Source organism: Myotis nattereri (assembly GCF_964212035.1).
Source record: "Myotis nattereri genome assembly, chromosome: 5".
In the NCBI taxonomy this organism is placed as follows: domain Eukaryota; kingdom Metazoa; phylum Chordata; class Mammalia; order Chiroptera; family Vespertilionidae; genus Myotis; species Myotis nattereri.
Window position 1 is genome coordinate 63,483,811 of NC_138080.1, and position 72,089 is coordinate 63,555,899.

Sequence of the window (72,089 nt, forward strand, 5' to 3'; positions counted from 1 at the left end):
ACCCCCCAGTGTTTCCTATAGCACTTCGTTTAGGGTTATATCACATGCCTGCACTTAGGCAGAGAAAGGGAAATTAAATGATCATGCTTGGCTTAGTCTAATCAACTCTAGTCCCCTAAGGCTGGGAAGGGATCATGATTAACATGACCACCAGGAATGTGGACAAAATATGGGTCCTATTAGCAGAGAGGAAGCAGAAAGAAGGTTATTGCATAGCCCAACCAGACAGGACTTCTCAAGTTTTAATGTCATACAGTTACCTGGAGATCTTACTCCAGTGCAGATTCTGATTTTAATATGCCCCAAGGTGATGGGATGCTGTTAATTTGTGGACTATACTTTAACTAAAAAGTACACAAACTGTGGACTCTATCTCTTCAGATATTAATATTATGATAATATTCCCCTTTTTCAAATGATGCAGAATGTTGATGTTGACATGGGAAAATAAAAACAATATACTCTGTAAAGTCCTTTTTGAAAATAAACCCAAGCAAATGGATACTTTTCAATATATAATATTTTATAATTAAATATTACTGTGTTTATTATCCATGAAGGCACATAAACTTACAGTTTACCAGTGAGCAATGAAATAGAATGAACAAATAATAGCATCAGAATGAAAAATATTTATGAACTTTTGACCCAAAGATTTCTCAAATATATATAAAGTATAAGCCAAGACATAGTTAGAACCATTTGTTATATTTACCATGAATTTTGTAGGAATTAGAATATCTTTCAATCAACCAGTCTTCCAGTGGCTAAAAATAGGTTGAGCCTTTATGTACTAACTTAAAAAGCTGATTCATCCTCCCCAAAGTGCTTTTGGGTTATTTACTTTTATGTTGCCTAGTAATTGTGAATAATGATCAAAATATGAGTAACTCATGACTCAAATAAACCAAGGTTACTTGACTAAATTCTTCAACCAGAAACCTGACACCAACTTCATTACCTTCTAAATATGTTATCCACAATACCACAGACTGTAATTTCTTCGAAGAAAAATAATTTTCAAATTATGTGTTTGACAACTGGTAAATAAATTCTCATAACCAAAAAGCTTATGATGCTATGGTCTTTTGAAAGTCCACAGTAAGTATTTCTCAAAGTCTTCATCTTTCTCAGAAGCACAGTATGTTTAAGGATGTTTGCTGAGAGCCTGTCTCACAAACTTTCTTCATCTCCCTCTACTGGTGCTGCCTCTGTATGGCAGGGTTGGTGCTCCCCATTTAGTGGGATCCCTCTGCTGGAATCGCTGGCTATTCGAGTTAATGCTGCCCATCTGTATTTTTACTCCACACCTAGTGAAAGTTCAAAGTAGGCAACCCAAGCACACTTAATTCTCAAAAATATCTTCCTGATTGTGTGTAGTTTTTTAGTTTCTTGCTTAAAGAAAGTGTTCCAAGTTTATAAAATAAAGGGAAAATGGATAAGAGGGGTACTCATGTATTTTGTTCCCTGATGATTCTCTAGTGTTCAGAACAGTGCCTGACACATAGTAGGTGTTCATTTGGTGGTTAGATAAATAATTATGTCTGTTTATATAATACAATATCCTTTCTTCATTTATTCAATGAAGAGTTGAAAACAATTTCATCTTCTTGTTCAGGAACCCAATAGATATAGTGATATGATACAAGAATTGACACATCTGTGTAAGAGGTTTTTTTTATACCATAGTGTCCTCTTTAAATAACTTTATAGTGTTTTCTTTGAATAACTTAGCAATATCTTATATGCATAGAGCATAATTTTCCTGCTGCCTCAATTGAGTGTAGATGCAAAGACCTTCAAATGTATACTTAGAGAAGTATTTATGCTGATTAGTGGGGAACTTTGGAATCAGTTTTGCAAATACAGCTTTGAAAATTTTTAGCATCCTCTATTTAGAATGCATTCTGCACAGTCACACTGTGGTTCGTGCAGCACAGGCAGGTCCCATTTTCCTACTGTTGATTTTGCAGGCAGCATAAAGCAGAATACTGCTTTTTCGTTATTATGTTGTATGCAGCCAAGAGGCTAAATTCTTTCTTAAAGGAAGACTCGGCACCAAAATCATAGATCTTCTTAACGATGTTATACTTTATGATAATTATTTAATACTAAGTAATTATTTTAAAAGGAAAAAAATGAAACTATATCATATAAATAAATGTAAATATAGTGACCAATATTATTATGATTTGCCAAGCATGTAGTCTAACATTTCCTCCTTTCTTGCAGTTCACTGTTTAATGAAATTCTACCCATTGTATTACTAAATGGCATTAGATGAAGGAAACACCATAGGACAATGATAAATATCTTTGCTGAACCAACAATTTTGGGTCTTCAGTTGCTTACTTTGTGGATGACAATATTGTGTTAATGTGACTAACGTAGCAGGGTATTGACCAAAAAATAAAGTCCCTTCCAGGTTGCATATTTTTCACTGAACCCAACTTGCTTTTGACATACACATGTGAAATGTGAACAGAAATAATGAGTATCTTTCTAATGAGGGCATCTAAGGAATAGATGGAGTTTCTCCACTGCCCAGAAGCAAGGGACTCTGAGCCCTAGAGGACTGGGGTGTCAGAAGATGTTAAGGACTTCAGTCTCTGAGTCACTATGTGGGCAAAAGCCTGGAACATTGGGCTGCATTGGGCCATTTCATAAGTGAAAAATAAAATATTGTGTGAAGCCACTAATATGTTCAAGTTTGCTTGTTTTCATAGCTTTCATTACCCTAACTGAACCACTAATCTCTGTATTCTGCTTTATAGAACTCAAAATATTAAATAAAAAATTGAATATATAAAACAATTATAAAAGCTAAACACAGGTATAATACACATAGTTAAGAGTCATTAATGACATAGGCCTTTGTTTCAAAATGATGGATAATTAGCAGATAATGATAAAAACCTCTCACATGCATGGTATGGGCCAGGAACTAAACAAATATTCATTTAAACATTCCAAAGATCTGTGAATTTGTTGTGACTCTCCATTGTCCAGATGTGATAGCTGAAGCTCAAGCAAGGTAATTCACCTCAATGTTGTAGACTTAAATGTTGGAATGTGAAATTACATATAAGCCTTTCTACCACCAAAGCCGATTTAGTTCCATTATTATTTGCTATTTTCTAAAATAGGTCTTTGAGCATTTGTCTCATTTTGCCTCTTTCTTTCATGACAATTACTTACAGCAGTCTATAGGAGAGGCCTCTGCTTTTTGGTCAAAAATTTGCTCTAAAATCCTTGGGATCAGACGGTGACTCTTACTACTTTGCTGAAACTAGATAACTCAAATTTCATTTACATAGATTTAAGAAGAATGTAAATCAGCCTGGCTGGTGTGGCTCAGTGGTTGAGCATCAACCTCTGAATGAGGAAGTCACAGTTTGATTCCCTGTCAGGGCACATGCTCAGGTTGTGGGCTTGATCTCCAGTGTGGAGCGTGCCGGAGGCAGCCAATCAATGATTCTCTCTCATCATTGATGTTTCTATCTCTCTCTCTCCCTCTCCCTTTCTCTCTGAAATCAATAAAAATATATATTTTTAAAAAGAATGCAACTCATAAGGAACAATCCCAGAGATATATTATGTTTAAAATCACATAGGAGGATAATATGTCTTATGCTACTATTTGGGTAAATGTTAAGCAGAAATTAATAATGTATATGCTGTGTATACACAGAATATATTTCAAAAGCTATATAAGAACCTTGTGACTTTGGATTATGAGGGAGACTTACATTTCCCAGTAGGCCTTTTGTAACTTTTAAATCTTTTATTTAACTCAGAAAATAAGATAAAAGTGCATATTTTTTTCAGAAATATATCCACATTTATTATTCAGGTTGCTGCTATAATAGGACACATGTAACTAAATTTCTTTGTAGACAATATCTTTTGTTAATGATCATGCTGATTCCTCTACCTGGAATGTCTTTTCTCTGCCCAAATTTAATTCACCTTTCAAGGTCATTTGAAGTTTGTCTAAAATTTTCCCTGATTATCTCAACATCAACAGAACAATAAAGCCATACTTTAATGTGGAGTTCTCTATTTGTGTATTTCTTATTATATTGAGCTATTCTGTTGTGTGATCTGGGTACATGAATTATCAGATCATAAATTCCTTAAAATCGGGAATTATCTTGTTTTCATCTTTGTTCTACAAAGTCTAGTGCTATCTGAGATAGAGAAACACAATAAATTATTGAATTCTGGTTGAGTCAGTCCTCAGTGACATGTAAAGTAATTTCTTCCAATTTACCCAACCATAATTCAGATCTCAAAGACTTCCATATAATTTATCTTTTCTTCTCAAATCATGCATCATAATCTCTTTCCCAAGACATAGGCTCTATTATTTTTCTTACAAGACTCAGACGATCTCTTCATGATTGTAGGAGAGAGTAAGGAGTTTTTATCTGTCTAGTCATCACACAGAAACAAATAATGAGATACAAGATTATACGATTTGGTGTCTGTAGATACATTCATTTGTCACTGTAAAAATGGTTTTATGTTTTAATACAAGTTTCTAAAAATCTTCAAACTCTTTTAAAGTTATTTCAGTATTTTTTCCTGTGGTTATTAGCAGAGATACTTGAGCATCTTTAGTAAAAATTGTAAAAAGTCCAAAAAAATTGGTGTGCTTATTAACCAGAGAAAATTCCTAATATATTTATTTTTCAATAGAATTAGCACTCATCTCTGCCTACCACAGACCAGTTCCTAGATTTACTTTAAATCAGTACTTTTTAGCATTTAGTTCTGTTACTAGTGATGCAATTAAAGGAATCAGTGAGTAAAAGTTACACATTAAATACTTCCATTTTTTCTGGATTTTTGTAATCTTTGGAAAATGAGGTAAATACATACAGTGTAAAACATATTACCTGGGTTGTTTTTAATAGTTGTTAATAACAACATTGTTATTGAACCATTTGTAGAAAGTGAAATATTAAGGCAAGGTAAACTTTCATTTTATCAAGAACATTCATTAAGTGTGTTATTTTCATAAACTTATCTATTCTGAAACCAGCAAAACATTAAGAATAATAATAGGTAAACAGGTAAAGTGGACAGATTTTGAAAAAATATATAAGAAAGACATTTAGGGCTTAAAGCCATTAAATAAATTGTTATTATGATAGATTTAAAAACAAATAAAAAATAATTGTCCCAATTGTGAACGAATGATGTAATAAATGGCTAATTCAGATGACTTAGGTCATAGCTTAGAAATTCGTTAATGATAATGGATGAGAAATGATGGTTAAAACAACTTTCCAAACAAAACTACTGAGATGTGAAAAACACAGAGTGAACTACATACAACAACAGCACATGAGCAATAAATCTCCCTCACCCTCCCAGATGGCTGTGTTGTCCAGTATAAAATACGGATGATAGATTTATCTGCATGCCTTCTATGCAGTGTGTATGTAACTTTAGCTGGGAACCTAAGTCACATTGTTAATCTTCAGGGAATCTTTTAATTATTCTTCACAGAACATCAGAAGTCTGTATTGTTATTTAACTCATACTGAAGATAAACAAAACAGCATATGTATGTGTATAGAGATGAGATAAGAATACTGAAGTTTCACCCTTTCTCTCACCTTTTCCTCATTCAATTAAAATAATTGTGATTGTTTTATTTTTCACCCTAAAAGTCTATGAAAAGATAATATAAATCTACTAATACTCTCTGAACTATTTTTATGTGAGTAGTCTTCAGTGTTTTTTTTTTCTCCGCTATACATTATTGAGATAAAAGAAGGAAAAATTAAAATGTAACCAACATGGTAGCATTCTGATGCATAACCTTGCATTTCGGATGGACTAGAGAACCATTTTTAAAGGTTTGCCTGGTTTTGAAATACATTTTATGAAAATGTTAGTAAATCTCTCAATTTTTGGAGGCTTCCTTTTGGTTCATGCCTCTGAATAAAAAATATGAACAACTTGTAATTGCACTTGCTAGATGTCTTTGGGAATTTTTTTAGGGTAATTTTTCTTTGTTTTGTGTTTTTCCTCCTTTGTAGCCTCGGACTGACCTGTTGGCAAAGCCACAAACAAGTCCCAGCTTAGAGGGCACAGTCCTCTTAGCATAATTAGGCTTGACCTTATGATGCTCCCTAGATCTTATCTGGGTAGCTAATGGGCTGTGGGAGGTACAGCAAGTGCTGCCAAAACAAGTGAAACTCACAAGAACATTGTAACTATAGTGACCACTACCTTGTTTACCTCTGGCTGTAAAATAAAGGCTCAGATTGCCTCTGGATCTCTCTCTGTGGCCTCAGCTAGGCACAGGACATCCACCTAGAACCAGCTTATTCTCTTCGTCTGTCATTTCTTCATCCTTCACCGCCCTCTCTCAGGCTTTCGAACCCTTTACTGAGCTGGCTCGGCACACTCCTTAATGTTGAGATGTTTGAAGGCGGCAGAAATGTGTCACATTAAATTGTCTGTTATCTATTAAACTCCTTTAAGAGTATATATAGCTAGCTGATTTTTAAAACTGCCTTTACCATTTCCCTATCATGGTATTTTCATGATGCAAAAAATAACTTGAGAGTAGTATAGGTCTGAGTGGGATCTGGGGCAAGATCTACGGCATGATTCTGAACCCAGTGACTGCTGCTGTTGTTGATGTCGCCGGCTTGCACCTCAGCAGATGCCTTTCCCACTGTAGGAACAGGGCACAGCAGGTCAAGACACTATCCAAAGGAAAGGTGTGACCTTTCTCCTTTCTGTCTGTGCAGCAAGTCGTTGACTCATGGCCTGGGCTCCTGAGAGGGGCCATTGATCTGTACCTATGACATTCCTGAAGGGACCTGGGCAGGGCCCAGGGAATGTTGACATAATCAGTGTGGAAAATATCATGAGTTCACATCATTCAAGATGTCATTTAAAATGGTACCCAATGGAGCAATAGAGAGTATGGCGTTCTTGCCAGGAATAAGAACAGGACAGCCAAAATCTGTATAAATGGTTTCTTTAACTACTTTCTGATATCAAGAGCAAAGGTGTATAATTTCACTGGTGGTTATTTTTGCTATTATCCAAAAAGGCCATTTTGTTTATGGTGCTGGATTGAGTGCCAGCCACTGGATTATTGGTATTTATGGAGTAAATAATGGGGTGAAATCCTGGATGAAGACTGAAAGTAGCCCATGTAAATATAGAAAGGGTTTCATGAAGGCCTTGCCTTTGGAAGTGTTCTGTACATTTGGGGACTCCAGAGTTTATATTTCTCTAGAATATGAATTTGTTAAAAATGAAATCATGAGTAGTAACCAAACTATAGCATCATTGGTAACAGGTTGGTTCTATTATAGTTGGAAAGGATCTGGGTGATATTCAAAATAACAACAGGTAGAGCACTGTGTACCTAGGATAAATGCCTGCATTTGTGAATTAGTAATGGGCTGTGGGAGGTTTAATATGTGGGATAAGTTTAATAAGTTTAATATTAAACTTGTGTGGGAGGTGTAAAACATGTTTTACACAGTATTCATATGTGATATGAGATATAACAAATATAAATTTAAATAAATAGTAAGGCTGAATAGCAGTCCTGTAAAGAAGGAACAACTTTCCCCCAAACAAGTGTTTTCTAAGATGGAATGCCATTTTGAAACCAATTTAGGTAGTTTCACTCATACAAATGAATATGTTATAAATACCTGGCAAAGACCTGTGGTGTTCAGGGGACATATTGTTGCTTGATCTTGTTTTCTTTTATGAGACTGCTTTATCTTTTGCACTAAGAAAATCCGATTCATAAAATGACAGTTAAGAGGTAAAATAGTGCAAATTTACTAACACCTCCTATTTAAATGTCATTTTTGTTCCTTTAGATAAATGTCTTTTTTATTTTTGTATAATTTATATAAAACTTTAATTTTTCTTAGGTGTACAACATGATCATCACAATGAATCTAGTTAACATCCATCCCCATACATAGTTTCAGAATTTCTCTGATGAGAATTTTCAAGAACTACTTCCTTAGCAACTTTCAAATATGCAATACAGTACTATTATTATTATTAAATATTGTTGAAAGTATTACATATGTCCTTTTTTCCCCATTGCTCTCTCCCTTTCACCCCCACCCCCCGCCAAGTTTTCACCACCCACTGTCTGTGTCCTTGAGTTATGTATATACACATATGAGTTCATTGGTTGATCTCTTTCCCCCTCCATCTTCCCCTGCCTTCCCTCTGAGGTTTGATAGTCTGTTCAATGTTTCTATGTCTCTGGGTCTATTTTTGTTCATCAGTTTATATTGGTCATTAGATTTCACATATGAATAAGATCATGTGATACTTACTTTCTCTGACTGGCTTATTTCACTTAGCATAAGGCTCTCTGGGTCCATCCATGCTGTTGCAAATTGTGAGTTCTTTCTTTTTTACACCTGCAATAGTATTCCACTGTATAGATGTACCATGGTTTTTTAATCTTCTCGTCTGCTGATGGGCAGTTAGGCTGTTTCCAAATCTTAGCTATGGTAAATTGTGCTGCTATGAACATAGGGATGCATATATTCTTTCTGATGGGTGGTTCTGAGTTCTTGGGATATAGTCCTAGAAGTGGGATCACTGGGTCAAATAGCAGTTTTCATTTTTTGAGGAAACTCCAAACTGTTTTCCACAGGGGCTGCACCTGTCTGCATTCCCACCAGCAGTGCACAAGGGTTCCCTTTTCTCCACATCCTCACCAGCACTTGTCGTTTGTTGATGATAGCCATTCTTACAGACACTTCTCCAAAATGGACATACAGAAGGCCAAAAGGCATATGAAAAAGGGCTCAAAGTCACTGATCATGTGAAAGATGCAAATCAATCAAAATGACAATGAGGTGTTATCTATAGCTTCCATAAAATGCAATCTAGGAAAAGAGGTGTAATTTGAATGTAGGAGGTTAAAGGAGAAGGTAAATATAAACCCTGAAACTTACAATAAAGCAAAGAAGAAAAAGGCGATATCGATCTAAGCAGTTCAGCTGATGATTTCGTGAAATTATTGTAGATCCAGAGATACAAAGTGGGCTCTAGAAGATTTAGAGGAGATGTGAGTAAGCAAGATGGAAAGGAGAGGAGAAAGTAAATGTATTCTATCATTGATGTAATCAACTGTTTAATCTCAATCCCACATGCCCTATTTGATTATGTTGACAAGTGAAAAGCACATTCATCTAAATGTTTAAAGTATTTAGACATAAACCAATATAATGTGAGTCATTTAAATTGCATTCTGAAAATAAAAATTAGATCAATCATTTAAATTGAAGCAATGTATAATGACATTAAATTATTCAATGACAAGGAACTGTATCTAGTTAAATGTCATACACATTTTTAAGAAATTCACTTGTCAGAAAGATAGCTAACTGCTGAAATGATAAATAATAAGGGAAATGTAGAAAAAGGTCAATTATTAATCTACTGTTTTTGAAATCAACCTCTTCTGGCATTTATTTTATTATAGTTGTATTATTGGCTTTTATTTATAGAATGAAGATGAGTAACCTTCATGACATATGCATTTCTCATTCAAACTAAATGGAAATTAGGCTTAAATTTTACATTTAAAGAAATCATAATACAGTGCTAATCAAATATTTTCCTTTAAATGGCTATGTAGAAAATTGGGTACTAAAATATACTTGGAAAGAAAAATAGCTACTGATACATTTATTATTAAATATTTAAATTAGGAAATAAAATAGTTCATTGCAATTATATATAGTTGTCTATTTTGAATATTTTTAGCAGATGCCAAACTATTTTTTAATTCACTCAAATGAGTTCAGGTTGTGATCAAAACAACTATTTTCAAAGAATTCTCCAAAGATACAAGAATACTACCATGGTATGCTATTCTATTACAGAAAGAGAATTGAATTCATTCTGGTGATACTTTTTCAGTGTGAATAAACCCCACTGTTCCCATTTTAAGGTTTTTAGACTCAATGAAATTACTTGTGTTAGACTGAGTAATACCCCTCCCCCAAATATATCCATACCCTAACCTCTGGACCCTGTTAATAAGGAATACACGGTAAAGGGATTTTGCAGATGTGAATGAGGTGATGGAGTTTGAGATGGATTGATTATGTTGGTAATCTGGTGAGCCCAATCTAGTCACAGGAGCCCTTAAAAGTGAAGTACCATTCCTTGCTGAAGTTGAGAGAGAGAGAGAGAGAGAGAGAGAGAGAGAGAGAGAGAGAGAGACCGAGACCACCATAGTAGAGAGAGGAGATAGAGAAGTATGAGAAGTATTCCACCTGCTGTTGCTGGTTCTGAGATGAAGGGGACACATATAAGTACCTAGAAAGAGGCCTCTGGGAGCTAAGGCTCAGGAGACAGCCAGCAAAGAAACCAGGCCTCAGCTGCATGGTACACTTCTGCCAACAAGTTGAATGAGCCTGGAAACAGATCCCCACTAAGGCAGCAGGGAGGAGCATAATTTTGGCCTTGTGAGACATGAGCAGAGAAACCAGCCAGTATACTGGACTTCTATAAACTGGGAAATAAATGTGTGTTGTGTTGTGATGAAATGTTTGTTAATTTGGAACAATATTAACAGAAAACTAATATAATGTTCTGCTTTGTTTGCTTATGTACATTTCATATGTAAAATTTTTTTGTCTACTGGCTAAAGTGTTAAGAGGGTTTAGGGTAAGTGTATCACTTACTATTTAAATATTTTCTCTACATATTTAATTATGTATACATAACTTATTGGAGTCTATTGGCTTTGAGATTTTTAGTGGTTGTCATGTGTTAGTAAGGGGGAGGGTTTTGTGTGGCTATAAATGGTAACATAAGGAATCTTTAGGATGGTGGATCTCTTCTACATATTGATTTTGGTGGTGGTTGCATGAGTCATATAGACATAATTGACTTTTTCTTTTAAGTCAGAAGAAAATATTATCAAAACTTAAAGTAAAATAAAAAGTACTAATTTTAGCAAAAAGATGGCATCAGCCAAGTAGTGGTCTTAACTGGACTTATTAGCAAACTTGTACCTTACATTTTTAAAATTATCTTTTAAAACAACATAAGCAGCCTATATGTAGTTAATATTATACTTTCAATTTTTCCCTTGTGTAAATAGCCATCCTTATTTACAAGACATGATTAATATCTTTTAATTATTTAACTAAACATTATCTTCATAATCAATTATTCATTCTAGTCCAATGAGCATGGGCTGAACAATATTAAAACAAATTGTTAGAAACAGAATGACTTAACTTGCATGTAAAAAAATTATTTTTCTGTAGAAATTTATAAAAGGAGGATAAAGGAAAAAATACATGGTACTTAAAATAACCATGTTATACTTAAGAATTATTATGTTCCATACTTGTGACATTTTTCACAGAGAAATGGTAGATAAGTATACTTAATTTATATGGTAAATGTCTTTTCAATAAATGCATTTCCATGGAAGGAGCATTAAACAATATATGAGTGATATGTGCCTCTTTTTGTTCTTAAGATCCATTTAGTATAATTTTGAATTTTCTTTACAAAAACATTGTTATTTGAAATTTAACATGCTAAAAAGACCATTTTTTGATACTTGAAAAGTATTATCAGAATAAATAATATTATTAGAAAGCTCAACAGTCATACTTTTCAAAAGAGACAGCATTACTTTTCATTCTGAATTTTTATAAATGTTCTATTACTATAAAGTGTTCAATTAATACAGAGATTTGTAAAGATTGAAATAAACGTTATATCACTATTTCTAAACTTAATTAATTTTAATAATTTGGTGGTTGTTTTCAGAAATATTTCTTTTATTGTGTTTCTTTTTCCTTTCTCCTTCCCTCCCTTTTTATCTAACTGAATAAAGACATATACACATACACACATATATTCATCAGGTTGCTAAACTGGAACTGTCCCTACCTCATTTTTGTATAATACAGAGCGTAAAACACCCAAAGTGTGTGTAAATCACTCACTGATGTTCTGGCTAGTGGTCCTACAGTTCCTGAGAGCAGTGTTAACTCCCCAAGTATGGTTGTGAATGTCTATTTCTCCTTCCAGTTTTCTCAGTTTAGTGCCTCATGTATTTTGAAGGTCTTTTAGGTGCATTCATGTTTCCGATTGTCATGTTACCTTGTTTAAGAGATTAATTTATAATTAGGAAATTTCCTTTTTAGTCCCTTGTCTTGTATAGTTTTGCTTTTAAGTCTACTTTACCTGATTTTAATATAGCCATTACAGTTTTTGTTCTAATTAGTGGTTGCCTGGTGGTTTTATACTTTAATTTTAATGTATTTATGTTGTTATATTTGAAGTGAGTTTTTATAGAGCATATAATTGAATTATAACTCTTGATGCAATTTGATAATCCTGATTTTAAGTTGACTCATTAAGGTCATTTTCATTCAATACAGTTATTAATATTGAATTCTACATCTTATTTTTTTATATTTATTTCTCCCATAATTTGATCAGCTCTTTTCCCTGTATTGACCTTTAAAGGTAAAATGTCTTTTAGTATTCAATCTTTAATATATACGTAATGCTTTTGTATACAACTCTTTAAAAAGGTTTATTTTTATATGGTTGATCTATGTCATAATATGCATGCTTAATTTTAATATAAGATATAATATAATATCTGTAATTTCTGTTGAGATCTTTGGGATTTATGGTATGAATATACTTACCCATGAAATGAATGCAAATTTTGGGGGCCACAACTAAGATTATAATTAATTGAATGGTGGTTCTTCAAAAGATATGGCTTATTTCCTGGAACCTGTGAATTTTACATTTTTAAAAATAAACTTTTAAAGTTTATTAAGGATCTTGAGATGAGATCACCTTGGGTTATTGAAGTGGATGATAAATCCAATGACATGTATATCTGTAAGAGTGAGATGGAGGGATATTTTACTATGCTTGGGAGATACTTCTTACCAAGAAAACACAAAAAGATGGGAAGGGGTGAAAGATGGCACAATATCTACAGTGAGAAAGACACTCATTTACAGTATGAGCGTTCAAACAGGAGGGCAGAGCTTTGTCTTGTTTGACATCAGTTGGGAACATACACGTCAAGAGAGTCAGAGGTTACGCTGCACTTTGTGTGGCCGCAAATGGTCCCGAAATGCCATAAGCATTCCTTCTTGGGTTACAAATACATGTTAGTGAGTAGGTGATTTTGCAAATACAGAATCCATGAATTATAAAGAGCAACTGTATATTCTTTGAGACTAGTCTACATGCGAAGAGAAGGAATGTAATGATGTTTATGATACACATAGCATTAGCTCTGTTTTGTTTCACATGTCATCTTACAGTAGAGTTGGCAGGAGACATTGAGTCATGTTTTGGGATTTCCAATACAAAGAAAGAATATGTAATTTATCTGACACACTCTCCATAATCCTTAATTTTATCTTTCCACTGATCCAGAGCCAAGTATTTCATAAGGAAGTATAGTCTATTTGTCAAATAGATTATTTAAATGAGTTAATCAATAATTCATATCCACTTAAAAAGAAAAGCAACAAATCAAACCGTCCAAAGCTGCTGTGCCAGCAGCTTTACATTTATTATGTCACTTAATCTCAAAACGGCTCTGTAGCATATTATATTTCTATTCTGCCAAATGAAAACTCAAGACTCAGAATGGCTCACCAACTTGCCCATGATTTCATAGATAAATATGATGGAGAATGGTCAGTAAAACTCATATATGTCAAACTGCAAAGTTCATGAATCTTCCTTACATCATCCTCTGCCCTTTGCCATTTACTAGTATATCTATCAATGTCTTTGATGTAACAACAAGATTCTTTTTGCTCTCTATAATTGCAAGATATTATGCTACTCCCTGGTATTACAGCTTACCCTACCAGCTTTGAAAATCAGAAGGCAAATCAGCTGATAATTCTCAAAAGCTTGGTTTTCTGAATAAACTTCTGCTGGGAGATACCTTAAGGTGTGAAATATTAAATCACATGTGCAATATAGGACAATAGAACAGTTTTGAAATAAGTATAGCGATTACTTTTTTATCTCTGCACTGAGTCTCTCTCTCTCTCTCTCTCTCTCTCTCTCTCTCTCTATATATATATATATATATATATATATATATATATATATATATATATATATGCAGGAAATTTTCAAGCCCAACACAAAGGATTTTTTCCCTCTGCCATTTGAGTGTAAGTTGCAAATCTAATCTTCTACAAACAACATTCTTGTGTAAAACCACAGTGTAACTATCAAAATCAGGAAGTCATCATTGATATTTTACTATCCTTTTATCCTCAAACTCTTTTGAACTTTCACCAATAGCTCCAATAGTGTCCTTTATAAAAAATGAGTCCGTTTACAATCACTTGTTGAGTTTATTTTCTTTACTTTAATCTCCTTGAAAATGAACCAGTTCCTCCATCTATCCTTGAATGTCATGACCTTGACACTTTTGAGAATTATAGGCTTGTAATCTTGTAAAATATCCCCTGATTTGGGTTTTTCTGATATGTGTGTGTGTGTGTATGTTTTTTTCTTGATTCAATACCACAGGAATATTGCAGAAGTGATGCCCTTATTCTACTTACTACATCTTGTTAGGTGGTAATTGATATCAATTTGTACCATGGTAGTGATGTTAATGTTGATAATCTAATCACAGTGGTATCAGTAAGTTTTCTCCAATATAAAGTTAATCTCCTTTTCCTGGTACTCAATACGTATTTTGGGAGCCGAAATCCAAATGCCTTTTTGATATGCTATTTCTCACTAAACTTTTAAATAATTATTTTCAAAATTGTTCTCTACATGGACTGAAGCTTTTCTACATTGTTCAGTATATTACAATGATATGAAAGATATAGCTCCATGTAAAACACTTCTGAAACACCACTAAATTTTTCTTTAGACATAAGCTCAACTAGCACATTATAAAATGAGATTAGTTGTGGTATAATCAAGTCCATATAACAATAGTTACAAGAAGATCTGTTGCTCTACAATTAATGCCAAGTATTTTTCATAACTTTCTATTCTCCTGATGTATAAAATAAATATTAAGATAAGAAATCATTTAAGCATTTAGTGTCACAGACTGACTTGTGTTCCTCTAAATGTCTAAGCTCTGACCTCCCTCCCATGCATCAGAATGCAGAATGTGACTGCATTTGGGAAAAGGATCTTTAAAGCAGTAATTAAGTTACAATTAGGACATTCAAGTGGACCCAGTCTTACTGGCATCCTTACAATGACAGGACATTAGGATGCAGAGAGACAATAGGAGTTCCCTATGTGTGCACCGGAAAAAGGCCATGTGAGGACACAGAGGAAATTTGGCCATCTGAGAGCCAGGGAGTGAGAGACCAGAGTGGGGAAAGCTTGAGCTTAGACCACGAGCCTCCAGAACTATGAGAACATTTTGGTTGTTTACATTATCTTGTCTATGGTACTTTGTTTATTGCGGTAGCTCAGAAAACTAATACTGTTTATAAAAGCATTTTGCCTATAAATAACATGAACTAAAAACATGTTTCCTACAAAATGGATAGATTTTTCATTAAATAATTATAAATAATTAAGATGCTATGTGCAGTTATTAGATTGTTGTGTTTTAGCTTATTTCTGGAACAGTAGCTCCTCTATTATAGTTAAATACTTAAAGAAGTTATCTTCAAAATGATTTCAAGCAAAATAACATTAAAGTACAAATATAAAATAAAAGGCATGAAAGGAGGATTACTATTCTATAAGTCAATAAACTTTATGAATAAAATGTGTGTATCATATATTTTAAAAATGCCATACTTTGATTAAATGTATCTCTCACTTAGCTAATTATGCAAATGAGCAAGTCCAATAGATAACTTGACCCTCATAATGGCTAATGTATAAAGATTGTCAACAATTTAGAATATGCATGAGATAAATCTGTGAAATATATGAGCAATAAAATATGTAAAATCAAGAGCTAAAGTATATAGCTTACTCAGTAAAAGTTGGCAAACATGTAATTAAATGATTTACTGAAACAGCAAAATATGCAAAGAAGAGCAAGGAACCTTATTTATTAAACTGTAGTATTGGATCATCAATAGATTTGGATAATTTTATTTTAAAAATAGCTGTTATAATGATTTATTATGCTCCATCAGCAAATTTTGTACCTTAATCATTGATCTATATGAAAAATTAATTGGCTAATGATGGGATTTTATGATTGCAACAAAGGAAATTCATTGAGATACTAAAGAGTTTATGTGCATAACTTAAACATTTTAAGTGGTATTTTAGAGGATTTTGCAGCTTGCTACTATTAAATTTCCTTTAGACCTCTCCCATACACACTTCTTTTTAGCAAATCTTGACTGACAGATTATTATGGGCTACAAAATTAAATGCTTAGATAAAATTAGTGATAATAATGAGCTGTTTGGACAATTTCACATATGATCATGACCTAGTAATGGATGCCAGATTCTCTCTTCCCCCATATATAACCTTAAACTGGACAGAAAACACTAAGCAGCTGTTTTCAGAAACTGGACTGTAGGGAGTATATGACTGTTATTCCTGAGAAAATCTAAACTCATGCAGTGAGCCCCATGATATCTCTAGTTCTATGAATAAAGACAATTTCCCAACCACAGAGTAGTAAATTAGGGACCAAGAAGAGCATAATGGTTTTACTGAGCTGAGGAAGCAGACACAAGAGTTCAAGTCAGCTAGATTGATAAAAGTTGTGCACATAGGAGGCCCAAATTCTGTGTGTGATTTTCCATAAAAAATGGGATGATGGCTATAATGTATATTTGCATGGTGAGACTACAGAAATCTTACAATAGAGTAAAAACTATAGGCTTAAAAAGTGAACAGGAATAGTAGGGATCAAGGAGTCCTGGGGAGCATTGAGGTCTTAAAAAGCAAACAAAGTTTGGCCTCCAAAACAATGTATAGAATATAATTTCAAAAAATCAGCATACAAAAAAATCCTCACAATGGGAAAATACTAATGAATGTGATTATACTTGGGGTGCGTTAACCTCACTTAGGGGCTCTGTAGTGACTTGGATCATTGCTATGAATCTGTTCTCCTTGCACAGATATTGCACTATATAGGGTGATGAGGATGATTAAGCATCAATTCTATGATACATTGAAGAAACTGCATACTAGGTTTTACTGTTGTTTAGTTTTATTCATATTTGTTTTGTTTATAGATTCACAATGATTAAGATATGATCTATACTAATAAAAGGGTAATATGCTAATTAGACCAGGCGTCTTCTAGTTGTCCTTCTGGACAAAGCCACAGTGGCAGGGGCCAAGGCAGAGGTGGTTAGGGGCTATCAGGCCAGCAGGGGAGAGCAGTTAGGGATGATCAGGCCAGCAGGGGAGAGCAGTTAGGGATGATCAGGCTGGTAGGGGAGAGCAGTTAGGGGCGATCAGGCCAGCAGGCAGAGGGGTTAGGGATGATCAGGCAGTCACGCAGAATGGTTAGGGGCGATCAGGCAGGCAAGCAGGCAGGTGAGCCAGCGGTTCCGGATTGTGAGAGGGGTGCCCGAGGGGTCCTGGATTGGAGAGGGTGCAGGCTGGGCTGAGAGTACCCCCCCCCCTTCATGAATTTTGTGCACTGGGCCTCTAGTATAAATATAAATTTTTAGCATAGAGAAAAACATGGTATCTACCCAAGGGTATAGTTATTGATGAAAAATAACAGTTATAAATTGAAAAATATTGACCAGTTTATTTTATGGACTGGAAGACCAAAACAAAATATCAAATTGACTCATTTGCTCTGAAAAGTTATTAGGGTTATAAAGAAATTTCTCAATCCACTTCTATCTGAGCTCCTGTAGATAGAATCAACAATAGGGGTGGATCACCAATGTGTGATTCATAAAACTAAAATTTTAAGGTTTTGTTACAGTACATATTGGGCATATTCCTAACGTCTAGTCAACAATGAGTGCTGAATAAATGATGTTGCCACTACTTGTTGAACCAGACATCAAGTAAGCTCGAAGCATCTAGAACAAAGATTGAATCAAAATCTCAAATTTTGGCTGTTGGACCTTAGGTAAAGTTATTTAACTTCTCTAGATATCATTACACACCATTGAAAACAACAAAATGAGACAAAATACGGTACAGGGCAAAGGGCATTTAAGTTGCAGAGTTTTATGATTATGATTGATAATGCAAGAGTCCCCGAAGATTGTTTGACTCAGAATTGGCTTTCAATAAGTAAAAGATCTATGCTCTTATATTTTGGAAGCAGACTGGTATGGTAGAAAGAAGACTTCTAATTTTAGTTTTACAACATGCATGATTTTGTGTGGAAGTCACTTACCTTCCTTTACTCTTTCTTTATTCTCTGATTTTAAAAAGAAGAAGTAATACTCAAACTTTGGAATTTAGATGTATAATTTTGCTGTTCTCAATTGCAAGTTTCTTCTGCCTAAAATGAAAAAGGTTTCACTAAATTCAGCATATACTTATGAGAATCAAATTTAAAATGATGCATATATAGTTATAATTTAAGTGGTTCATAATACATGCTGTATTTAAACAAGCTGCATTGTCTGTTGAATATATATGCAATTTTAAGGCAATATTGAAAATATACAAGTGCTAATTAATATATGGGGTTTTTTTCTTTTTCTCTTTCTTGTTAATTTTTACTTTTAAAGCTAATACCAGTACCTTTTTGAGTAGAAAGCCAGAGGTTGTGATGATACATTCCTCATGTCAGATTTCAGAAAAGAAAGCAATGTTAAGTTTTAAGTAATGTCCAAAAGTGCCCAGCTGGCTTGGCTCAGTGGTTGACCATTGACCTATGAACCAAGAGGTCACTGTTTGATTCCTGTTTAGGGCAACCCCCTGGGTTGAGGGCTCAATCTCCAGTGTGGGGCTTGCAGGAGGCAGCTGATCAATGATTCTCTCTTATCATTGATGTTTCTATCTCTCTCTCCCTCTCCCTTACTCTCTGAAATCAAATATATATATTTTAAAAAGAAATGTCCAAAAGTTTTCCAATCTCCTGGAATTTTAATAATATGTCATAAAAATATAAAATTTTCTACAATCATTTTTGTGTCTGAAAACATAGTCTTACATGACATTGAAGTGGATGAATTTTGTTGCGGAAACACATTGATAAGAGTGGAAGATTTAGGAATAAATCTGGTTTAAAGCAATCTTTTTGATTAGAGTTCTGCGTGCCAATGCTGAGGTGTTTCTATTTAGACCTCTATATAATACTATGAAATTTAAAGTGAGATGTTCTTCTTCAAACTTTCCTTAGTGATTAAATAAGTAATCATTTCAGAGATAATTTGAACATCAAACATTCTCATATACTAGCCAACCCAAAGGAAAGAACTTTAACTGGCTTTCAGAATAAGCACAGCTAACCATCAGTCTGGTTAAGTTGCCTCCCTTACTTTTAATTTTTTTTAATTCTAAACTTGGGGCAACTCAGTTGCAATGATGTCACATTTTAGCACTACAGCAAATTGATACATTATGCTGAATCTTGTAAATGAAATAAAACTGGATTAATCATTCTATGTTATACCATAACCCAAGTGGACAAATTTCTAAGTTCTATAGAATTTTATAATATAACACCAAAAATAAAGTGGCCTATTTCTCATTTTTAAGTGTTCAGTGTAGAGAATAATTTGCTGTGTATATGGTATTCTAATTTATAATCACCTATTATTATATCTGCTTAATACATCCTCCTACAACCTTCAACAAAGAAGCAAAATGAAAAGAGTGAAAATGTTTTTTAAAGTATTCTGTAGTAGAAGCTCAATAAGGGTGGTGGAGTCAAGTCACAGAGGTCTAATGGTGTTGCTTAACGATGGTGATGAAACCATCACAGAAAGGCCTGTATAAATGCAAAGTAGGGGCTTCCAGTGATGATAGGAGAGCAAAATGGAATATACCTTTTTGTGTTTGACTTCTCAGTTCTTAGCTTACTCGACAGTGCTACAACCTTTCAATATCTGGCTCTCTTTAGCCCTGTTGACATCAACACCCCTGTGTATTTATGCTTAATAGCACAGTTAATAGAAGACATGCCACTGTACTCTGCTGTGAACCAGAGTTCTCCAGAAGCTATACGTCCACCTTTTAACCCTGAGCTGTTTTGTTTTTTAATAATGCAAATATATGGAAGGAAAACTTGTACTGGTGTCACTGCCACTCCAGCCTCCTGATTGCAGGGGCTGTCATGACCTCAATGCTGCAAACTGCTGTCGGTGCAGTAGAGACAGAGGGGTGTCACTTTGGCAGTGATTGATGGAAAAAGACACTCAAGAAGAATGTCCTAAAAAAGGCTAAGTAAGACAATTTGAAAAATACTTAACCTCTTAGATATTATAAATATTTTTTGTAAGATGTTGGCAATAACAAATCCTATGAGTATATTCATAGTCAAACTTCAATGGTATTTATTGTTTTTGCACTTAAAATATGATACTTAAATGAAAATTTCTAATTATTAATATTTATGATCTGAAATTGTGTCAAAAATCCTCTAGTTGATATACGTTGGTGCTCCTATTCCTTTAATTGCCGGTCTTATTACAATTGCCCTCCTTTTCATTTAGCTCCTTCATTCTCCTGTTTAAAAACTACTACTGAAATGATCTTTGATTTTTGCGCAATAACTGAAAAAGTCATTTAAAAAAAGTATTGGGATCATGAATAATATTTTAAAAGTTAATTTATAATACTGAATATGAAAGGCTAAATTGTACCTCTTAGGGTATGCAAGTACCACCATGTTTTCCAAATTTGAAAACTGCAAATCACAGAACAATCCACATCAATATTATTACTTGAAATAAATCTGATTTTGTATAGATGGTAGGCATTAAAATCATACCAAAGGAAGGAATATAGTTCTCGATGACTGGTTCTTCTGCTTTGGTTCCATCTGGGATGATTTTGCTTATTACTGGCTTCACAAGATGCTGAGCAAAACCGAGACCCCCCAAATATGTCAAGATGGCACAGTTAGATATGGTCATTTAATACCTTGCAGAAATAAGGTAGCAGATATTTCCACGTGTCAGTCACAATAGACTCTGACTGTAGCACAATGGGCATTGAGTAAGGTCTCCAAGGATGTTCTATAGGTGAAAATGTATATGAGGAATAGACATGTGGTTTTCAGAGTAGTTCTTGCTTCTTGACCGAAAAGAGGCCTTTCAACACATTCCAGAACTCTCAGTAGTTAACTTCTTATTTTAATAGCTGCTCACCCAAAAGTTGGAGTCAAAAGAACACCAGGTTCTTCCCCATTATAATCCATGTAGGAAGGAGCATTTAGGATACTCATTGCTTTTCTTTCCCAGCGTGGCTAAGCACAGATGATTACAAATGTGTCAGCAAACCCTGAGAAGCCAGTTCTCACGGAAGCCATTGCTTGAAGTTTCCTCATGTTGAAGCTGTCCTGAAAGAAGCAGCAAATAACCTGAAGGAAGAGCAGACAAAGGCAGTGGCATGGTGACTCCTAAGCCAAGCTATCACCTGAAAAAGAAAAGAGCGGCAATAAAATGACAGGGAATTGAGGCTGTCATTTATTTACCACCATTCCTGTTTCTGTGTCTAGTAACTACCAGTACATGTCCCACATGCTGAAATTCACCTCTTAAGCTACAGATGGTTTTGTCATGGAAATGCCTCCTGCAGATTTCCTCTTATGCATAAAATTGGAATATTTGAATTTTTCTTTTCTTTTTTTGGTTTTGTTTTGTTGTCTTTTTACCAAATTTAGGCAAGGATCTTTCTTAAAAATTGGCCCACCCTGAGGGTCCCAGATTTCCAGATTAGAAAACCTGAAATCATCTGAAATATGTTTGTCCTTCACCTTCTGTAGTCACCAGAGGAGGTTATTCTATTTTGTTTTTTAAACAAATCTTGGATTCCACTTTTCTCCCTTTCTTTTTAACACTTTGGATACTAGTTCATTGTTATTTATGTGCACGGCAAACATCTTGTCCCAGTCTGTGACTGGTTCTTTCACATTCTGATGTATTTTATTCATATACTTTATTTCTCAGGACGGTTTTAGATTTACAGAAAAATTGAGAAGATAATACAGAGAGTTCTCATATACTCTACACCTGGTTTCCCTATTACTAACATCTTACAGGAGTGAATATGGTTCATTGTTTAAATTAATGAGCCAGTATTAAGACATTACTATTAGTTGAAGTGCATACTTTATTCAGATTTCCTTGATCTTTAACCTAACGTCCTTTCTCTGTCCTTGGATCCCATCCAAGTTCCCATAAGACAGTTAGTTGTCTTGTGTTCTCAGGCTCTTCTGGAAGTAGCAGTTTCACAGACATTTCTTATTTTTGATGTCCTTGACAGTTTTAAAGAATACTGGCTAACTATGTTATAGGGTGCTTCACTATTGGGATTTGTCTGTTGGCTTTCTCATGAAAAACTGGGTTATAGGTTACTGGAAGGAAGACCACAAAGGTCATCATCCCATATTAAGGGCACATATTATCAACATGATTTACAACGGTTGATATTGGCTTTGAACATCTGCCTGAGGTAGTGTTTGTCAGGATTCTCTACAGTAAAGTTACTATCCGCCCCCCCCCCCCCTTTCCATACTGTACTCTCTGAAAGGAAGTCACTTTATGTATCCCACATATTAGGAGTCAGGATACTGTTTTTTTAGTCAGAATTCCTGATAAATAAACTCAAGCAAAGGCATCTTCCTTGCCAGTCTGGTGTTGCTCAGTGGTTGAGCATTGACTCATGCACCAAGAGGTCACAGTTTTGATTCCCAGTCAGGGCACATGTGCGCATTTTTGGCTTAATCCCAAGCAGGGGACATGCAGGAGGCAGCCGATGTTTATGTTTCTCATCAATGTTTTTATCTCTATCTTTCTATCTCTCTAAAATCTTATTTAAAGAAAAATATTTGAAGACAGTATGCCTCAAAAGACTTGATGTGTATCACATGAAAAGAGGGAGATTCATAATAAGAAAGTCAAATGAAGAAGTGTAAATTAAGACAAATAAGATATATTTAGCTCTCAATAGGGTTACAGAAATATTGAAAAAGTAAAATTAATGTATATTTTTGACAGTTTATAATCTATTTAGTGAGGAGCCTGAGAAGACATATAAAACTCAAAAGTTAGAATATAGTCTTTAGAAAAAGATATTTATTGATGTATGAATTCATATAGAGGGGAAGCAAATGGTTCCTCAAACTGATATTTTTCAACAGAATTAGTAGCGATTCTTTTATTTAAAAAAAGAAAAAGTAACTCTCCACCCCCAAGAAAAAGGAAAGAAAACATGCTGTTGTTATTCCACCAAAGAATCTTATTAGAAGGTCTAGTTGTTTCAGATACATATGAAATTAAACAAACTAACAAGTACATGTGTATAATTATAAAAAACACCCCGTATTGTAAGGCACAACTATTAACATTGTTCTCACCTTTATATTTGTTAATTACTTAAAAGAAAAAAACATGTTGGGAAAACAAAGGAAATGAAGAAAGCTAAGAGCATGACGTTTAAGGTATACATTGAGTTGAATTTAATTATAAATACAGGACTTGGATTGGAAGAGAGGAATGAGGTACAAATTTCAGACAAGGCAAATAGCTAGAACAAGGGCTCAGATGTAGGATTGATCCTCTGTGTGTGGAGAGGGTAGTAAGGATAGTAGCAATTAATAAGATCATATGTTAGGTCTGAGTAAGACGGTTATTAAAGCAAAGCCAAACCATATTTTTAATAATGTGGAACCTCTGTTTTAAACCATGAAAATCCCCCATTCCCATGGGGGGGGGGGAAGTCCTTTAATGTGATATGCAAGTTCATCAACACCTCACTTCAACCCATGTTTTCCTATTCATCTTCCACAGTTTCTTCATCTGTGACCTACTTGTCAGCCACAGAAGCCACTTGAATATAGAATATAGTAGTATAAGACCATCCACAATTTAGGTATTAAACACATGTGACAACAAATCGTCTTTGGACAATGTCCTATATATATGCCTTTTAGTACATAAATGCCACACCACAAGTTTATAGATTATCAGAGAGAAAAATCAAGACATGAACCAAAGGCAATTATTTATAAATTAGCTAGCTGCAAGTTCTTAGAATAATATCCAACAGACATGCCTTAAAGTAGAAAATGACTAGGAGACACAATCAGAGCTCGTGGCAGAGGTTTCTGTTTGGAGTATATAGCGATAACCTTTAGTAGGAAGTGGACAGGGAGAAAACAACCAAAATACATGTGCTGTGTCACAGTAAGAGCAAAGTTACTCTTGTACCCTGAAAGATGTTTGAATTCTTCATGATGCCTACTGAGACATTTTTCTTTTCTTTTTCTCATTTGACAGTGTATACTTGGAATATTTCATTGCCTGTATTAGCTAGAGTAACTTGACCTCTTTTACCTTGATCTTGAAAGAACCAAGGTAATATGAATAAATAAATCAAATGGTGTAGCAGAGACAAAATTTCATTTTCTGAGAACAGAAACCAGATCTAAAATATTTACAACATTTAATCACCAAAATGAACCTTGCCTTGTAACAATAGTTTCAACAAGGATTGCTTGGCTATTTCATTAATTTTTAAAACTATAAAGTAATTATATAGAATGTAATCCATTAGCTTTTTCTTTTCTTTTAAAAAGAATCTGGGCATTATATATTAGGTCTAAAATATTTGCACATGTCCTCTTCGAGGGTTTGATCATTTAAGATCAAAGCCAAGAGTAAGTCTGAGACTCTGAAAAGAATGCAATTATTTTTTTCACAGCTGTTTGCTATTTCACCCCTGAAAGAACAATAAAAATTCAGTAGAAATATTTTAGAACAAAGAAAGAGTTTAAATGGTGATTGAGGACATGTGTTGGTAAGGCTGAGCTACGGATGTTAGCCAGTCAAACTAATCCATGTCCTGGATGATAGAAGCTCTCTATACAGATTCTTAGGAGTTTCTATATCATTATTTTTGTTTGCTTGCTTTAATCAAAGTTGTTGTGAAAAGGAAAGAATTCCTTAAACAGAACTATGAATAACACTTTGGTTAAATGACATTCTTTTATCAAAAGGCTAAGACTGATTCAGATAGCCAACTACATAATGTAGTGCTTCTGTCTACTCTACTTTGTATTCTTAGGAAAGATTAACATTACTCTCTAGTTAGATGTTTTGGCCTGGTTTATTCCATCTTCTGTTGCCTCGTCCTACATGATTTCATCTTCATTATGGTTTTAGCCTTCTTTGTGATGGTTGAATGGATATTTATCTCTGCCTTTACTTTGTTTCTTACTGAGAAACAGGTAAAATGTTCTTGGTTCCAGAAACAAGAATATACAAAAGGACCAACAAACAAGAAATTCAAACACATGTTTGCTCTTTCTTGTTTCTGCTGGGATTTTTCATTCTCTCACTTTAACTGTGTTTGCTCATTGATGTTTTGTCAGCATCAATAAAAGGCCAAACTGCAAGATAGTTGAAGTCCATCACTTTATGAAGTCTGCTCTTAATCGCTTCTATATTGATTAATTCAAAGTCCAAATGGAATTGTAATGGGAATGTGAGATTGTGTTAAGGAAAGAGAGCTTCTAGGAGTTGTTCCCATTGCAAGACTGATCCCTTATATTCAATCCTAACTTATCTGAGCTTTTTATTTTCCATCTCCCATCTGATATAGAAATGACTTTTGTATTTAATAGTTTAAAGAAGTGAGGGACAGGGGGCTGGTGTGGCACTTAAGACGTAAAGTCTAGGCTCAGAAGAAAGAACTGAGGTACTCTTTAAGAAATCTCTGGCCAATCTACAAAATTAAAAGTGTGTTCCACTTCCTGTGTGTGCTGACTGCTGTTCAAGGAGACAGCAGAGTGGTTGGCAGCAATATAGATGTACTTGCAGACAGAGGAGCAGCCCCGTAGTTTTCAGTGTTCACTGAGCTCATTTGAAAGGTTTCTGGACTCTCTGGGCTTTGTAACTGTTTGTAGAAAGGATTGAGATGAAAGCTAGCTTCTTGTAAAACTTTCCTATCGCACATTATTACCCCTAGGTTCTTAAAGCAATCATGGTCAAAGGGCAAGTCCCATAGTCCTAGTCTTGTTTTCCACTCTTTAATTCCTTTAATACGATATTTTTACAGATGAGGATGTGGGGACTTGTCATTATAAAGTAAATGAGCAGATGTGTTGAAAAAATCTTGAACTTATCCTAGAGACCTCACCATAACTGTAATTACTGTAATTTCTCAATCTTAGAGAAGCATTGAATTTCAGGATTAGGCATCCATTGTTTTCAGGAAACTCCTACTGCCAAACCCTATCCTGTGATTTGACATAGGAGGGGGTATTTTTTTCTTTTTTAAAAAAAAACCATGTTTTTATTGATTTCAGAGAGGAAGGGAGAAAAAGAGAGAGTGATAGAAACATCAATGATGAGAATCATTGATCGGCCGCCTCCTGCATGCCTCACATCAGGGTTTGAGTCTGGAACGTGGGCATGTGTCCTGACCAGAATCCATCCATGAGCTCCTGGTTCATAGGTTGATGCTCAACCACCTAGCCATGCCGGCCAGGTGGAAGGGGTATTTTTTCAATCCTCTGGTGCTTTATATTAAAAAATGGGGACTAGATCATGATTAATCAAACCTTTTCTGTGTCCACATATTCATCATTCCCTTTCACAAACCCCATTTTTATGCGTGTTAAAAGATAGAAATTTTGAGATGTTTACTTCCATTTCCACACAATTTCACCAAGCACTGATTGTTCCTGGGCATAGTTATTCTCTTGTTTATTATTTGCCTAAGACTGCCCTGCACATATTATTTTGTAAAACATCTGATAAAAAGTAAAATAACAGAATTAGAGCATCAAGACAAATCTGAATATAAGATCTTCCTAAAATCATAATATCTCATTGCAGTATTATGAAATGTTCTTGATAACACCAAGAAAGAAGGTACCAATTCCTGTTTCCCAGGAATGGAAAAGAAAGATAAGCTTTCAGTTGATAATCAAAGGCTGACTTTTGCCAGCCAGACTTAGCTTACAAATAAAATTCATACAATATTACTTGTCACCTGCTCAGCAAATATCTACTGTACCTTATACCATTTGAACAATCTGCCTAAAGCATGTCAAAGCTCAAAGGGTAATGTGGGCCAAATAAACAAGGTGTAAGTTTATGTGGGCTGCAAAAAAACAAAAGCTTCAATTTTCATAGAAATGTAGGTTTATTTTGATAGAGACATGCTAAATACAAAGGTCTGAAATAAATGAGTAATCATTAATATAAAATAATAGAACATTTTAATAAAAATTAATATTTTTTCTTGAACATTAACTTACCAGACACTGAATAACTGCACAGATTAATAAGCGTAATGCAAATAAACCTATTTATCTTGTTCTCTGAAAGCGAAATATTTCCTATTGCGCACACCAAACAAGTCAGTACAAGACTAATGACATGGCAATATTCGCTGCTGGTATTAGTGGAGAGAAATGGTGTGCCTGCACATAAGGCACATAAGGGAAATGAATACAACATGATTATAGTAGTCAGTCATTAGCAAACGTTGTAGTTTGTTATTAATAATTATGTATAACAGGATATTGTAAAAATTAAGTTACAAAATTTTTATTAAAATGTTTCTTACATCCTGTTATATTGGCTGGGCTGAAAAAATATTCACTGTGGGCCGCAAGTTTGACATGCTTTATCTACCTCGTCTAATAGCAAATTTGTTTTGGTGGTTAACTTTTTTCTTTTACTAGATTCACTGTGCTACCACACCATGCTTTTCTTGGGAGAGATTCTTTGATAAACACATTGGGTAAACTGTACTATGACACAGACTTTCATACTGAAGAGCTACTTGAGCACCTGCAAACCCCAAGATTATCCACAAGTAATGGGATTCTTTGGTGTTTCAAGGTCTATAGTACAATAGCAGATAGCAACACTTAACATAAAGTAAACATTCTTATGTAGGTTTAAAGGAAACTGGTTTAAGAACCTGTAGCCAGCTCAAAGATATGAAAGAGTCATAACTGAATTAGGGAAGAGATTTCTTTGCAGGAAGGGATTGTGCGCTCTGAGTCTCAGGGTCGTAGGGATGATGCTACCCCCTCACCTCAGCCTAAGGAGGAGCTTGCCAGTGGAGCTACTTTGTAAACATTGACCTACTTGCTGCAATTGGTTGAAATGAAAAACTTCTGCCTCACAAAAATAAGAAAGCTGAAGCAGACTGTGGACCTGGCATTGATCTGAGCTGGGAAACAGTTAGGGCTGGCTTTAGAGGCAGAGCCAGTGCATCCTGAGAGGTCTACTCTGGCTGCTTGCTAGGGTGAGGAACAGGTGAGTGTTTAGCATGGACCAGATGTGAATGAGAACTGGTGAGAGATGTGGGGTTGTCTTGGCTTTAATTTCCTAGAGCCCAAGAGGGATAAGGAGTCCTTGCTTGAAGGTGCCTGGATCTAAATTGCTGGACACCCAAGAACTAAAGAAGTTGTAAGTGACCATTCAAGATGGGGATGCATCCTTCCTGGTCAAGAGAGTCTGGGAGAGAGGTGCTAAGCAGATAGCACTCAGGGGAAAATCTAGCCTTAACCATCTACTAGGCATAGAGCTGGCCAAGCTACTCAACTAAGTATGGACCTGCCTAATTCTATCATACCTCCTCCTTTTTCTGACTTGGAGTAAGATACAGCAAAATAACAACTAAAAACAACTGAAGAGTGAAAAAGAAGAGGGTGGAAAGAATGACTATCTCCATTTTCTAGACAGAACTAGCTTGAAGTAGGTTCTGCTAGGGCAGAAAGATTTATCTCTAAGTCAAGTTCTGAGTTTTAATTTATATCTGGCAGTTTCCATTTTAATTGAAAATGTTTGAAATGTAAGGAAAAGTGATAGTATATGAATTTTCATCCAAAGGCAGGACAACATTATCCACACTGAATAAATTTTAAGGAGTTGGACTAAAGGCAATAGGGATACAAAAATAAAATTGTGTTTTATTTTGAAGATTGTTCTTATATTGTGCCTAAAATGTCTGTGCATATTTTGTCTTATTGTAATTTTATTTCTTAACTTCTTACTCTTGGTATAAGGGTTAATGGAAAATATTGATATTAAGTTAGGTAAGTTGGGTAGAGATTTTACAATGCATTCTCAGAAAATTGATTAGTTCTTATAATTTACCCATAAGTTATTATTTTATGTACCTTAATAGTTCTGTATCACTACAAGGGGTCTCCAAGATTCTAATTTTTTATTTTTTATTTTATATATTTTAGAGATTTATAATTTTCATATGCTGTTACAATCCTTATCTTAAAAAAAAAATACTGTGTAGTAGCAGAACAGAGAAAAGAAAATGTACATTCAGAAGGAAAATAACTTCTCAAGTTTATATTGCTAAAAGAAATATATTGCTATATTTGTGGCAAGACAAAGATTCCAATACAGTTTTCTGATTACAAATTTCGCAAATCCAGATCCTATATTTCAGTGTCCATGTATTCTTCTTAAAGATAATAATCCATAATAGCTAGCAATTTCTTAGCATTTCCTAAGTGAGAGACACTTTACTAACTGCCTTTCATTATCTAGTTTTTAATAACCCTATGAGGTGGAGATGACCGCTCCCATTTTGCACATGAGAAAACTGAAGCTTTCATAAATGTGAAGGTCATATACTAGATCACATAGACAGTAAGTGGCACTGAGAGGATTTGAAACCCAGGCAGTCTAACTTCGGAGCCTGATCAATTAACCATTGCACTCTCCATGTTCTTGAAATTGGCACGCTATAGCAAGCATATGGGTCTTCACCTATAACAGGAACCTAAAGTGTGCATTACTTAAACAAAACTGCTACTAAACTGCTACTTTTCTAGAAAGGTGGAAAGAACACTGTGCCTGAAGTCAATAAATTTAGTTTTCACTTCAGCTTTGGTTTTGGATAATTGTGATATTAGCCAAGTGACATAATTTTACCGTGTGTTTTCTTATATGTCTATCATGTAAAACTATATTTAAATTCATTATGCAGCTAGAAAAGTGTTATCTATTGGCCCACACAGTAACAGTGAACTAATTTCTGAAGGATACAAAGCATAAATATATATGCTGTCTTTGTCCATTTGCGCTACTATAACTAAAGCAACCACAGACTAGGGGCTTATAAGCAACAGAAATTTAATTCTTGCAGTTCTGGAGGCTGGAGTGTAGGAGATCAAGCCACTGGCAGGTTCTGTGTTGGGTGAGGACCTGTTTCTAGTCTCATAGATTGCCCCCCCTTTTTTTTTCTGTGTCCTCACATGGGGATAGGGCCAAGGGAGCTCTCTGGGATCCTGTAAAAGGGATCTAATCTCATTGGATCTAATTCCACAAAGGCACTAATCCCATTTATGAAGGCTCTGCCCTTATAGCCTAATTACCTTTCCAAAGTCCCACCTCCAAATTCCATCGTACTGGGAATTAGGTTTCAACATATTAATTTTGCGGGAACATAAACATCACTCTATGACATATGCCATTAATGGCATTAGTTACAAAATAAATAATGAGGCAGATATGAATTTCTCATCTGTTACCATGGCTATTACTCAGCTGGCATGCATGGTAGCTGCCACATGTTCTCTGTGCTGTACCATTTGTTAAGTATTTTCTAGATATGCTTATCTCGAATAATCTCAAATGAAAGAGTTCCATGCATGTCAAAACTAGTAGTACATTGGCACATGGTTCTTGAAAAAGGAGTTTATTGGATAACAAATATTCCAATCAATATGTCAAGAAACTTTCCACTTTTAAAATGTACATTTACCATTTGACAGTAAAATCTTTAACCAATGGACTAAAAGTTGAATTGGAATAAAATCTTATGCGTTGACTTTCATTTCAAAATGTTAAATTTTATACAGTCAACACTTTCATAGATTGCACATTGACACTGCTAATCTATTCTTTTATACCAAATTTTGGCTGTTATATTCTAGCTGATGAATGATCATTTTGAATCATCAAATGGTACTGCTGCCTCCTAGCTATCTTTGTACAGCAGTATTTGTGCAATTATTTGAATATTTTATTGCATTTCATGTTATTACTTACAAAATGAGTAGAAAATGGGAAAGTGATAAGAAGCTTACATCTCATAAACTTAATTCCTTTCAGGCAAAGTGAGAAATTATTATACTTCAGGCAATGGATCTGAAGATTCATTGTGCTCATTGTTCTTAAGCTAGTTGTTGTTCTATTGTAAAAGAAGATAATAAAGTACAGGTATAAAATAATAGGAATATTTGAAGTGTGTTGTTTAATTAGCAAGATTCATTTAAGGAATTTATAACATTGTATTTTCTAGGTTTTAAGATACCATGAATGCACTGACATTGAAAAAAGTTTCTCATAAACAATACACAGTGGTGAATTGAAAGCAAAAAATCAATTCAAGAAATATACTGATTTCAGAAATGCTGAAATGTGAGTCTTAGAATCAGATACATTATTTTTAATACTGAAAACTGTTTTGTGCAGCTTTATCATAGTTGTCTCTGATATGTGTTTAGAATGTATTATCTATAAAAGTTATGACAGAAACTAGATCCATTTTCACCACATATAAAAGCTCTTTTAAAACTGAGTATTGCTTGATAATAATAGTCTTCTCTGATGTCAATACTAATGATCTTTAAGTAATTTCTGGCTATTTTATCTTGACCATTTTTAAAGATGTGGGTATGATGCAGTCATTTATGATATTTAGGTTTTGGATTGGTTAATTGACTAGTAAATTTTGTTTTTGTTTGGGGAATAGAAATGCAGGTAATAGAGGAGAAGTAAGATTTGGTGAAAAGTATGATTACTTAATTTTGGACATAGGAAGTGTTCTTTTGCCTATTGGAATTTTAAATACAACTACCTAATGGTTAGTTGGGTCTGGAATTGAAAGGTGCAGTTTGGAATAGACGTGTCATTTTGAAAGTCATCACCATTCATGTCAGAAAGGATATCAGTGGTACTTTTTCAATAATCAGATTGCATCTAAAGAAGGGGAAAAGTAAAGGACCAAAACTAGACTCATTGGGAACTCTAATTATTTTCCTGCTTTCCATACCTAATGGCAATCACTTCAGTTTTGATCCTCATCATCTCCTCAGTTAACTACTTTTTACTTTGTATTTTTACATCATATTCCACACTGCCTCTATATTCACATATTTGAAACAGATAAGCTTTTGTATCACAAACCAAAATAAATCTTTGTTGTGTCTTCTTAGTATGCACAGAAGAAAGACCAACCACCCTAAGATGGTTGGTAGGCAAGATCTTTCACTCTTTCGCTGAAACCTGAATTGGCTGTGATTCCAGATAAAACCTTCCTAGCATCCCAGTTAAAATGGATTTCTCCCTTATCCTTGTATAATCACCTGTTTATTATTCCCTTGACGCTCTTTTTCAATCTGAATTTAATGACTATTTACCTGTCTGATCATTAGGGGATAAGCCATCAGGGGCATAAATTGATTCTAAGTCCCTGACTAATACAGACTCTGCATATAATAGATACTCAATAATTTGTTTGCTGGTTAGTTTTAATAAAAATTATAAAACTTTGGATGCATATCACTTGATGATTCTCATTCAATTAAATTTCCAGTTCAGACAAATGGTCTGAGTGTTCTGAAATATCTTACTAATGGTTTTATTTATTATTTTTTAAATCCTCACCCGAGGATATTTTTTCATTGAATTTTAGAGAGAGGGGGGAAGACAAAGAGAAATATCGATGTGAAAGCAACACATCGATTGGTTGTCTCCTGCATGAACCCTGACCAGGGCCCAGGCCTGGGAGGAGTCTGCAACCAAAGTACATATCCCTTGACCAGAATCAAACCCAGGACCCTTTGGTCCACAGGCCTTTGCTCTATCCATTGAGCCAAATCAGCTTGGGCACTTACCCATCGTTTTAGATCTCCACAATTGTTCAACATCCTATATTAATGCAAATGTAGGTCTTTAGCTTTATAAATTTGGAACACTGAGAAAAAAACCTGAACACATATTCCCTTACCTTGTGATTATTACTATTGTAAGCAATTTGATACTTTTTTTCATATAATAGACTATTGCTCTTAACTTCCTTAGCAAGCACTAAGCCAAACCTAAAAAGCACAACTCTCCTCAAACTCTGAGTTCATGAGTAGCCTTATGGGCAATGCCTTTGTAAATATATAATCTCGGCTATCCAAATTTATATCTATACTAAATAAATAATTAGATTGGATGCATGCAACAAGCATTTTATTATAGCTTACTTTCACTTTAATATTGAATCTGGGCTTTTTAAAAATAATAGGGTTTTACTGACCTTTATTTTTCTCCCAGAAAAAGTTTAACACCTGATGTTTTCTCAAATAAAACATAATTAATTTTTTTAAAAAATATATTTTATTGATTTTTTACAGAGAGGAAGGGAGAGAGATAGTCAGAAACATCGATGAGAGAGAAACATCGATCAGCCGCCTCTTGCACATCCTCCACTGGGGACTGCTCACAACCCAGGTACATGCCCTTGACTGGAATCAAACCTGGGACCTTTCAGTCCGCAGGCTGATGCTCTATCCAGTGAGCCAAACCGGTTTCGGCAAACATAATTTATTTATTTTTAGGAAAGTAAGTCACAAAATAGGCTGGAAAAGTATACATTATAATATTTTTATGCCAACAAACACTGGGGAGCAATAGTTATTTCTTTGCTTATTTCTGATATTATTTGCCCCATACCTGAAAGTATCTAAAAAAGTTATATGTTAATCATTCCAATAATTAAAGTATAGAAAAAGATAAAGGGAAAATGAGAAAAAGCAAAAGGTGGAAAAAGTATCTGATAGCAAGATTAAAACATTTATTTCTGCTTTATGTATTTATTTATTGAAGACTAAAACATGTATCTAATTGAATAAGAAGTATGCCCAGAGAGAGAACAAAATATAATATTTTCCATCTCCCTGTTCTTTCCATTATTAAAATTCTAGGGTTTTATATAATTACTAAGAGGCCCAATGCATGAAATTCATGCACGAGTAGGCCTTCCTTCTCCCCGCTGCTGGCACCAGCTTCCCTTCAGCACCCAGGACCCGGGCTCGCTTCCCTCCGACTGCCCATAGGCACCCGGTACCTGGGCTTCCCTCCAGTCCCGGCTTTGTCTGGAAGAAGGATGTCCAGTCTAATTAGCATATTACCCTTTTATTATTATAGATTATACAGTTATATTTTCAGATTTTTTAAAATCATGCAAAATATGTTTTATTATGAAGTTCTATTAAAGTTAATTGAGAATTAGATGCATAATATTCTAAGTTATTTCATTATAAACCAAGTTTTATTTTGATTATGTAATATTGGTATCCTTCCATCCTTGAGGAAATTAGAGTTTTTCTTACATCTCTATTAATGTATGGTTGCATAGGGCAAGCACCTCTTATCACAACCTTCAATGGGCAACATGGGGTTAGTGAATCAGAAATAATTATGCCCTGTTTTCTTCTAAAATTCTACCTATGAATCAGTTAATTTATATGGAGATTTGCTAAGCACACCTTGCCATTTGTGTTTCTTGATCCTTCTTTTATTAGCCATACTTATGAGTAAATTATACCATTATTTTCCTATAAATCTCAAACCTCAAATAATTTATATAGTCAAAAATATTTTCAAGTGGCCTTTCTTTCCACTAAAGAATTGTTCATACTGTGCATCTCAGTTTGACTGAATGTGTCTCATTACTTGTACATGTGCACTCTATTCTGTTGGTAAGAATAAGCATTCAGAGTAAGCACAGTCTTAACAGGACTTGAGGTTGGTTGTGTTTGTCAGTGATTTTGGCCTTTATTAACCTATCAGTGCTCTGGCCTTTCTCTAATGGCAGCACTAATTGTTTTTAGTGCTAGTCATTTATCAAGACAAGGTTGATTTATGAGTAAGGAGAGAAAGAGATTCTATCTTTTAAACTCTGGAATTTTGGCAGTTGATCTGATAGTCCTGGCAGTTTTCCGGCATTATATTGTGACAATACAAAGGATATCTGGAAAACAAAATATGCCCATCAATTATTAATCCATGAGGAGAAGGGAATGTATATACATTAAGACAAGGAAATTTTTAAAGAAGGGTGGAGTAATCTACAGTGTGAAATAATGTTTACATATCAAGTAGACTGGTGACAGAAAATAGGCTTTTAGAATTAACACTATTGATAATCATTGACTTATAAAAGAGTCACACACACACACACACACATGCACACACACATGCACACACACAGAATAATTTTGGTGGAAGTATAGCTGATTGTAGCTATTGGAAAGGTCACAAAAGAAAATGGAAGGACAAGTCAGAGACAATGAGTATAAGTGATGTTTTATAGCAGGAGAAAGTGAGATCAAGAGATTTTTGTTTCTTAATCTAAAAGAGAAATAATGACATAATTGAATATTCGTGGCAATTGCTAACAGACAGGTGAAACAAAGAAACTTGAATCACCAGAGCAATGCTCTTAAATAGGCAAAGTAGTAATAACCTAGAGAAGAGGAGAATATTAAAAGCGTATCACAGGCGGGTGATCAGAATTGTGTGGGCACCATGTCCGGCAGATGGATATATAAAGTGATGGGATTTAATGGCAGAATTTTTTTATCTGCTTTGATTTTATCAGTATATGAAAAAGTGTGTGTATTCCTATACATGGTAAGTGCCTACCTACTCAACTTATTACTATTACTTATGTACAGGAAATCTGGGAAGAGTTAAATTTGAATTAAAAAGTAAAGTCAATTAAAGGTAAACTGACTGAGGTGGCTGGCTAGGGGTGGACTCATAGTGAAACTAATGAAGGTGGAATTTGAGGACTGCTCTCTTGCATAGTTTCTTCCTAAGACTCGGAGTGGCCCTAGCAATTTTTGTATTCATAGTTTCATTTCTTTTTTTTTTTCTTAAAGAAATGTTTACCTAGAAGCAGCTTTGCACCCCCAGCTCTCCATGCATCTTCCTGTAACTGACTTGGGAAAACCATGGTCTAAGCCTGTTCTGCCTGAAACATTTTGAGCAAGTGTCTCACTGACAGATCCCAACCTGGAAGGGGATACTGGGAAATGTAGTTCCTTTGCCTTTGAAGAGTCTAAGGATGATGCTTTGTTGACAAGAGACTTTCCAGCATGTCACTATAAGAAATGCAATTAAGGAGATCAAGGAGACTTTAAGCCATTCAAAGAACTAGAGCTTAAAGGAAGAAAGTATTTATGTATTAGGATAGCTGGTTGTGAAAAATAGTGATGTATGAATCAAAACCTGACCATACTAAAATGACAGAGAAGGTTAATGGTCACTTTGGAATATAGAGGAATAGGAAAGCCAGGTTTTTTTTCTTTTTAATTTTTTTAAAATTTTTTAAATTATTTTTTCCTTTATTGATTAAGGTACTACAAATGCATCCTTATCCCCCATTGTCCCCCCCAGCCCCCCACTCATTGTCTCCCCCCCCTGCCCCCATGTCTGTATCCATTGATTAGGCTTATATGCATGCATACAGGTCCTTAGGTTGACCTCTTGCCCTTAGCCCCACCCTCCCCTGCCTTCCCTCTGAGGTTTGAGGAAAGCCAAGTTTTTTAGGGTGTCTCCAGCAATGTTCATGGGACAGAGTACCCTGATTTTAAGACTCCATTTGCTGCTTACTAATAAAACATTGAACACTTTTTTTGATCATTCACATTAGACACTAAGGCAGGGGTCCTCAAACTACAGCCCGCGGGCCACATGCGGCCTGCCGAAAACATTTATCTGGCCCGCCGGGTGTTTCTGCGGCCACTGCCTGTTGCTTAGCAGCCAACTCGTCCCAGGCCCGCAGTGCACATGTGTGGAATGTGCACCGCACTCTCCGACTCCTCTCCTTCTCCCTGTCTCTCAACTCCTCCTCTCCTTCTCGGGTGTGATCGGACAGTCACGAGCTTGCCTGTGCAGAGCCTGCTGCTGCCTGAGGACCGAGATAAGAACAAGTTAGGATTTATTTTTTTTTTGAAGTTAGGAGGTCTATTTTTTTTGTTTGTTTGTTTTGCAGTTAGTAGGGCCTTTTTTTTGAAGTTAGGAGAGCCTTTCTTTTTTGAAGTTTTGTTTTTTTTACTTCAAAATAAGATATGTGCAGTGTGCATAGGAATTTGTTCATAGTTTTTTTTAAAAACTATAGTCCGGCCCTCCAATGGTCTGAAGGCCAGTGAACTGGCCCCCTGTTTAAAAAGTTTGAGGATCCCTGCACTAAGGATATCATTTATGACAAGATGGGAATGGCCTCTCTATTCCAAGGGCTTATGGTCTAGCCAAGCACTGTCCAATGGAAATATAATGCCAGCCCCCAAATAAGCCATGTCTATAATTTAATATTTTCTAGCACCCCAAATTTAAAAAGTAAAAAGAAACAGATGAATTTAATTTAAATTGTTCTATTTAATCTGATAGATCATTTTCACCTTTCATCAATATAAAATTTATTAATAATATATTTTACATATATAATTGTGAGATACTATCTTTAAACCCTGCTATTTTACATTTACAGCATATTCCAATTTGGACTTGCCACATTGATAGTGCTCCATGTGTTTAGTGACTATTACTATGACTGGCACAATCTTCTACATAACTCGCAGTGTAGCCTGAATAATTCCCTAGGAGCCTGAACCTGCAGTCTGAACCACACATCAGTCTGTGGTGATCCAGCAACATAATGCTACCTATTAGGCTGGTTTGAGGGTGGGTCATTTATTCAAAAGAATTTTTATGAGTCCTAATCCCTTCATGCCGAATAATTGTATGATGGTGTCACTGATAACCAGGGTATGTAAATTAAGTTAATTTATAATAGCCATTCCTTGCTGCCACTGCTTTTGCAAACATACACTCCCTTTTAACTTCATCATATTTTTCCAAACAAAAGTGGAGATAGATTGTGTGTGTGTGTGTGTGTGTGTGTGTGTGTGTGTTTTATTAAGAGAACTAAGTGTAGATTGGGATTAATTATGACTTAATACTTCCCTAAAGGAAGCTGGATTTGGGATTCAGAAAATGCTGTACTACTGGACCTGGAATTATTAAGGAGAAAGAGAAAGCAATTACTGAGAAGTTTAAAAAGCAAATTTTTTTTATTAAAATACTGATTATGTTAGCATCAGTTGATTTGATGTAAAACTTCCACCTTTTATAATTTTATATAAAAGTTCCACACACTAAAAAAATACCATAAGTTTGGTTATAATGAAACAATTTGATATCTTTAAATGGCTAAATCTACTTCTTACAAATTAATAAACTTACTTAATTACTAAGGTTTCTAAAAATTACTTAAAACTCTCAAAAATTCAAAGTGCCTGTGCATTATTTGCTTTATTTCTCTGATTTATAGGGACAGTTACTTATAAAAATCCATGAGCCATTTGTATGTGTTGTGTTCTAACATCATTATCCATAAATGCGACAGTTGGAAATAAAGTGAAAACTATTTTTGAAAAATGTCTGTCATCTCACACACAGAAGAAAATGGGGTGAATACATGCAAAAATAAGTTAATAGTAAAAGTAATTCATTTTTATTTTATCTAGCTGTCCATCTAAATATCAATCTATCATCTATCTATCTATCTATCTATCTATCTATCTATCTATCTCTATCATCATATATCTCTCTGCTAACCCTTTACCCTTCCCATCTCACTACTGTTCTGTTTCATTAGAAGATTGAAAACAAATGGGAAATTTCAACCAGGATAATTTGTGCAAGTGTATGGGTGATGTGTGTATGTGGGGATTATAGATAGTCCTTTCAAACCCTATTTTTTTCTGTCGTAAACTTAAGAAATTGTGTTTAGATTTTTTTGTGGGTGTGTAAATATAAATATTGCAAGGTTATAGCTAGCTGCCACTTGCATTTCCTTAGTAATGCTCACGATTTATAATGGGAAATATATCTGTTTTAGTATGTCAAGGACACAGAAAAATGCAAGTGTTTATAAATTAAAGAAAGAAATGAGAGTCTGAAGACTGGGAAATTGTAGAAAGATTAATAATATCATTGGAAATCCAATTTGCCTGCACAGAAAATCATATTGTCTTGGAGAAATATGAATAGCAGAGATGTCTAAGTGGGTTATTTAAAGATTAGATTTCAAAGGATGGAGGAGTAAGAACAAAAACAAAGTCAAACAAATAAGCACTAATATTGCAGAAAGTTGAGATCCTACTAATGATTGATTCCCACTTATTTAAATATCGTATGATAGTGGTAAAATACAAAAGATTATTTAGAGTTCTCTATTTTGAAAATATTTGTGGAGATTGTTAAGTATATTTTGCTTAAATTAAGCCAGAGGTATTTCATCTTCCCTCTGGTATCAGATAATAGACAAGTATCAGAATAGAACAGGATGTGAACAATCTCTCACATACTGCCTCCATAGGAATGACAGGGGTGGGTTTTGTTTCTACACATAAGATTAATGAAGATGACCTTCTACCTCTTCATGCAATTTTGTTCCTTTAAAAATGTTAGCATATTTTCAGGAAAATGTATGAGGATATCAGATGAAACATATCTCATAAATTTTATAAATATACAAATATGGTGGCCACATTCATGTCAAGACAACTCTGCAGCAAGTTTTAGACACTAAGCAGATTGTACTTTTCTCTTTGTAATTTTTAAGTCGCTGAAAAGACTATCTATCCCCAAATATACTTTGTGGGACTGTAGTCATCATTGGCATTTTTTAATGCATGGTGGAATTTTAGAAATATTAGTGAGAGCTTTCATTTTCCCATGTCAGGTTCATGTGAGAATACCAAAACAGATCCATGAGACCTTATTTAAAAATTACCCAGAAGTTCCTCAGCTTTCAAAACTTGCTCAAAAATAGAATGGTAGAGATGCATTTCCATAGCTAAACAGCATTCAGACCTGCTTTTTCCTATCATATCCGAATTCTCTTCCAGGAAAGTCTTTGGTCTTCAGTTAAAATTATCCAAATTCCACCTGTATTTCAAGCTTTAAATTAAACTTTTGTGAATTGCTAAATATTTAATTAGAATCAGCTTGCACTTGGTAATTATGGTGAAGATTTTTCTTAGTTTATTTATTTATTTTTTACAAATTCTAGTCTATTTATAGATTGGTGGGGGTTTTGTTTGTTTGCTTGCTTTGTTTTGCTTTTTCTCTACACCTAGATTTTAAACTTCTTGAAGCCGCCAACTAAATTTTTGCATTTCATTTTCTTTATAGTCTTCAATACCCAGAAAAACCCAGAATAGATAATTGGCTAAGCATCAGTTCCTTACTTAATAATTCTGGACTAATTAAAGCATTGTTTTAATTGGTATGCATGAGGGGCTAATGAAATGCATGTGCACAGTTTTTGCTAGTATGAAGAAAATGAGGACAGCAAAGAAGATATTGCAGTTAAAAATAACACAATTTTATGATGACTTGGATGAAGAAACTCAGGGGAGTTACCAGTCAAATCATTTTTGAGATGTTTTTGGGTTTGAAGCCTGGAATAATAGTGATATTGCTAATTAAACCGGAGAGCATTATGCTAAGTGAAATAAGCCAGTCAGAGAAAGATAAATATCACATGATCTCTCTCATTTATGGAATATAATGAACAACATAAACTGATGAACAAAAACAGCCAGAGACAGAGAAGCATCAATCAGACCATCAAACCTCAGAGGGAAGGCAGGGGAGGGTGGAGGGAAAGGGGAGAGATCAACCAAAGGACTTGTATGCATGCATATAAACCTAACCAATGGACACAGACATCAGGGAGGTGAGGGAATGAGTGCGGTGGGGGGTAATGTGGGGATAAGGACACATATATAATAACTTAATCAATAAAAAAATGATTTGTGGATAATAGTTTTCTTCATTTTTGTCTTTTAAGTTTTTGGTGTGTCAGAGGCATTGGAATTAATGAGAAGCTTAGTAATCATCAGCAAGAAGGATGTGTTAAATGAGGAACCAAGGCAGTGGACACTGTGGACATTCTTCGAGTGCGATCTCCTTGTTTGATCTGAAATTTCTTTCATTAAAAAAAGTGTAAAATCTTCTACTGAGAATCAATAAGAACACTGGGAATAGAAACGTGAGACGATGGCAATCATTCATGTTCCACATGCCAAACTTAATTACCGGTACAAATACTAGATATAAGATACCACCATCACCAACAACGTTAGTATTATTAAAATGAGCATTTATTGTCTGCCATCCAGCTAAGATTTTTTAAAATTTCATCCTCACAATCTAATCAAGTAGAAATTGTTATTTTCCACATTTTGCAGATGAGAGGACTAGGAATCAGACTACTTAGGGAAGTTGCTGAAGGTCTCACAGAGAGCAGAGTATACATTTTTGTATATGAATTTTGGCTAAACCCATGCTTTTACTTTCAACTCCCATAAAAATATTGATGTACCACAGTTTACAAATATTGTCAGTTTTGCCCTCATTTTAACTGGCTTTGTTGTGGGGTTTTTTGTTTGTTTGTTTGTTTTGCTTTTTACCCTAAATTATGAATGCTGAATATTTCCTACTACCAAAAAAAATTGGTCAAGTGAACAAATATAGCTGCTTCTCTCTGCCTTGCTTTCTCTAACACAAAATCTCTCTCTCTCTCTCTAAATCTCTCATCTTTCATAGAAGGAAATAAAATTAGATAAAAGTGTTATAACTTTAAAAGCTCAATGCATATATCTCTTTGAGAATAGCTACATGACAAAATTACATAATTTAATTATTTAACTTAGCCATTCCATTGGATAAAAAATATGTTATGTGAATTTCAGTGACATGTGTTCTGGACTAAAAAAGTAAATATGTAAGAAGTAAAGTAATACTACTTTCATATTGATCTCCAAGGAGAGAAAAGTTTATATTTAATAGTTAAATATAATATGGCCATTATTTCAGAGATACTACAAATGAAGAAAGCTTATGAGTTTGTGCTTACATAAACTTGGAAAGATGCTTCCTGTAGATGATACAGCTGGTCAATTCCATCTCTTCCCTCTTGTAATCTTCAGTAGGGCATATCTACTTGAGAAATTGTACTTTGTAAAGGTTGAGTCCAGATTCTGAAGACAGCCTGTGTGGCTTGAATTCCAGCTACATCATTTTCTTACACAGCCTTACGAAGATTTCTTAATCTTCCCTGCCTCAGTTTCCTTACCTTGGAAATGGAAATTTTAATAATACTACTTATATCATGGATTGTTTTAAGGATCAAATGAGTCAATATATGTTCTATTTATAGTGTCTGGAACATACTAAACTTTAACTCTTATAAGCAAAGGAACACTTGGTCATAAATATTAAGTGTGCTCACAACATAGGAAAGAACTCTATAGTAAAGATCCTGAATATCATTTCCCCTAAGATAGTCCTTTGCCCCAGCCCTGCTACTTCTTCTATGGACTGAGGTTCTGTTTATCACCACATCAAAATGTGCTGCTTGCTTCCTGCTGGCCTCATGCCTAAGTGATAGATAGACTTTGCTTTCAAGTCACACAAAGTGCTGCAGTCTTCTCCATCAACCCGGTTCCCAGGGAGGACAGGGATCCATCTCTATATATGATAAAAAGACTGAGCAAAGGGAAACTCAGGCCAGGAACACCAGCCTCTATTTTCTGTCCTCAGGATTTGAGCCATAGTGGCAAATGCTTATCTACACTCAAGTCTCATAGTCTAATACTATGCCAATTTTATTTTAGTAAGTTATGTGAATATTGATGAAAGACCTGGTCACCTTTAAGTGTTAGAACTCATATGTTGCATTCTGGGTATTTTAGGTGGAACCATAGCATTTGTCTGTCCTCCAAAAGCACTCAATAGAATGAAACCATATCATTTGTGGGATTGGATTGGGCCTGTATATTATATCTAATATTAAAAGGAATCATCAAATACTATGTGCACTTTTGGAAATATTTACTGCAGCTTAAATGATTTCAGCTAGGGACACTGACAGAATGAATTACAGGAAGGAAAGATCTCCCTTGCACATATGCAAAAAAATAATTCGGCAAAAAACAATTCTTCTTCTTGAATATTTTTGGCTCCTCTTACATTTTTGTAATTTATTTCATAATGTAAGATATGAGGATGAGGCAAGACCTCTGAGTGAAGACTTTTTTCTTTGTTGGAGAGCAGCAGCTCTGTCTACACGTGGCTGAAGTGCTCCTTTTAAGAGGGTTTTGTTCCAGGGATGGCAGTGAGCAAAAAAGTGATGTGCAGAGACCTCTAGAGACTGCACGGCTTAACTACATGTAATGCTCTGCAGACACGGTTCAATGCTGTACTGTAATTGAATGATTCGGGAGCTGTAACGCAGCTATAAAGAGAACAAGGTACTGTTCTATTCCTAGAGATGCAGTTAAAATCAGTGTTCTCAAAAGCCTTATGCTTTTGGCTATTTCCCCCTTAATCAGTTAATTAAGGTAAAATATGATTTACATTTCCTCTACTGCAAAAACAATGATTAAACAGATGTTCTTACCAAAAAAACAAATTATCAATGTGTGCAGAAAATTTATTTTTTAGAAAAATATAGTAAGCATTTACCTGCTGCCATGATATAAGGATATTCTATTTTTCTTACCTTTTATTTGTTTTGGGGGTATGCTGATATTTTTCACATTTATTTTTCTTTTCTGATATATGGGACTCCTTTTGATAGCTTGAACTATGGCTGGAAAACTTCATTGAATGTCCAATACTAGTCCTATAAGAATTTATTAGAATGAAAATGCCAGTTTACAATATTTTAAATGTATTTACAATCACTTATATCCTCTCATTAGCTATTTTTCTTCTGTACTCTTAGCTATAAATGTTGAATATTTCCTGCTACCAATAATTAAACAAGTATAGCTACTCCATCTCTCTCTCTCTCCCTCTCTCTCTCTCTCTCTCTCTCTCTCTCTCTCTCTGTCTTTCTCCATCTGCCTATCTCTATCTCTCTGTCTCTCTCTCTCTCAGACTGTAGTAGTCATTATTGTATTAGGGTTCCCCAAAAAACAGAACCAATAGGAAATGTGTTTTTATAACAGAGTAATAAACAAAAAATGTATATATTATATGAACATAATTATCACATACATATACACACAGAGAGAAACATACATACTTGTGTGTGTGAGAGAGAGAGAGACATTTATTTTAAAGGATTGGCTCCTGCAATTTTGGGGGTTGGCACATCTAAAATCTGCAGGGCAGGCTAACAGACCGAAGTCCCAGGGAAGAGCTGATAATGTAATCTCCAGTTCAAAAACACTCTGGAAGCAGAATTTATTTTCTTTAGGGAAACTGTATTTTTTTTTTTCCTCTTAAGGCTTTCAACTAAATAGATGAGGCTCACCCACATTATCAAATGTAATTTTCTTAACTCAAATTATAATGATTAGTTGCAACTAAAAAAATCTTTATAACATTTAGATTGGTATTTATCAAAAACAAGGTGTTATGACCTTGCCACACTGACCCACTAAATTGCCCATCACACTGAGTAATTCTATAACTTTATTAAGTTCGACTACTCTAAGTAAACCAGCACAAGCCAAAGCTATCAAAACATGAACACTAACATGCATACAGACACATATAGTTAGTGATTAGGGATGTTTTTGTATATTTACAGTATAAATTCTAATCACAGTAAAATGTTTCTCACCATGAAGTGAGAAATTAAGTATCTTACAGTTAGAGTTCATTGCTCCCTGATGCTCAGTCCACACTTTCAGGAATTCCCTCAGTTGCAGAGAGCCACTCCGCCCAAAGTCATGATCTAGATGGTGGCTCCTATCCAATAGTTGGTCCAGGTGGGAGTATAAAGTGTAGTTCAACATGAACAACTCTGAGATGCCATTTCAGCTCCACAGACGCCCATGGTATTGACTGAAGTTGTCAGGCATCAGGCCTGAATCTAATTTGACTTGTGTGTTCTCTCCTGCTTCTTCTCACTCCCTCCAAGGGCCTTTTTTTATAAATATCCTGAACACTAAATTCTTTCAGAATCTTCTCGTTGAACAAAACCTGCAACAAATCTTGATACTTGACCCACATTTTTGCATCATATATTTTGAGGTTACATGATTGGACTTGTGCAATTTTATGAATAGCATGCACTTTATTAGGTATTGTAAATTTTATTATTATTAAATAACCATAAAATCATTTATGGTGATTTTATCTTAAATTATACTTTCGTGAGGTTAATTTTGCTAACTTTGCTTTATTTATGCCTGCTTATTTTTAAATATACTGTACATCTTTTAAAATTGATTTTAGAGACGAAGGAGGGAGAGAGAAAGAAAGATAAGAGAGAAAGAAGAGAGATATAAGAGAGAAAGGAGAAAGAGAGAGACATCAAAACATCAATGTGAGAGAAATACATCAATCGGTTGCCTCCTGTACATGCTCACAACCTAGGTATATGACCTGACTGGGAATCGAACCCACGACCTTTCTGGTGCATTGTAGGAAGCTCCGACCAACTGAGCAACCTGGCCAGGGCTCTCCGTTCTTTTAGGTGTGTATTTTCTAGTCATCCTGGACCTCTTAAAAATGTAATTTAACACCGCTCTTTTATTTTACTTTTTTCTTTATTAATTAAGGTATTACATATGTGTCCTTATCGCCCCCTTGCTCCCCTTCCCCCCATGTAACACTGCTCTTTTAATAGAGGAACTGAAATCCTTTATGTTTACAGCTATAAATTATGTGCTTGGCATTTTTGTCTTTGTCCTTGTGTTTCCCTTATTTATTCTTTTTTTTCCTACCTCTTTCTGTGTGGTGTACTTTTAGTTTTGATTCATATTCTGCAGTGATTTGAGAGGCATATGTCACTATTATTTTTGTCACTGATTAACATAAAGTTTAAAATAGGGCCCTCTGCTTTTCAAAGCCTGGCAGACAGTATGTGGAGCAAATACCTTCAAAATCAAAAGAGCATAAGCAGCATGTCTCCGGCGTATTTTAATTTACACTTGATCCTAAGAAACTCATTAAAGGATATGAGTTTTTCAACAGTTCTTCCTTAGGAACATAAGGCAATGAGCAATTTAGATACACAAGAATATTCTACATTTTTTAAAATCCAAATTTAGTCATTTTAGAAATTTTTGTTTACATTTTAAAAATGACTAGCACTAAATTAACTCAAATGTAGTTTGCTGGTGAAAGGATTGAGCTCAGTTTATATGAAGAACCCCTCTTGAAACCAAAATAATTTTACTGAAATCAACTATAGTTTACTTGACAGCACATTTAGAAAATACTGTGTATGTTTTCCCAGCAAACAAACCATTCAGAACCCTCAAATTTTATGTTTCTGCTAACCTTTTCATCAAAAGCTGCTTCAAAGAAGATGTAAGAAGATAAGCAAATGATTAGTTTAAACTTTCTATTTTAGTGTAATCAAATAGTTCACATTTCTAGATTGCATTTTTTTTTTAATCGACCAGTATTATTTTCTTACTCAGCTCAGCTGTTTTTGACAGACAGAATAGTGCAATTTGGGAAGAAGTGGCAAAGGAAGTTTGTAATTTAACTACAGAGATGGAAAATTATCTCTGCCTCCAAATCTAAGGGGAATCTACGAAGAATAAAATGAAATGCCACGTTTTCCAGCCATGGCATGGAAGGACTGGGCATGGGGAGCACTTGAGTATTTGCTTTGTCTGTATCCAACTCATTGTTATATTAAAATATTTGAAGTTTTTTGGAACACTCCAGAGTATAAAATGCATTTCTGACATTATCAGCAAACAACCTCTGTTCACCTATTTCATAATTCTAGTTAATGTAATCCCTTTTTAAAAAATTTTTAATCCTCATCTGAGGATATTTTTCCATTCATTTTTAGAGAGAGTGGAAGAAAGAGGGAAAGACAAAGAGAAATATCTATGTGAGACACATCCATTGGTTGCCTCCTACACAAGCTCCGACCAGGACTCAGGCCAGGGAGAAGCCTGCAACAGACATATGTGCCCTTGACCAGAATTGAACCCGGATCCTTTGGTCTGCAGGCCGATGATCTATCCACTGAGCCAGACTGGCTAGGGCGATATCTTAATATTAAATCTTACAATGCATGAACATGGATGTCTTCCCATTTATTATGTCATTAATTTCTTTCAGTAATGCATTATAGTTTTAATTGCACATTTTTCACCTCCTTGGTTAATTCCTAGTTGTTTTATTCTTTCTGATAGTATGTAAATTAATTCTTTAAAATTAATTTTTATATTTTTCACTGTTAGTGAATAGCAATGCAGCTGATTTTTGTGTTTTGACTTGAATTATTCTGTAGTGAATTTATTAGTTTTAAATTACATGTGTGTATGTGTAATCTTTAGAATTTTATACATGTAAGATCATATCATCTGTGGACACAGATAATTTTACTACTTTTGATCTAATTTGTATAATTGTATTTCTTATTTTAGTCTAATTGCACTGGCTAGAACCTCAGGGCTGTGTTGAATTGAAGGGCTGGACTAGCATCCGTTCCTCCGGGAAGGCTCCCAGCCTTTCAGTATTGAGCATCGTGTCCACTGTGAGGGTCTCTATCGTTGCCTTTTGTAATGTTGAGGTAATTTTCTTCCTTTCCTAGTTTCTTGAGTGTTTTTTCTTTCATCATGAGTGGGTGTTGAATTTTATCAAGTGCTAGTGGTGTACATAGTTGCATTTCCTCATCAGGTTTATAATGTCACAGCATCGGTGTCATTCAAAAGTGAGTATTCCTATGGCCAGTGATTACTTTTTACATTCTTCTAACTCTAAAACTCATGCTGACTTTGTGTTTATATCTTTTTGTACTATAACTGTCATTTTGCAATATTATAATCAACAACCCACATTTTCTGGTTGAATTTGTTTTTGCTTGCTGACACAACTCTCTGTCAGATGAGTCATTTTTTAAAAGTCAACTTACCATGTAGTTTTAATTGATAGGATTGTCCCCAAGGCAGTATTTTTTGCTTCAGGAGACTAAGGTACAAAGAGTAGTTGAGAGTAAATATCCTAAATAAATCTAATCTAATAAAAGAGAAACATGCAAATTAACCATACCTTTGCTACACCCCAAACCACGCCCACCAGCCAATCAGAGCAACTATATGCAAATTAACCCAACAAGATGGCGGCCGGCAGCCACAGAGATGGAGCAAGCAGGAGGCTTGGTTGCCCCAGCGATGGAGGAAGCCAAGCTTCCCGCCTGCCCTGGCCGGCTGTGGCCTCCGCTAAAGGCAACAAAGTTTCAATTATAGAAGATAAACAAATCCCAGATACCTGCTTCCAGCCAGCCTCCCCTGGGATCTTGGGTGGCTGGGGCAGTGGCCAGCCTGCAAATAGTCATCAGCCCCTCACCCAGGCTGGCCAGGCACCCCAGGGAACCCCCACCCTGATCTGGGATACCCTTCAGGGCAAACCAGCCAGCCCCCACCCATGCACCAGGCATATAATAAAAGGGTAATATGCAAATTGACCCTAACAGCAGAACGGCTGGAAATGACTGGTCACTATGACACACACTGACCACCAGGGGGCAGACGCTCAATGCAGGAGCTGCCCCCTGGTGGTCAGTGTGCTCCCACAGGGGGATCTCTGCTCAGCCACAAGCCAGCCTGATGTCTGCCAGCACAGCAGTGATAGCGGTAGCCTCTCCCGCCTCCTCAGCAGCGCTAAGGATGTCCGACTGCAGCTTAGGTAGGCCTGGTCCCCGCTGGCAAGTGGACATCCCCCAAGGGCTCCTGGGCTGCCAGAGGCATGTCTGACTGCCAGCTTAGGCCCCATCCCCTGGGGAGTGGGCCTAAGCCAGTAGGTAGACACACCCCCGAGGGGTCCCAGACTGCGAGAGGGCATAGGCCGGGCTGAGGGACACCCCTGAGTGCACAAATTTTTGTGCACCGGGCCTCTAGTATATTTATAATTCTTAAATATTATCTTTATTTTCAAGAGTCAATATGTAGGTAATTACATTGAGGAAGTCATTTCCATGAAAGTAAATGTTCAATGATTTTGTATTAATGAACATATCTTATCAACTGAAAATCAAATAATTTGGTGGGATATAGAATTATAAATTTGATCCAATTTTCCTTCTCTGCTTTGAGACCTTGCTTTAATGTTTCTTAATATCTCTTCTCACTTCTGAAAACTATGATGCTATTCTGATGTTTGTTTCTTGGAAATCTATTTATCTGCTATTGTTTCAGTTTATTCTCTCTGAAAGGGTTTAGATTTAGAACATTCTATATTTTTTTCTTTAATGTGTAACACTCTACAGTAATTTGTCTAAGTGTAAATTTTAAAAATGACATTGCTTGTAACTCAATGCTTAGTGAGTTTCTTGTTTTCTTACAGGCTTATTCCCTTTGGGCAGACATTTTTTGTGTGTCAATGTAAGGTCCCAAGACCCCCGGTGAGTCCGACGGAGGGGGCAACGACCCCAAGTCAAACGCGGAGACCAAAACTTGATGCAAAAGCAAGAGGATTTTTATTACAAGCGCGGCGCAGGGGCTCTCAGGCAGACAGACAGCAACACAAGGGAAGCGCTGGCTGACTGGAGCCCTGAGCAATTGCAGAACATGAGTTTATAAAGGCAAAAACCACACGCAGGTGGCCTGAAAACAGGGAACTAGGTTAACAGTTAACTCATCTCCTGCAGGGACAGACCTTTGTTAGTAGTTGCCTAAGGGGCAGGGTGGTTTGTCTTTACACAAACCGATCCCAGGAAGAGATAAGATAGCTATGCTATGACCAGACCAGGGCACCAGAGCTTACTGGAAAGGTCAGTTAAAACACAGGAGGAGGGGGGGTTTCAGCGGCCTTACATTCCCCCCTTTTCTTTTGGGGAGTTTCAATCATGGAACTAGAGACCTTCGTCTAGGGATACAGGTTGATACTGTTGCTGAAGGACCATTATAGAGGCAGATTCTGTCCTGATGGGCTAGACTTCAACCCATCCAGAGAAAGAGTCTATAAAAACTAGCAGGTACTTATACACTGATGTCGGTGGCTTAATCTCTGTGAAATCCACCTCCCAATGCTCTCCTAGGGAGTTTCACTGGGCCCGAATTCCCAGGGGGACCCTCTTTACCTTGCATTTACCTGTGACCTGCCTCACAAAAGTTCAGAAGTCTTGGTGACACCTATGTGGGTAGCCTGGTGTAACTGGGCAACTAAAGTCCGACCTAGAGCCTCTGGGACCAACAGTCTGCTATCTGGTAGAGTCGACCAAGCATTTGGTCCTCTGGTAGCTTGCTTCTGTTCTGCCAATACTTTCTCTTGTAAAGGCCCCACTGGTTTTTGCACGGCTTCCTTGGCAGCTTGGTACTGGGTGACCCTGGTGTTTGACATCCATCTCTCCAGAGCACCTCAAAGGAGGGCTTCCGCAGCATGGGGTATTGTCAGGGCTAGTTCCTGGCCCAAAGTCAGTTTATCTGCCTCCTTTACCAGCAATGCTGTGGTGGCCACTGCCCGGAGGCACGCTGGCCACCCTGCAGCCACGGGGTCTAGTCTCTTAGACAGATAGGCCACAGGTCTCTTCCAGGGACCTAGAGTCTGGGTGAGAACCCCTTTGGCAATGCCCTTTACCTCACTCACGTAGAGGTGGAAGGGCTTCCTGACGTCTGGCAAGGCTAGGGCAGGTGCTGAGATGAGAGCCTTCCTTAGCTCCTCAAAAAGCCCATTGTTCCACTTCGGTCCAGTTTAGCAATCTCCTCAAACGCCAGTATCCACAGGCGGCAGTATCCAACTGCCCCTAAGTATTCCCGAACCCAAGCTGGAGTGGCGGTGGCTTGCAATTGGACCACTACAGATGCTTGATGACTTGCTAACTCCAGGGGGTTGTTTTCTGCCCAAACCATGGGAAAGAGACGTAATTTCCCCAAGTAAGCAGAGTCACATTGGCCCTTTCCTGCAAGAGATATTCATCTGAGAGAGGACAGATTAGAAGAATGCGGCCAGGGGTAGATGGGTCCGGGCCTGGGTTCCTTGGATCCACAGTGAAGTGTGCTCCGTCCCCCTCAAAGGATATGGTGGCTTGTTGTTTCTGTAAGAGATCACATCCAAGAAAGGGGTACAGGCAAACTGGCATGACCAGAAACGAATGTGTTACCACGTTCTTTCCAATGTCCACAGTTCTCTTTGATGTCCAAGGAAAAAGGCAGTTTGTCCGGTGGCTTCCTGGACCGATGTCTTCTTAGATGTTTCAGGTCCCATTGGCTCTGTCAAGACTGAATAGGCTGCTCCAGAATACACCAGGAAACTAACTGGGGGTCATGGCCCTATTAGTTCCCTTCCCTGAGTGTAAATCCTTCAGAGCCTGCATTTTCCCTTCAGCCTTCCGCTTTCCTTTGTTAACCTACCAGGATATTCTCTCTTTCAGTGCCCCTACTTCCTACAATAGGCATACTAATTTCTTCCTAGTTTGCTGCCGGCCTTTTCTTTCCTTTAGTCCTATTTCTCCTCTGGGGTGTCCCTACTGTTAACGACTTTCTGGGCTACCTCTACCAGCTGTGACCAATTCATTCCTTCTACCTCCTTTTAAGCAACTCCCCCCCCCAAACCCCCAACAGAACGCGGTGAAAAGTGTCCAAGGAGGCCTTGTCCCTGGGGGTTCTTGGGTCTCATTGGGGCGCAGGGAGGCACAAGGAGGCGCAGGGAAATTTCCTCCTCACCACCTACTCAAAATAACCCCTCGGGGGATGAGAGGGAATTACACCCCGGTGAGCAGAGGACCAGAGGGTGCGGGAGATGGGAGCCGGATAGGCGGAGGTGGGGAGCTTGACGCAGGTCCCCAGGTGACCAGTGGAGGTGCTCCCGCCACAGGGGAAGAGGCATTTTTATCTGGCAGCCCTTTTCTCTCTGTTCCCACTGGAAAAAGCGCTTGCCTCCAGCCAGCAATGGTGGCATGGTGGGGGCCAGCAGCCCTTAGCTGGCCAGGGGAAATATGCCCTGCACATTACAAAGCGCTCCTGTGGCAGTGGGTTGGGTACCAGGCCCCTGCCATCGTACCATCCCCTGTGACAGAGCAGCGATCAGGCCTCTCCCAAGGGAGTGCACTGGAAGACTGGAAGGTGATATCAGCCCCTCCTCTGCTAGCAGCAACAGGTACCGAACCCTTTCAGTACATTTGACCAGCTTTATTCCCGCCCACCTTTACAGATTCCAGGGCCCATTGTCTTCCTTTAACCAGCAAGCCAAATGACACTGGCCTGTATTATTTCCCATTGTGAGTTAGAGGAAGACAATCCCTGTGGAGGAAAATGACTCTTAGTCGCCTTGGAAAAAGAAGGCAGAGGATGACTAGGGTGTGCAGGAAATTTTACTAAAAGCCTGGAGGGTCTCCTGAAAGATCCTCAGTTCATCACAGGCAGGGGCAGGGCCTATAAATTCTCTGTGCCCTGAGGAATGTCCCAATCAGACAAGAAAAGCCACAAATACCTTTAAATCTACTTTAGAATTCCAAAATTTCAACCCAACACAGAAATATCACAGAGCAAATCAATGTCCTTAGTAAACAAACAGATAGCAATTTTTACTAGTTAGGCGGGCTGATTCCACCTCTGACAGAGAGCAAGCGCCCTTTGGAAAAGAACCCAGTTTGCTATCGGTCAGAGCATTCAGCCTTAAATCAAACATTTTTTTTTTTTTCACAGACTTCCACACTTATATGAACAAATAATTATGCCTAATTAGACATACAAACATTAAATAAACATCCACACTTACACCCTTTCAGTGAACAAGTACTTTTACAGTCTTAGGATCTTGAGCAGATAACAGGAACACCGCCCAAGTCCCCTGTTGGGGGCCTGACAGGAACAGATGTGGGGCCTCCCTTTCCCATATCCCAGGACAGGATTCTCGACCCATGTCTCATCCAGAAAGAAACGGTACTCATACTGAACAAAGAAAGCAAGACTAATAGACACGACAACTAGATACATTCCCCATTAAAACTTTGAATCACCACAGAAACTCAGGAGATGTTTAAAAGGTGTTTTTTCAAAGGAAACAAAACAAAACAGAAACAAACAAAAACATTTTTACACAGGCGCGTGCCACATTTACACCACAAAATACCAACAAATCAGTTTCAATTGTGCAGAGATACAGAACAAGTCCCTGAACAGAGGCAGTAGAAAACTGCCTAGGAACGCTTCTCTTCTACCTTTTTTAAAAGACAGGCCAGACTCGAACCCTTTGCCAGTCCGAGTTTTGACTTCCCTCCTGGAAGTCCCAGAGACGGTGAATACCATCTAGAAGCCATTCCTCCAGATACAGGACAAGTCCCTTAGAGATCCTTGATAACCTACATCAGTAATCCATTCACACAATCCCCCAAAAGTTAAAGAGGAAGGAAAGAACCACTCAATGTCCTCCAAGAGGATTTCGGCGAAATGACAAAATCGACAGACTGAACATATTGGACTCACAAACAATAACCAGAACCAAAAAAGGCTAACAAATAAAACCAAAAAGACACAAACAAAACCAAAAAAGGCTCACAAAAATCCAAAACCAAAAAGGCTAGCAAAGACAAAACAAACCAGACAAATGCAACCTAAGGTTGCCCAGACCAGGACCCCCAGACGCCGTCGCGTCGGGGGTCGGACTCCGAGGTTCCGCTGCGTCCAGCCCTCTTTTGAGTCCACCACCAATGACCGGTCCCAGAACCTACCTCTAGAGGTTTTTCAAGTGACTCCGATGAATTTTTTTAGGGATGGGCGAATGTCCCCTGCCTGTTCGCTGGATCCGAAGGGAGTTCTCCGGGGCCCTAGAACTTCTCAGGGTGCGCACCCCCTAGAGACCCCTCAGTCTCCACAAACGGCTCAGGGGAGGTTTTGCCTCCCTTTGCGTCCAAAACAGCACCCCTAAGGGGCTGCATCTCACTGGAGCCTCCAAAAGAATCCGCTCCCTTTCCTCTGTAGTAAAGAGAGTCTGGAGAAGCTGCTGACAGTCGTCCCAAGTGGGCTGGTGAGAGAACATAAGGGACTCGACCAGCCCCGTCAGGCTCTGGGGATCTTCTGCTGCGGCGGGGGCCTGGGCCATGAGAACCCAGGAGGCTCCGGGCGCAGCCAGGGTTTCAGCCAAGGGGGAGGGTTTTGGACCAAGTCCTGCCAGACTACGATATACGGCTGCTGGTCTGGGTGGCCCGCCGGGCCTGATTGGAACACCTTATTCTTTACTGCAAAAATAATAGACAGGTCAAAAGTCCCATCCGCTGGCCACCCCACGCCTAGGGCTGGCCAGTTGGATGAACAGAAAGTCTGCCAGGGACCCTTCTTGACACTGACGGAAAGGCTGAGTCCCCGACTCCGGACGTCCTTCCAATGTGCCACTGTAAGAGAAAGAGGGGTGCTGCTTCCTTGGCCCATGTTACCTGGATGGGAGAGGAGGAGTAAAAGACAAAAACAAAGAACAAACAATGACGCGACAAGACACCGGATCCACAAGAATTTACCCAGATACAGAATGGCCGCTGAGGGATGACATCCCTCCCTGATGCTAGTCCGGCCGGACACGCGAGTGCCCGTTGCCGGCCAGCCCGAACCAGAAGTGACCAAGACCTCTTGGTCACCGCCCGATCCTGGGGCGTCCCCCAGGGTGACAGTTTTTCTGGCCGAAGTCCCTTCGACCAGAGGAGCCGACTTCTTACGGTGCCGACAACCTGTCTTCCTGAAAACCTGAAAAACCCGAAACTAAGAACGAACGAAGGACAAGACAAACACTGAACAACTCCGGAGTCTGCTTACCTCCAAGACCGATGTCCGACGCTTGAGGGGTGGTCGCCCCAAATCCCGGACGAGCCCCCAAATGTAAGGTCCCAAGACCCCCGGTGAGTCCGACGGAGGGGGCAACGACCCCAAGTCAAACGCGGAGACCAAAACTTGATGCAAAAGCAAGAGGATTTTTATTACAAGCGCGGCGCAGGGGCTCTCAGGCAGACAGACAGCAACACAAGGGAAGCGCTGGCTGACTGGAGCCCTGAGCAATTGCAGAACATGAGTTTATAAAGGCAAAAACCACACGCAGGTGGCCTGAAAACAGGGAACTAGGTTAACAGTTAACTCATCTCCTGCAGGGACAGACCTTTGTTAGTAGTTGCCTAAGGGGCAGGGTGGTTTGTCTTTACACAAACCGATCCCAGGAAGAGATAAGATAGCTATGCTATGACCAGACCAGGGCACCAGAGCTTACTGGAAAGGTCAGTTAAAACACAGGAGGAGGGGGGGTTTCAGCGGCCTTACATCAACAGTGGTATTTCAGTTTCAAAAGCCCTTTTTTATATTCTCTTCCTCTTTTCTAATCCTCTGTCCTTGTGTTAAGTAGTTAGAACTTCTTGAATTTCTTGAACATCTTGAAATTCTCTGAAGATACCTAAACACACACATACATATCTCCTTATGGTAACATCCTTTGCCTTTGAAGATAGGGTATTTTTTTCTTTGTTTATTCTGGTCTTTCCTTCTGAAATTGTACACTTTTTAAAACCTAACTTTTAAATATGAAGGAATAAAAAGTTTGACTGGAAGTTATATGTTAATAGGCAGAACTTTGCAACTGCTAACTTTTTCTTTAGTGTCAGATGTTATGATGTTATAATAAAGAGGGCTCTAATAGGAGATGATTCTACACACATAAACTGCTCTATTTGTATGCTGAGAATGTTATTACTTTTTAAATGAATATTTCATGTTAGAAAGGAAGACTTACATATATATACAAGAGTTTGTGAAAGAACTAAATGATCTTAAATTTTAGAACCATATATACCACTGCCTTCCTTTATAGTTCATAATGATTATTTTATATTGGAGATCTGTGTTCACACCTCTGTCTATACCTCTCTAGAAGAAAGAGATTGTGTGTGTGTGTGTGTGTGTGTGTGTGTGTGTGTAAGATCTGTAGAGAAGGGGAAGGTGATATCTGTGTGTTACTAATGCCTCCCTTCAACAATACCATTAGTTTTTTTCTTTTTCTGGAACTATTAAAATGAGTTGTGAATATTATATAATAAAATTAAATAGTTTTTCATTAGATGGTACAGTAAATCTACAGTGGCATGAGGAAGATTTTTTTAAATGTATTTTTTAAACAGCTTACATAACTATATTTAATGCAAAGAAGAAATTATCTGTCATTTTCCCCCTACAATTGTGTTAAATTGCCAAGAGTGCCTAATTAAACAAAGATCATGAGAACAGCAACACTTCAATCCATTATTTATGCAAACATTTGTAGAGCAGAAAATTGTAAATTAACATTATATCAAGTTTTACAAATATTGTCTCACTCATGTTTACACATCAGCTTTGGATTTTGTGAGAATATTGTTAACACATATAATTAAAGATCAGAAGGTTTCCTACTTGGCATGGGAAGTAAGAAATGAACAGACAAGAATAAGTTACTCTTTATAATTATCTTTTTAAAAATTTTATTAGAAGAAATGGTTCAGGTAAGTGCAATTCAAGTTTTAGGCTGTGTTCATTTAGATTTAATGACTTCTGATGGAGAGTTATTTAAGCCTGACTATTCCACATTAGCTATATTTCTTTTTTACAAGCATATTTCAATTTAATTTCAAAGTAATGAAATTTTAAAATTTGTTTATATAGTAATCAAAACTGTATTTAGAATATTTTTCCTGGAAACTACTGAAGCAGGAATTTTGGAGTAACAAGGGCAGGCTTAGGTTTTTTTAGAATTGGGGTCCATGGAAAAGCGCAGGGCTGCAGACTGGGAGAAGGTACATTTCCATTACACAAGGAAGCCAGGTGCAGTTACATCTCCATAAGACAAGGGAGCAGCAACAGTCGCATTTCCATAAGACAAGGGAACTGTAAGTAGCCAAGAAAGGTCTATATTTATAAAATAAAGGGAAGGAAGCCCTTCATTCAGATGGAAAAGAAGAAAGCCCAGTGAAATGAAAGGACTATGAGGGAGGAGGGCCTTAGGAATCACTATAGTAACCAATTCGAAGGGGAATATTGACCAATCAGAGGGGATATCAGAACACAGGAACTGCAGCCTTTATAAGCCATGGGGAAAAAGAACTCAGTGGGACCCTTTTCCCCCTCCCTACCTGGGAGTCCATTCTGTGGGACTCTTCCCCCTCCCTACGTGGGAGTCTGTACCTGTTCTTCAGTAAATCCCCATCTTTGCTATACCACTTTCTGTCTGTGAACTCATTCTTTGATTCCTGCGGACAAAGAATCCAGGTTCCAGTCCAAAAATTCGGTATCACTACTTAAGGAGCTAGTCCTAAAAATTGTAATTATAGCAAAAATATATACTTTTGACAGCTGAAATATTATTTTATTGCTAATTGAAAAGGTATTGATACTTGGGAGTCCACAAATGTGGAAGGTTGATTATGTGCATTGATCTATGCCATTGTACATAGGGGACTTGAACTCTGGTGGATTTTGGTGCCCATGGGAACTTCCTAGATACATCCCCCCGGGACACCAAAGGACAATTTAAGTTTTGTGAGAGGTAAAAGTTTTAAATGGATTTTCACTGAGAGGGGTTTGCATTGTTTGAGGTTCAATTATATATATATATATATTTCTACCAATGGGAAAAATGAATATGCAAATAAGACACTATTAAATAATTGATTAAATATGTGAATGTATCTTTAGATACATGTATCTTTAGATAAATGAGATGACTGACATGTGGGCATTGTGATCCAATTGTCCTTCAAATGTATGCTCTGAATGTATGTTTATCTTCATCTAAGAAGACAATAAATACAATCTGAATTATAATCGCATAGTCTTTCTTGTTTTATTAATAGCACAATTGCAAGACAATGTAAGAAGACTGTTAGATAAGGGGAGATATTTTATTTCTTATACTGTGATTTCAAAGTTGCAGTTGTTTGCAGAGAAACAGGAATGAAAATAGATTTTCATGTAACAAAATAGAACTAGTCAACAGAAATGAAAGATCTTGGTGCTCCTATCTCTATTTCCTTGGTCTCTTTCCCCTGGAGCCTTTGTAGTCATTTCCCTAGGCTGAGAAAGTACTGCATTTTCCCTTCAGTTTACTCGATCTTTTATCTTGGGATCTTGAATTACCTCAGTTTTCTGGTAACTTTACCCAATAGAGCCTGCAAAAACATCCTGTAAGATATCATTTTTAGAATTTTGGTTATATACAATTTAATAAATTGCAAATTTAGTTCACCATTTTATATTCTTATGATTGATAATGCCATTTTAATTTTATTGTTTGTTTTATTTTGACTGTCTTTATTGCTTGTTTTATATCCTATGTTAATTACTTTGTTTCTCTTCTAAACTAATTTTCTCCTTCACTACTCAAGGGAATTTTTTTTCTTACATAGTACAAGGAAAACCAACAACTTCTCCAAAATATAAACTCTGGCTTCAAGGAGGAATAATTCAATTCATTATGAAAATGTTTTGTTTGCTGATAATTATATATTTACAAAGCAATATGCAGGGTACTGCATACAGTTTAAAAACAGATAAGGAACAATATTGACCTTCTAGAACTTAAAATCGAGTCAAAATCATAAGATGTGTACATTTAATTATATTATAGACAAAGTAAAATGAAGGGAATAAGAAAGTCCCAAAGACATCGTGTTCAGAAGACCAAGGGTAGAGAGAGTAGGGAAGACAGATAAAAATTTTAAAAATGTATAGGTGTCTCTGAAGGCCTTTTGGATAATCTACCATTTGATTAGGGCTTAAAGCAAATAAAGATTCTAGCATAATATAACTGAGTTTTTCAGAATGCTGCTTCTGCCACCAAACAACTTTAATCCTTGAGAAAGTTATTCTACCTCCTTAAACTTCAGCCACTTAGCTGGTAAGTGAGTAATAAAAAAACTACTTACTTTAGAGAGCTACTATAAACTTTAAATGAGATCAATGTAAAACATCTTGAAAATATATATGTGTTCCATAATTTTTCTTTGTTTTTTCACTTTTTTTAAAATCAGAAATCTGAGATAGTCATCTTAGGGTCAATAACAATATGAACAAGATAAACATCCTACAAATATTAACAAAATAAACCCAGTGATATATTAAAAATGGTATACATATTTTGACTAAATTGATCCATTCCAGTCATGCAAGGATAGATTAGACTTATTAGAGAATCTATTTATATAATTTTTATTATTTAAAATGAAAGAGATAAACATACATAGGTACATAGTTGTGGAAAAAACTTACTGAAAGTCAATATCCATTTATCATTAAAATGTATAGCAAACTAGGGATAGCAGGACACTTCCTAAAGCTAATGAAAGCATAGTATGTAATGGTGAACTGTCAGAAGCATATTTAAAAGTAAAGAATGAGAACAAATGTTTTTTTCTAATCACTTACATTTAACATATCCAGGCCATATCTAATTCAGGAGGACAAAGATAAAAAATATTGCAGGGACTGGAGAGAAGGAACAATGATAAAACAGGGTGTGGCAAAAGTAGGTTTACAGTTGTGATTACACAAAACACAGAGTTTATTCTTGTATTATAATTCATTAATTTTTGTATTATTTCCATACAAATCTTAATCTACTTTTGCCCCACCCTGTATACTGACAAATGAAGAGATTGGATGTGATTTTAAGTAGGTTTCTTGACAAAATAATATTTTAATTAATTACATCTCTAATCACTGGATAAAAAGGGTAAGATAATATGATTGTAAAAGGATGAATGTTACAGTATGATATACATAGAATGCATTTGACAAGAGATGTCCAGCCCTTCATGGAAAAAATGTTTAAACTTGATTAATTGCATAAAGATGATATAAACAACTAAATAGATATATACTGTGTTCGTGCAGACAAAAATTATTATCAGAAAGATGTCAATTCTTTCCAAATTAATAAATTCATTGTGAGGCTAATTAAAATCTCTTATTTTTGATGTGGAACATGATAATCTGATTTGAAAATGTATATGAACTAGCAAAGACTCAATGGCGGACGAGATAATTGGAAGAAAGAACAAGGAGGGAGTCAATGCCGTGATACAAGCTGAGACATACCATACAGCAGTGGTAATTGAGACACTGGGAGCTTCTGTGGTGAAGACAAATAATCAGTGCCCCGGAAGAAAGAGCTTAGTTATGGACCCATGTATCTTTGAACATTTTATGCATGACAGAGGTGGAATTACAGATCAATGGTGATAGAAGAATAAGTTAACCACTGATGCTAAAATTGTTTTTTTTTTTAATTTAAAGAATAAATATTTTGCTTCATGTCACATACAAAAGCCCTGGATATTAAATATTTCTATGTAAGAAAGTTTCAAAATTTTAATATAAAATAAAATTTTCTTCATGACTGGAAGATACAAACTATTTTAAAAAATATCTGAAAATAGGTAATAGAAAAAATGTGATAAGTTGATTATATTAAAATTTATCGCTTTGCCTGAAAAGATACCATTCGAAAAAGTAAAAGCCAAGTTTTAGGCTGAAAAAATATTTTTAAATGCATATAATTGGCAGAGAATTTGTTACAGACTACATACACCCTCCTATAAATAAAAAATAAGATGCAAAAGTGCTGAATTATAAAAGTGGCAAATATATACATTCACTTTCTTGGGGGAAGGGGCTGGGTAAATATATAAAAGAAATTTCAACTTCTTCAGAAATTATGAAAATGTAAAATTGTTACTACAATTAAATACATCTGATGTCCTAAACTAGACAATAATTTAAAATACTGTTGGTCAGGATGTAAAAAATAGGAATCCCATATTTTGCTGCTGGTGGAAGAGTAGATTGTTGCAGCCACTTTGGGGAGCAATTTGGCAATAACTAGTAGAATTAACTATATGTATACTATGTAACTCTCATACCACAATGCTCAAAGAAACTATCAAGTTGCATAAAACTAAAATACAAAAAATTGAACCAAAGGAATTTTCAGGAGGACATCTTATAGGAGCTCTTCTTCACTGAATACTCATCTTCTTTTCATTCAACCTTAGCAACAACAACAACAAATGTTTATTGTTCATCTTCTTTCTCTTTCCTCTCTTCTCCTTTTTCTACCTTCCTTCAAGAATCAGAAGATTCATCTACTTTTTCTGTCAACTGGAAACTAGTTGATAATTTTTTTCTAATTCTTTCTCACTGTTTGCAATTGCCTTCCCTTTTGAAATGTAATGTTACATGGCTTTAGGTTAATGTAGGAAAAAAAGTATATATAATATTTTGTGGATATTTCTCATACTAGTTGTGTTAGGCCTTTAGAGATTGTCTCACATAGACATTAATTCATTCTCAAACTCACCATTCTCTGGAATCTCACAAGAAACAATGAATCCAGTTTGCTTAGTTCCTCACTGTGTCCTATAATTTTTGCTGACTGAGTTGTCCACAAAATGCCAGTGCATTTTCTTGAGGCTGGTTTTGTTGCCAATGCAGAAGTGGAAGCAAACTTTGGTTCTAATGTCTACTTTCTCAAGGGAATATAACTGGCTGCACTTTTGGGCAATGAGTTGATGGGAGCACTGGGCTGAAATGGAACTGGTTCTTTCATACAACATCTGAAAAGAAGTCTCCCATGCTATTAAAAATAATATGAATCTTTCAGTCTACTTACTGTATGTGATAATTTTCTATTCCTCTAAAAAATATTTCTTTCACCATCTCCTGAATTTCAGTTCAGCCATTCTTTATATTGACTGACAGTGAATGATGATTTGTTCAAATTGCTTCTGTAGTTATTTCTAATTTTGGTATCAGTCATCAAAGGATTATGTCAGGGTGTAGGATTATATCAAACTGACATATGTCACTTTCTTATTAGCTTTTGGTTTAAAATATTAATAGTTAATGCTAATTAAATAATCTATAATAATACAAGCATAATATGCTAATTAGACTGGACAGCAAAACAACCTTCTGGACATCATTCTGGACGTCCTTCAAGACAAAGCCACGGCAGTGGGGGTGGAGGCAGAGGCAGTCAGGGGTGATCAGGCAAGCAGGCGAGTGGTTAGGGGTGATGAGGCAGGCAGGAGGCAGGTGAGCGGTTAGGTCCAGTGGTCCCGAATTACGAGAGGGATGTCCGACTGCCAGTTTAGGCCCAATCCCGCAGGGATCCCTGCAGGATCGGCCCTAAACCACCAGTCGGACATCCCCTGAGGGGTCCTGGATTGAAAGAGGGTGCAGGCTGGGCTGAGGGACCTCCCTCCCATGCACGAATTTCATGCACCAGGCCTCTAATAGTTGATACTTATAAAGCATTTTTAATGAGAAGGCACTGTTCTTTGTACTTCATCTGTATTTATCCCATGTAATCCTACAACATTTCTATTAATATTCTTATCTTACAGAGTAGAAGACTAAGGAACAGAGAGATTAAGTAACTTGTTTAAGGTCTCATGGCTAGAAGGTTGAGAACCAAGATTCAAACCAAACAGCTTGGCCTAGAATCTGGGCTTTGAACAATATATCATACAGCTATTCTCAGATTGATCTCTAAATCTGATAAATTATATTTCCTAATCAAATAAAACTTCTGAACCTAAATCTTTTTATGAGACCCCCTTGTCCAGGCTGGTGTGGCTCAGAGGGCTCTTGAAGAATGAATTTGCCAAATAAGTCTATACTGATTGGGAAAATCCATTTTGGAGACTGCCATTTTACTCCAGGCAATATAACTCTGTACTTCATGCACTATTGGTATTTCTTCTAAAATCTAGAACAGGTTTCGGTACAGATAACTTAAATAAATTAAAGATAGGATATAATTTATTAGTCTTAAAAATTTTATAATGATTGTTGGCCTAAGAACACATTCCAGGAAGTAACTTAGCCAAAATCTGCTCAAGTTGTAAATTGTAGCCCACTATGTACCAACAGAAAAAAAATTAATATATCAGGAATTAGAGAGACAAGTCTATTAAAGAAGCAATTTTAAGGAGAAATAATGAGAGGAATGAATGTCACTAAGGAAAATGAGATTAGAGATAGGACAACAGAGGAATAAGTGATGGAGGCAAATCTTCAAAGAGAGAGCTGTTAGTGTTCTGAGCTATAGCAAAATATCAGTATTTACAAATTAGCAATTCTTTCAAAATAACTAAAAGTAGGGAGATTAGATTTTCTTAATGGTGTGATGGAAGATGATCCAAGTGCAAAACAACTTTGGAGTGTTTAGTGGAAGACTGAAAGTGGTCAAGGAATCGAAAGCAGGGAGCGTTAATGTATTTAATTTTCTGAATGGTAGGATAGGAAAGAATTAAAATGAGAAACACGTTGAGCGTATGCAGTGGGAAGACAAAGTCACAAAATTTCTGAAATCGGAGCATTTAGTTTTCTCTTTGTGAAAAGAGGGGCAAATATGGGAAGAGGCGCAGCTACAATGATGAATTTCACCTAATATGAAATTTGTATTATGATCAGTCCAGTTCGCAGACTTTATTGCAATTTTAGTGTTCAAGAGACAATTTGAGACAAATACACGTCAGATTGAACGTAATCTAACTAATGTGAAAGGATGTGATTTTTCAATGCTATACAAAACTACTCAGTAACTGGTGTGCTGCAGTTTATTCTTCTACGTATAATGGAAAATTACCATGACAATTTATCTTCTTGGGTTTCAGTATCATAAATTTAGCTTTCTTGACTGCACTTACTTCTGTGTGATACTTTTTTTTTTTTATCATCATGTATCTTCATTTAAAAACCACACTTAGACTGTTTTCTTCAATTCCTAAATAAGTAAATGGCTTTTATAAGGTTGGGAAATTCTCTTAAATAATGTTTTAAGGAAGACATGCCTTCTCAAAATAAATCATCTTGGGCTTTGCATAATTAAAAAAGCCTTTATTTAAATAAGAGAAGGGGCATGGAACAAATAATATTCTTATCCTTGCATTCTCCAATTTCATGAAAAGAGAATTCCTTAGAGATTTCTATGAATGGTATAGTAGGAAATAATTTGAATGAGGAACATTAATGCTCTTGCCCCTGACACTCTATTGGCTTGGTACAGATTAGCAAGATAGCTAACACTTCTTTTGTTTCCAGGGACCCTGAACTCCCCACTAATGTTCTCCCTAGCAGTAGGGAAACCCACTAGAAACTACTGTGAATGCCTACCTAAATTTTATTTGATCCCGTCTGGCTGTTGACCTGTGCAGCTATTATTGCTTAGCAAAGTCTCTGTTCTCTTTTATGAATGTACTTCTTCCTTCTTTTCTCTCTCTCTCCTTCACTCATCTTTTCTTTACTTTCTCACTCCCTCCCTCCTTTCCTCCCTTCCTTCTCTCTCTCTCTCTCTCTCTCTCTCTCTCTCGTTATGCTGCCAAAAGGGGTCATCCTGAGATAAAAGGGTAAACATGTTTATGTGTTTTAGCAATCACTAACACATTTTTATTCAAAGAGAACTAGTGTTATACTAGTAAACACAGATCATATAGAACAGTGATGGCAAACCTTTTGAGTTCGGCGTGTCAGCATTTTGAAAAAGCCTAACTTAACTTTGGTGCCGTGACACATATAGATTTTTTTTGATATTTGAAACCATAGTAAAACAAAGACTTATATTTTTGTTATTTATTTTATATATTTATGCCATTTAACAAAGAAAAATCAACCCCAAAAATGAGTTAGCGTGTCACCTCTGACACGCATATCATAGGTTCACCATCACTGATATAGAAGCCTAACATTTAAATGGCGTTATAGAGAACATTGCTAAAAGCTTACTTACCCTGCAGGTTACTTATCAGTATGTTCATACGATGCCATCAGGCACCAAGGTCTTAACATACTGCTAAGAATAAGTAAAATAGAATAATTTCACTATTTTTGTTAGTTTCTAAATCTCCAAAGAATACAGCAGACAACCAGGGAGAAATTTAGGATTGGCAATAGAGAATGTTAGCATTCTCTTTAACACTTACACTTATGGTTTCCTGATATTATAGTTGAAGTGTTCTTATTCTTTCTGTATATATAGAAAGTAACCATTATTATTACCAATATTATCCTATTTGACAAACAACCAGAGATTATGTAAATAATGTGAAGTGAGATAAGTCTTATGATTCTAGCCCTCGTAGTGATACGTCTTAAAGGGACTGTTGCAACTAACCCATGAAGCCTTAATTCCATCTTATCACTCAGTGTGAAGTGCAAAGACATCTCCTACACCAACTTTACTAGTATCCCCGAAATGCTCTATGGTTTCTTATTCTTTAGTCCAGTTCACTACCCAAATATTTTCACTATGTTATCCTGACCTGATTATTTTTAACAAGCAGACTATTATATCCATAACTAGTGCATGAATTTGTGCATGGGTGGGGTCAGGCCAGCCTGCTCCAATGGGGGGTGATCGGGGGCCAGGGAGAGGGGTTGTGGGTAGTTGGTAGGCCGGCCCTGCCCCCGATTGGTGTGGGGGGGGCAATCGGGGGTGGGGCCTGCTGGGAAGAGGGGCCGAAGGAGGTTGGGGGGGCTGATCTGGGCCCTGATCGGGCTGGTTGGCTGCTGCAGTGCGCGTCATAGCGACCCGTAGTTCCGGTCGTGCCATTGTTCTGGTCACTTGGCATATATATATATATATATATATATATATATATATATATATATATTGAGTGGCCAGATTATGATGACCACCTGATGTTTGTAGGCAAATTAGCTATAATTTCGCACTGAAGTTGCTAGAGGGCCAGACCATTATAAACGTCTGAATAGCACAACATACCTAAGTATTGTTGCTGATCAAGTTCATCCTATCATGTTGATGGCGTATCCCAATGGAGATGGCTTCTTCCAACAAGACAATGTGCCATGCCATGGTGCTCGTATTGTGCAGGAGTGGTTTCAAGAACATGAGGGAGACTTTACCTTGCTTAGGTGGCCCCCACAATCATCAGATCTCAATCCAATTGAGCATTTGTGGGATGAAGTTAAAAGAGCCATCAGGCAGCTGGTACCACAACCATCAAATATCACAGAACTGGACAGTGATATTCATCAGGCATGGTGTCAGTTTCCTCACATCATCTTTCAACACCTCATGGAGTTAATGCCAAGAATAATCGCCACAGTATTGAAGGAAAAAGGTGGCCCAACGAAGTACTGATGGGGTGGTCATAATAATCTGGCCGGTCATCATAATAATCTGGCCACTCTTTAGCATTTCCATTAACTCCTTGACATAATCAAAATCCTATCTGATGACATCACCCACTTTTCTATAGCTTTTACATGTGGTGACAGTGTTGGTAAAGATGTAGAGCAACTGGAAATCTCATGCATCACTGGAGGAAATGTAAGCTGGTACAACAAAACACTCAAACTAGCAGAATGTAAAGTCTATAACCCTTTTTATTATCTTAGGTATAAAATCAACAAAATTTTTTTATATCTTTACCAAAATACAGGTACTCAAATTTTATAGTAATGCCATTTATAATAGCTCCAGATACCTACATGCAATTTAGAATATCCATATGTCTATCCAGGTGTCTATAATCTATATATATAAAAGCCTAAGCAACTGGCCAAACAGCCAACTGGCTGAATGGCCAGTAGCTATGAGATGCAATGACCACCAGGGGGTAGATGCTCAACACAGGAGCTGCCAAGCCACAGCAACTTTGCAGAGTTCCCTCTTGCACTCCAGGACTCCTCAGGGGATGTCAGACTGCCGGTTTTGGCCCGATCCCTGCAGGCCAGGCCAAATGGATCCCACCAGTGCACAAATCCATCCACCAGGCCTATAGTATAATATAATAGATAAATAAAATGTGGAATAGTCATAAGTGAATTTTATGAAACAAATACAATGAACATTAGAAGTTGCAACAATATGGGTGCATCTTGCAAAAATATGTTGCATTAAATAAACCAGAAATTATATACAGGTTGGGGCAAAAGTGGGTTTACAGTTGTTCAATTGGAAAATAATACAATAATTAATAAATAATAATATAAGAATAAACTCTGTTTCACATATTCACAACTGTAAACCTACTTTTCCTCCTACCCTGTATATGTCCTACTATTTCACTTCAGTGAAGGAAATGAGAGTAACTTCTGGTGTTTGATCTCTAGCATGCCCACCTGGATGCTAGAATTCAAACACCAGAGAACTATTAGTGCTTCCAAGCACTAATGTATAGACTCAGTCATCTTGTTTAAGTTGGCACACCTCACAATACTCAAGCATTCTGTGAATCAGTGTACTACCAAATCCATATTCTTTAACACACTATCTTTAAGTAATAAACATATTTATTTCAAAGAGCTAAGACTTGACAGAAACCTTATATATAAGATAATTTACTTTCAAGTGGCTGCTTAAGCAAATAATCAGGAGAGTCCATGCTATGAAAACAGTTAGTTCATTAACATTGTGTAAAATGATAAGAAAGTGGAAACCTCACCAGTGCATATTTTGCATGTATTTGTGGGCAGGGTACCCTAAAGAAGATAAAAACACTAAAATGTACTCTCTGGGACTAAAATCATGCCTATTAGTCACCTTGGGATTATTTTTTTTTAAAGCATTTTGTTTCTATTTTTAGCTATCAATAGACCAAAGAATAGCACAGATCCAAAACATCCAAAAGGACAAATTTTGAGGTGCCAACGAGGTATATAATTATCAGGTTTTATTAGACTCAGCAGACAGCCAGTCTAAGAGAGAATGTGTGTACTCCAATTATTTAAATGCTTCGCAGAAGCAAAAATAGTAAATTGATTAGAGAAGTTACACTTTGGAATGATAGCAATACAATTTATTCTGTCAGTAAATGTTAAAGACTATCCTCTCTAAAAGAACATATTCTGTTCCTGATTATTTTTCATATGGAAATATAAATTTTAAAAATGTATTATAATTTGTTTTAGGCTAGACATTTTTATAGTGCAATGATTAAAATATAATGGCCTTAGCCATTATTGAGTTGTTTTAATATATTTGAGTGCTTCAACAGGCATATTCACATTAATTTATGTATAGTCCATGCTTTTTTATTTATATATTATTTTAAAAACATTTAATTCATTTGTTTACATATTTACTTATTTATTCAAAAGATTTATCTGAATAACAGGCATGAGCTTAGACTACAGGATGAATGTGTTTGGAGTATTGGCCAAAGGAAAAAAATATTAGCATATAAACTAGAAAAACCGTAATGTAACTTTAACCTTATTTCAGTAAGAGCAAATGATTTAATTCTACATAAATACTGAGAAACATATATATTAGAATTGAGTTACTTTATCAAATATTATTTATTTAAATTTTTTTTAAAAAAATATGTTTTTATTGATTTTTTAAGAGAGAGGAAGGGAGAGGGACAGAGAGATGATGCCTCCTGCACACCCCCACTGGGGATCAAGCCTCAAATGGGAATCGAACTGGTGACTTCTTGTTTCATGGGCCGATGCTCAACTACTGAACCACCCCAGCCAGGCATTTTATCTTAGTTTTTAAGCTAGTAAGTAGAAGTCAACAATCTAGGGCAATGATTAGAGATTTCTCTACTTTCATTTCAGACTCAATTTCCTTAGCATATATATTTCAAACATATGAGAATAACCAAAATTGATGATAAATTCTGAAATATGAAATTCTGGAGAAAGTAATTTTATGTTTTAAATTAATAATTATAGATATATTTAAACAATTTTCTATTTTTACTTCTAGCATTAGTCTAATATTTTCCCAAAATATTTGAACGATCTGTTTAAAGTTAGTCATTCACTCTAGATAGTTAGATATATAGATAAATAGATGGATATCACTCTGGACAAAATAAAAAGGAACTGTTGTAGGTGGTGGGGTCAGACCAAAACTGGGTTCAGCAACCTCAGTACTTGAGTTCTGGCTAGGAAATAATTCAGAGCTAAGACTCAACTATAAGAGAACATCCTATATAATAAAATGCTAATATGCAAATTGACCCAAAGGTGGATCGGCCAGTCGCTATGACGTGCACTGACCACCAGGTTGCAGACACTCAATGCAGGAGCTGCCCCTTGGTGGTCAGTGCACTCCCATAGGGGGAGCACCGCTCAGCCAGAAGCCCTGAGCTGGGCTCATGACTGATGAGCACCTAGATGGCGGCCGGCAGCCAGGCAGCTTGAAACTAACATGAGGCTTGCTTGCTTCAGTGACGGAGGAAACCAACGTTCCCTGCCTGCTTTGCCGGCCTCTGAGCCTGCAGTTTAAGAAACATTGTAACAAATATAGAAGCTAAACAAAACCCCAGAAACCTGCTTTCAGCGAGCCCAGGATCTCAGAGCTGGAGTTATACAGTGTTTCGATTATAGAACTGAAACAAACCAGATACCTTCTTTCAACAGCAGAAGCCTCAGAGCTGGAGCCAGAGCTAAAGCTGGCCCAGAATAAAAAAAGAAAAAAAAGAAAAAAAGGAGCAGTTGGGAGCTTCAGTCGGCCTGAAAACAGCCCTCAGCTCCTCACCCAGGCTGGCCAGGCACCCCAATGGGGACCCCCACCCTGATCCAGGACACCCTTCAGGGCAAACCAGCCAGCCCCACCCATGCACCAGGCCTCTATCCTATATAGTAAAAGGGTAATATGCCTCCCAGCACCGGGATCAGCGGAGCCGAGAGACCTCCTGGCACCAGGATCAGTGTGACAGGGGGCAGCGCCCAAACCCCCTCATGGCCCTGCGGCTCTGTGTGACAGGGGACGGGGCCACAACCTCCCTATCTGCCCTGCTCTGTTCGTGACAGGGGAAGGTGCCCCAACCCCCTGATCAGCCCTGCTCTGTGCCTGATGGGGGGAGCTCCCCAACCCCCTGATCGTCCTGCGGCTCTGTGTGTGACAGGGTGTGGCGCCTCAACCCCCTTATCAGCCCTGCTCTGTGTGTGATGGGGTAGAGCCATAACCTCCCCATAGGCCCTGCCCTGAGTGTGAGAGTGGCGGCGCCCCAACCCCCTGATCGGCCCTGCTCTGTGGGTGATAGAGGGCGGCGCCCCAACCCCCCCGACCCCAGGCCCTGCTCTGTGTGTGATGGGGTAGAGCCATAACCTCCCCATCGGCCCTGCCCTGAGTGTGACAGGGGGCGGTGCCCCAACTCCCCTCTCGGCCCTACTCTGTGAGTGACGGGGGGGGGGGGTTCCTCAACCCCCTGATTGGCCCTGCTCTGTGCATGACAGGGGGGAGCTCCCCAACCCCTTGATTGACCCTGCTCTGTGCGTGACAGGGTACAGAGCCCCAACTTCCCTGATGGGCCCTGCTCTGTGCATGACAGGGGGCAGCGCCCCAACCCCCTCATTGGCCCTGCTCTGTGCATGACAGGGTACGGAGCCCCAACCCCCCTGATGGGCCCTGCTCTGTGTGTGACAGGGGGTGGTGCCGCAACCTCCCCATCGACCCTGCCTTGAGTGTGATGGGGCAGTGCCCCAACCCCCCAATCAGCCCTACCCTGAGCGTGACTGAGGGTGGCATCACAACCTCCCAATCTTCCCTGCTCTGTGCATGACAGGGGAAGGCGTCCCAACTCCCCAATCGGCCCTGCTCTGAGCCCGACTAGGGGCTGCACCTAGGGATTGGGCCTGCCCTCTGCCACCCAGGAGCAGGCCTAAGCCAGCATGGCATTATCTCCCGAGGGGTCCCAGACTGCGAGAGGGCACAGGCTGGGCTGAAGGACTCACCCCCCCCCCCCCGCCCCCCTCCGCCAAGTGCACAAATTTTTGTGCACCGGGCCTCTAGTTTCTCTGAATAAAAACATGACTCTGTATCACAAAAAATGATCGCTAAGAAATTTGCCGGGAGCTGGTCCATGCTTGCTGTTTCAAGGGACCTGGCATATATGGCATACTGTTCTTAATATGTTTGCTCACCTTCTTGGCACTATGTGTTTTAACCAAGGTCTCTGAGAAAGGTTGTTTCCCCAGGTAGGGATTTTCCCCTGAAGTTAGGGAGGGAATAAAACCTCTTAACTAAGTGCCAGGCGGGTAATTAATCACTTTAACTATGAACAATCATGCTTAAGCTACATAATCTTTACTCCCTGGAATGGAGATAAGAAACGCCCTAACCTTTGTAATAGAGATTGATAGGATTGAATCAACTGGTATAAATACAGATGTAACAAGACAGCAAGAGACAGAGAGAGAGACAGAAATTGGCACAGAACCTACACAGAATGTTCTCTAGAGACAGAAGAACTTCGCTGGAGAGAACATGGCAAAAGATCCTGGACAGAAACTGGCCTCAGAACCTAGAGACAGAACCTAGCAAGAGAACATGGCAAAAGATCCTGGACTGAACCTGACTACAGAAATTGGCAAGAGAACCTGACTAGAACCTTGTGACTGAACCTGGCTGGAGAACCTGGACAGAACCTGGCTGGAGAACCTAGCGAGGGAACATGGCTACAGAACCTGGCTGGAGAATCTAGCAAGAGAACATGGACACAGAACCTGGCTGGAGATCCTAACCAGAACTTCGCTGGAGATCCAAAGCAGAACCTCTCTGGAGATCGAGACCAGAACTTGGCTGGAGATCCTGGCTAGGCTGCTGATCAACTGAACGCTGTCTCCGTGTCATTCCTTCTTCGCCGACTCCGTCCACACCTTTGGGAACCCCTGGACCTGCTGGGGTTGGACCCCGGCACAAAATCTCTATCAGAATTTTGAGTAAGATTTTTTTCCAATTAGCTTCACTGCATACTGCAAATAAGTCTAACTTACAGGACTGCTTTTATCTTTCTAATTTGTAGAAACAAAAAGGGGACACATGTAATACTTTCAACAATAAAGATTTTTTTTAAAAAAGGAACAGATTAGCATCAGGGGAAATTGAGTAATTCTTCTTTTGTTGGTAGATATAATCTGAGCATTTAGTTTTTTTAAAGAGAGGGACCAACAT